Source organism: Pinus tabuliformis, chromosome 3_2, assembly GCF_031772625.1.
Source record: "Pinus tabuliformis cultivar Carrire ecotype Pingquan chromosome 3_2, CPIR1, whole genome shotgun sequence".
Classification (NCBI taxonomy): Eukaryota; Viridiplantae; Streptophyta; class Pinopsida; order Pinales; family Pinaceae; genus Pinus; species Pinus tabuliformis.
This window is the reverse complement of record NC_142302.1, coordinates 22,127,622-22,199,710: the sequence shown is the minus strand read 5'-3', so window position 1 is coordinate 22,199,710 and position 72,089 is coordinate 22,127,622. Positions and strand designations below refer to the sequence as shown.

General features: G+C 37.3%; 1 protein-coding gene across 3 annotated transcripts; it reads right to left on the bottom strand.

Moving 5' to 3' along the window:
- Positions 1 to 45,969: 45,969 nt before the first annotated feature.
- Positions 45,970 to 63,265, bottom strand: LOC149179609 (uncharacterized). Of its 3 annotated transcripts, none has more exons than XM_089415733.1 (6): positions 63,030 to 63,265; positions 62,373 to 62,460; positions 46,760 to 49,503; positions 46,571 to 46,657; positions 46,385 to 46,477; positions 45,970 to 46,211 (listed from the first exon to the last, which is right to left on the bottom strand). In XM_089415733.1, the coding sequence occupies exons 3-6, from the start codon at positions 46,880 to 46,882 to the stop codon at positions 46,014 to 46,016; spliced, it is 501 nt and encodes a 166-aa protein (XP_089271859.1). In that variant the 5' UTR covers positions 46,883 to 49,503; positions 62,373 to 62,460; positions 63,030 to 63,265; the 3' UTR covers positions 45,970 to 46,013. The 3 variants fall into 3 exon arrangements, with proteins under 3 accessions (XP_089271859.1, XP_089271860.1, XP_089271858.1); XM_089415734.1 differs by lacking the exon at positions 62,373 to 62,460 and adding an exon at positions 51,095 to 51,235; XM_089415732.1 differs by lacking the exon at positions 62,373 to 62,460 and having other exon boundaries at positions 63,030 to 63,262.
- Between the last annotated feature and the right edge of the window lie 8,824 nt (positions 63,266 to 72,089).

Sequence of the window (72,089 nt, the reverse complement as noted above, 5' to 3'; positions counted from 1 at the left end):
GAAATTGGCAAAGGCAATGAAAAAGGCTTTGGAAAGGAAAAGTGGCATTAATTGGCATTTTATTTATGAAAATAATGGAAATTAGGAGAAAAGGAAGGTGAAAAATCACAAGTTGCATTTGATGAGGAAAATGAAGGAAAATAATGGAAAATTAAGAAAATAGAGGCCTAATCATTAAAAAGGCTTATGAGGATTAGTTGGTTTTTTTTTCCTTTTTTTCAGGGTAACCTTTTGTCAGTTCGGTTTTGGAGATCTGTCATTATTCTCTCTCTCTCTCACTCACTCTTGGACACTTAGAGTTTTCTTGGATCACTTTGGCATTGGATCAAGAAAGGAAAAGAAGGCAAGAGGAAGGATAGATCAAGTAAGGAAGAGTAGGATCAAGCAACTACAGTAGGATTCTTTATAGGTATTGATTTGCATGTGTGGTGTCTAATCTGATAATGAGATCTAAGACAAAATAATAGGGTATTACAGACTCATGTGCATGGATTTTCCTATGTTATTTTATGCAATGGATCGATCAGATTGCGAAATACATAGACTATGAAGCAGTGAAAGACTATAATAGACAAACACATAAAAACACATCAAGTTTAATAAGGAGTTCACCCAATACTCCTGGGCTACATCTCCTAGTCCAGCCTTCAGGGGTGGCCTCTCTATTATGTCTTCAAGCATAGTTTTTTTACAACAGTATGAGCTCAATTTGAGACTCAATACACAACAAATATAACAGTAAGAGTTTGCTTGAACCTCTCAAGCTTTCTCTAAGTACACAAACTCTCGAAATCACTCTTTGTCTCTATCTTAGCTCTGTCTCAGCACTGCCTACAATACTGCTTCCCCTATTTGCTCTTTTCCTGTGGCTTTAAAGCCAATCTAGGCTGCCTGTTCATTTCTCCTTCTCGGCTTTCTGTCTCCCGGGCCTCTGTCTGCTTGAATCCCTCTTCCAGCATTACACAATCATTGCATAACGCCTAAAGGGGAGGTGGCCACCTATTCGGCAATGTAAGAGTGCCTCGAGCCCTTGAAATCCTTCAAAATCCCAAACGTGGTCGTTTTCTGCTAACATAGGAAAATGCATTCACGACTGTGAAATTCCGCTAAAACATAGTTCATTTCGGACTTCAAAAGTCCTTAAATACGGTCTATTCCTCTATTGGGTCCATCTTCAATCGCTATCGTTGCTCCAAGGTTCCCCTTTGTATTTTAAAAATACGTTAAAACTGCGAAAATGCATTAAAAATGGCTTATGGTGGATCTAAAATAATATATAATAGCCTTAAGGAACCCTTTTGGGTCCGGCTTATCGCATCGGCATTTCACCCCTTGTATTTCGTTTAATAAACGAAATACGCAAATAACATTAAGAATGCCTTTTCTACGGATCTCAAATCTTATGAAATAATATTTATAAAACAGTCGAGTCCAGTTTATCGGATCGCACATATGTATGTGTATAGGCCCACTCCATAAGATTTCTCCGATTGCGATATCACGATGCAATTAGTCGCAATCGCATATCGCTCATGCCCCAGGCCATTGCAAGTGCTCTTTGTAATCTCCAATAGCGATCCTGTGATGCAACATGGGCCGTCGATCTACGCGCTTGATCAACGGTCCTAGTTGACTTCTGTTAAGTTATAGTATGTTCTATGCTTATAACAGTTTACTTCTTTTTCTTATTATATTCCACAGATTAGCAATCACATGTACATAAAGTAAAGTGTAGATATAACATTAAACGATCGACAGAAAACAAGCCAAGACAAGAGACACAAGATGTGGCGGCTAGCCAGGGACAAACCCCACAATGTGTGGGGAAACCCTTTGATCAAATCTTCTTTTATCTTCAATAATTCAGCAGAGAGAAATAGTACAATAAATCTTATTCATATCAGCAGTAGCAAACCCTAGATCAGCACCATCAGCATTAGCGGCTTCATTATCAAACTAGGGCAGACAATATCTCACAAACCGACCGCCGTATTGACTTCATTCCACCACCAAAAGTTGCGGCTTCTAGAGGAGGTTCAGATGAACCTACAACGCAATTCAGATGAGGAGATCTTCTATGCCACATAGGTCAATCTTTACTTCTGCAGTTGCAGCTTCAGTTTCAGCAGTTTTCGGCTTCAAACTAGGGTAGTCGATATCTTGCAAACCATTCGTCGGATTGACTTCATTCCACCACCAAAAGTTGCGGCTTTTAGAGGAGGTTCAAATGAACCTACAACATAGTTCCAAAGAGGAGATCTTCTAGGCCACACAGGTCAATCTTTACTTCTGCAGTTGCAGCTTCAGTTTCAACAGCTTCTGGCTTCACATGTGTGAGAGAGAGACCCTTTTCTGCACAGTAGAGAAGAGACTCATTTCTGCGCAGTAGAGAGAGAGAGATGTGATGAGATGAGTGAGTGCAAATGAGGAAAATTCCTCTTATATTTATACACAACGTTGGTGTTTGAATAGATGCAACTGTTGGGCTTCTGAGCCTACATGAGTTGTAGGTCGGCTTGATAATAATTCCATAATCAAAATAAATTCATATCTCCATGAATACTTATCAGAATCAGATGATCTTTATATCAATCCTACACCTCTCAACGAGAGGAATCTAATAAAAATATTATCAGTCATGAATAAGATGACCCACATGAATTTTTGCCCTGGTTGCCAATTTTAACAACTTCGTCGGTCGCCACCGTTGATTGCGATTTGCTGATCAGATCTAGACCATTGATCAGCCAGATCTGACGGCTACTTTGCATTCATTTGTTCAGAACTCTGATACTCTATTTTTCTCTATTTTCACGTGTTTTTGGCCTCCCAGTAGTGGTTTTCTGCCATTCTAAGGGTTCTTCATATGTGATTATTTTGATCTTTGGCATGATTTTAAGAGGTTTCAAGACTTAGAGAGTGTTCTTGGATCCATTTGGATCATGCCTTCCCACTGAAAAAGGCTTTTGGACCACCAAAATTTGGTTTTCAAGCATCACTCAAGTGAGGATACAGCTGCCTCACTTGCCCAATCTCTATCCATTTTGCACTGCTGGGTTTTGAACCTGAGTCTAATCCTAAGGTACTCCATGTCCCCTCTGCACGTAGTCTCACCTTCCTATCTAGAACTGTATCTTCCTGCAACTCATTGAGATATTCAGGCAACAAATCATCAATAGAAGGCAATTGACTTTGCTCTTCGGGATCTTCAATTAATAAAGGTTCAAACAGTCTTAAATTTTGTGCATTTACCACTAAATGGATGTGCATGTATGCTAGCAGATCAAGGCGGAAAGCATTCTCACCAATTTTCTCAAGTACCTTAAAAGGCCCATACCTTATTGGCTTCAGTTTCTTTCCCTCACCTTGCATTCTGTCCTTGCTGATATATAGCCAGACTTGATCACCAACTTGGAAGTTGTGCTCCACCCGATGCTTATCATGCCTCGCCTTGTATTTGGCTTGGCACTTTTCCAGTTGTTCCTACACTGCCTAGTGAATTTCTTGGATCTATTCAATGAACCTGGTTGCTTTGCCCACATCACTGTGTCCAGCAACTGCTATGTCTTTTTCAAAGACAAAATCCAAGGGAAACCTTGGTATAAAACCAAAACAGGTCTCAAAAGGAAATCTTTGTGTCTAAGAATGTTTAGCACGGTTGTAAGAATGTTTCACATAACATAAATGTTAATCCCAAAGCTTGGGATGCTTGCTGCAATAACCCCTGAGCAACTGGATCACTGTCCTGTTGACTACCTCTATTTGGCCATCTGTTTGTGGATGAAAAGTTGTGCTTTTCTTCAGTCTGGTGTCCATCAATTCCCATAGACTTGACCAAAACTTCCCAACAAATCGGGAATCTCGATCAGATGCTATGGAAGTGGGCAACCCAAAATTCACCCAAACATGCTGAAAGAACAACTTCGTTGTTTGTTCAGCTGTAATCTACTTATTACAAGGTATTAAAATACATATTTCACTGAACTTGTCCACAATAACATATAAATAGTCATGTCCCTTTCTAGATTTTGGCAATCCCCCAACAAATTCCATGGAAACACTTTCCCAAGGACGAGAAGGAACTGGAAGTGGAGTGTACAAGCCTAGTTTTCTATTGCTGGGCTTACTTTTAGCACACATGGTACACCCTCTTATATATCTAGAAATTGTTTCATGTATTCTTGGCCAATAGCAGTATCTTTGCAGCTGTGCAACTATTTTACTTACACCGAAATGACCTGATATCAGAGAAGTATGTGCTTCCCTAATTATGTTGACTCTTTCAGTTTTTGGAATGTGTAGCTTTCCCAAATGATACAAGAGTTGGTCCTTAACATAGTAATCCAATTCTTCTACCTTTTTTCCATTACTTAACGCTGCATATACATCTTTAAAGTCTATATCTTGAGCATATTGGTCAATGTAGCTTTCATGCATTACTGAGTTATGCTTAAGTATAGTAGATGCATTTATAATTAGTCTGGACAACATATCTGCAGCTTTATTGTGTATGCCCTTTTTATATATGATGACTAAATGAAATTGTTGTAGGAAACCCATCCACCTATAGTGTCTTGATTGCTACAATTTAGTTTGTGAGTGCAAATACTGAAGTGGCTGATGATCAATATGTATTATTGTTTCTTTGCTCATTAAGTAATGTTTCCACTTTTTTACACTCTGTACTAATGCATACAATTCTTTATCATATGTGGGATAATTAACTACTGCAGAATTAAAAGTCTCAGAATGGTAGCATATGGGTTTACCATGTTGCATCAACACTACTCCCATGGCATAGTCATTGGCATCTGTTTCAATCTCAAATGGTTGTTGAAGATTTGGCAATGCTAGTACTGGTGTTGTACTAATTTTTTCTTTCAAGGTGTCGAAGGCTTTCTGTTGTTTGCCTCCCCACTGAAACACCTTGTTTAATCCTGTCAAAGCATGTAAGGGAGCTGCAATTAAGGAAAAGTTAGCAATAAACTTTCTCCAATATTGTGTTGCTCCTAAGAAGCTTCTAACTTCTGTAGCAGACTTGGGTTTAGGCTAGTTTACAATGACTGCAACCTTAGAGGGATCTATCTTCAATTCACCATCCCCTACAATATGACCCAAATAATTCAAAGATGTTTTGCCAAATTCACACCTTGATAATTTAACATAGAGATTCTATTTTTTCAAAACATCTAGAGTCTGCTTTACATGCTTCAAATGTTATTCCCATGTTTTACTGAAAACAAGAATGTCATCTAGATATACAATTACAAAACCATCAATAAAAGGCCTGAGTAGATCATTCATAACTCGCATGAAAGTGGCAGGGGCATTAGTTAAGCCAAAAGGCATAACTAGCCATTCATATATCCCTTGCTTTGTTTTGAAAGCAGTCTTCCATGCATCTTGATCTGCTACTATGACCTGATGGTAACCACTGCGCAAGTCCAACTTGGAAAATTAAACAGCTTCTTTCAGTTGATCCAATAGATCATCAATGCGAGGAAGGGGATAACTATTCTTGATAACTATATATTCAATGCACATCCTCCATGAACCATCTTTCTTCCTCACCAACACGATTGGAGATCTGCATGGTGATGTGCTTGGTCTTATGAACCCTTTCTCGAGCAGCTCCTGTACCTGCTTCTTGATCTCTGCATTCTCTAAAGCGGATAACCTGTACATTCCGATGTTAGGCAATGGAGCATCTTGCTGCAAATTAATATCATGTACAATTTCCCTTTTGGGTGGTAGACCTTTAGGTTCTTGAAATAGGATATCATATTCTAAAACAACTTTTTCTAAATCAGCTTGTTGTTTAGCATCACAGCCTTCAAATACATTGGTTTTATTAGGTTTCTTTTCCTTTACAACCATCAGTAAAAATTGCTTGCATGAATTTACAATTCTTTTCATCTACCCTGAGTTTATGAGAGTATAATTATTCTTGAGTTTATGAGCTCTTACAATATATTCGATTCCATCTTTAACGAGTTGATACTTATTTTCAGCTCTATAGAAAATGGCTTTTCTATCATACAAGTAAGGACTTCCTAAAACATTTCCACATATATCCAAGGGAACAATATCTAGCTCAACCTCATCTACAAATGCTGACCCAAAAGAAAACCTAAGTTTACATTGTCTAGTCACTTGTAGCTTTGCTTTATCACATACCCAACCTAATGGATATGGCTTCTTGTGAGGAGTGGTTAGTAATCCCAGCGTCTTTACAATTTCTTCAGAAATTAAGTTTACTTGTGAGCCACTATCAAAGAAAGTATCAATCTTTTGATGCTTGGAAATAACTCTAGTATGAAAAAGCTCATGTCTTTTCCTCTCATTTTCTTCACTATCAATAGTTTGGGTAGAATTACTAGTAGATGCTTCAGAATTTTTACCTTTTATACCTGTGGCTACGATTGTTGTTTCATCACCTGAGTCTGACCCCAAATATTTATGTATAGTAGCAACAGTATTCTTATTCTTGCCATCAAACTTCTTGGGTTTCAACTTCGGATGCAAATACTAGCAATGTTCATCATCATGTCCATCCTTCTTGCAATGAGTGCATGAAGGTTTGGCCTTTTGTACAGCATTTGCCTTCCTCTCTTTCCATTTATGCTTCCTCTTTTCCTTGTTCTTTCTTGCAGTGGGTTTTGATGATCCCCCAATCTTTTGGTTCACATTCTTGCCTCTAGCCTCTAGATGGGTAGCCTGAACAGATACCTCATCTATGCTAGTAGGGTTAAACATGAGAATGGTGTGCCTCAAATAGTTGTGTAGACCACCTATATACTTCAGCAAAGTTTCAGGTGAGTCTAAAGAAATGCCTAGAATCAAAGCTCTTTTTCTAAATTCTTGGGTGTAGCTTTATACACTTTGCCCTTTTAATTGGCGAAGAGTTTTCCAACTCATCATAGCTTGTTGCATATAAGCTAGTGGATAGAATTGTTTTTTAATTGCAGAAACAAATTCACTCCAGACAGAAAGAATTTTTCCATGCTTCTTCAAATCTGCTTGTGTCCTGCCTTCCCACCATACCAAGGCAGTTCCTCCAAGGCGTAGGCCGGCCAGCTGAATTTTACTCTTGTCTGAATCAATCCTCTGCACCCTACAATACACATCAATCTGTCTAATCCAGTTATCTAGCTTCTCTGCATTTAATTCTCCATCATATATTGGCAAATCAAATTTAACATCTAATTTAAACAAAGATGTCTTCTTCTTTTTATTTTCAGGGCTATCAAGAGGTGTGGATAGAGGAGCATGTTTTCCTTTCCCTCTTCCTTCAGAATGGCCATCTAGGAGAGATTCTTCTGTTCCTTTGTCTTGTTTGGAGGTTGAAGAATCTTCACTTCGACCTTTCTTAAATTATCAATACATTTCTTCTACCATGGCTCTCATGGTCATGAAACTGTCCATGAACTGAGAGTCTGATTCCAAGGGATTTTCTTCTGTTGTTTTCCTCCTAGGATAGACTCTACCAATTTCTGGGTTAGTTTCAACCAGTTCTCCTTCTCCTAATTTGAGCTTCGACGTAGTTATCATTCACCAATCTAGCACAAGCTGGTCTAACCTTAGCAACCTAAAGCTCTGATACCACTTGATTCAATAATGAGATCTAAGACAAAATAATAAGGTATTACAGACTCATGTGCATGGATTTGCCTATGTTATTTTATGCAATGGATCAATCAGATTGCGAAATACATAGACTATGAAGCAGTAAAAGACTATAATAGACAAACACATAAAAACACAGCAATTTTAATAAGGAGTTCACCAAGTACTCCTGGGCTACATCTCCTGGTCCAGTCTTCAGGGGTGGCCTCTCTATTATGTCTTCAAGAAGAGTTTTTTTACAACAGTATGAACTCAATTTGAGACTCAATACACAACAGATATAACAGTAAGAGTTTGCTTGAACCTCTCAAGATTTCTCTGAGTACACAGACTCTCTGAATCACTCTTTGTCTCTGTCTTAGCTCTGTCTCAGCACTGCCTTCAATACTGCTTCCCCTATTTTCTCTCTGCCTATGGCTTTAAAGCCAATTTGGGTTGCCTGTTCGTTTCTCCTTCTCGGCTTTCTGTCTCCCAGGCCTCTATCCACTCGAATCCCTCTTCCAATGTTGCACAATCATTACATAATGCCTAAAGGGGAGGTGGCCACCTATTTGGCAACGTAAGAGTGCCTCGGGCCCTTGAAATCCTTCAGAATCCCAAACACGGTCATTTTCTGCTAACACAGGAAAATGCATTCACGACTATGAAATTCCACTAAAACACAGTTCATTTCAGACTTCAACAGTCCTTAAATACGGTCTATTCCTCTATCAGGTCCATCCTTAATCGCTATTGCATGTCGCTTTGGCCTTGCTCCAAGGTTCCCCTTTGTATTTTAAAAATACGTTAAAACTATGAAATTGCATTAAAAATGGCTTATGGCAGATCTGAAATAATATATAATAGCCTTAGGGAACCCTTTCGGGTCCGACTTATCACATCAGCGTTTCACCCCTTGTATTTCGTTTAATAAACGAAATATGCAAAATACATTAAGAATGCCTTTTTTGCAGATCTCAAATCTTATTAAATAATATTTATAAAACCGTCAGGTCCGGTTTATCGGATCGCACATATGTATGTGTATAGGCCCTGTTCCATAAGGTTTCTTCGATTGCAATATCGCGATGCGATTAGTCACAATCGCATATCGCTCATGCCCAGGGCCGTTGCAAGGGCTCTTTGTAATCTCCGATAGTGATCCTGCGATGCAATGTGGGCCGTCGATCTATGCGGTTGATCGATGGTCCTAGTTGACTCCGTCGGTCGCCGTCACAAGTGTTATGTAGTCTACGCTGATATCTGCTGATTGCCACTGCCGATTGCGATTCGCTGATCAGATCTAGACCGTTGATCGACCAGATCTGATGGCTACTGTGCATTCATTTGTTTAGACCTCCGATACTCTGTTTTTCTCTATTTTCACGTGTTTTTGGTCTCCCAATAGTGGTTTTCCGCCATTCTAAGTGTTCTTCATATGTTATTATTTTGATCTTTGGCATGATTTTAAGAGGTTTCAAGACTTAGAGAGTGTTCTTGGATCTATTTGGATCAGTGTCCTTGCTATATTTGGCATGCATGGTGTTGCATATGTGTTCTTGGTTCTATTTTTGTCATTGCAAGGTGTGAACTTTTTTTCAGCCTAGCCTTGACATTTCCGGATAGCCATGGTGTGATGGGGTTCTCATGTTTTGGTTGAGATGGATTTCTCGATGGATTTGAAGTTGAGTGAGGTGGATTTATGAATAAAAGAACACATGACCTAGTAACCCTTAAAACAGACTGTGGATTATGGTAAGCTAGCTTTTGTTTTGCCTCGATGGGCCTAGGAATCCTCAACCGGTGAATAACGAGATATACGATAAAGCCTAGAGGTGGGTGCTCTCCATTAGGCCTAGTAATCTAGGGATGGGATATAGGATAAAACCTGGAGTGTGGAGTCTCGATTAGGGCCTAGTGATCCAGTGTGGATTGTGCTAAATCCTAGAGAATAGGAGACAAGAAAATTCCTCACACTATAGATGGAGAAATCCCGTGGTATCCATGCTTGTTTTGGCCTAATGATCTAGCAGAGACCATGGTAAATCTTGGTATTACATGTTTATTGTTTTGGCCTACTGATCCACTTTGGATTGTAGTAAATCCTGGTTTCTATTGATGAGGGTGAGGTAGTGTAGTCTCAGGATTCCCAGGTTGGTTCTTTTGGTTTGAGTCCCATAGTCACGCTTGGAATATGACATGGGGGTGATTGGCTGAAGAGAGATTTGGCTCAGCCAATCTATGGTCGGGTGGAATTTGGTAGTCCCATACCAAGTTAGATTTTTCATTCATTAGTAAGAGGTTCGTTCCTTGGTATCTTATGTGTAAATGTACTAGTTTATATGTGCATCCTATGTTTGGTGTATCCATGATATTTATGTTATTGTTATGTTGGTTATAAGTATGTATTATGACAGTGATGATGTATGTCTCTCCTCATATTTTGATTTTTAAATGAATGAACAATGTATATATGACCTAATAGATGATAATGCATCTAATGATATAAGGGAACAACGCTTCTTAGTGATTCTTAGATAAGTATGAGACCCCCATGCTCAAATATGTTGTTTAAACCTGTAGATTACATATTTGTGACATGATTAACGAAATGCATGTCATGGCTAGTAGGGATTCATTCAAGTATTTGTTCAAGTTATTCTATTGTTATCTTTCAATTCTGAAAGTGTGATGGAATTCTAGGTAGTGACTTGGGCTCTGGGCCTGAAAAAGTGGCACAAATCCTGGATTCGTAGGCACGGGACTAAGGAGAAAATTCCCCAAACACACCCATGCCTTGTTGTGGGAGCGACTGGAGCCTCCCAGGCACACCCTTGTCCATATCAAGGGGTCACCCAGGGGTTTAATGGTCTAAACACGTAGTGGGACCTAGGGACTGGTCATAGGGATGACTGGGATGGATTTTGGGAGTCCAGTATTAGGTATAGAAGGTATGTGTTGTGGGTTTCTGTCGATTCCACTTCCTTAAGGTCACCTAGGAGGTTGAATCCCATTATAGTGGCCCCTGGTTGCATATTTACCCCAGTTGGCCGGATACTTGGGTAGATGTAGGATGGGGAGTGTTACAATGAAGGAAAATGAACTTATATTTTTTCCAAATCGAAAGATATATAACATAAATAGCAATATACTAATGTAAATTAAATAACAAAGAAGTATCTATGCAAAAAAATATGCAATATGTACGATGAGTAAAGTGAGGATATATCCAGCGTAATCATTTGCTAAGGTGAGAGAAAATGATGTGCTATTTTTTAAATTTTCTTTGTATGAAAAGGAATCTATGAAACAATGGTGGAAGGGTTGCAGGAAAGTGGAAAGTAAGAAAAGGATGAGTTAGAGGGTTAGGATTTTCTTTTGGCATGGAAAATTGAATGGAATATTATTGTAAAGCATAGTAGCATTAAACAAGTGTGTTTCTATTTCATGTATGGAAGGTTCAAGTAATATATAAGTCATCGAATATCTAATGTGGGTGGAATACAAATATATGTTTGAGTATATGACCAGTTCATCTATTTCAAAACGAGGGCCCTTTTTTGTTTATTTCGCCTTGATTTTGAATATTGAATGGTGGGATGTTCAAATGACTATTATCAATATTATAAGCCATATCATTATGCAAGTTTTTTTTGGATCTAGAAAATCCTACCTCTATATTTTACCAGTATTAGAAGCATTAGCTATGTATGTTTTATGTATTAGAGAGTATCCATATCCATATGCATACTTAAAATATGCTAAATTGTTTCAAAGCACATTATGAATTAAAAAATGCTAGAGAAATGCAGGCAAGCTAATGCCTATGTATTTATGAGAAAACTATACAAAAGTAGTAAGTAATGTGGTAGCCCAAGTTCTACCAAAAGTAGTTGAGATAGAGGTGTAGAAAAAAATACTTGAAAAGGTAACCAGAGTTCTACAAGGCCATTAAGTACATACACTAGTGGAGAGGGAGAAATAATTTGACCATAGGGAAATGGATTGGTGGTAGAGGGAAATGGTTCGTAAAAATGGAAGCAAGGGTTTTGAAAAAGGAGAGGGAAAAAGTGGAGTTCAAAAGTGTTATAGAGAAAGGGTGTGGAAAACAAAAACATGTGATTCAACAAAGGAGACAGGAAATAATGGAGTCTAAAGTTGACGAGCAACTCTCTTGGAAGGGTCCAACATTTCCTTTTATTTCTTGCAGGACAAGGGTGGATTCAGAGTCATAAGGGAGTTGCTCAAAGTGCATATGGGTTAGGTAGAGACGTTCCACACAGTTGAAAGCGTCTATTTTAATAGAAAGGTTGAAAATAAAGTGATGACATTTGATCTTGGTGGATATTCGTTTGACAGATTGTGGCTCACTTGAGAGGAAGCAAAGGTCCTTTGTTGTTACACCCAAGAGTTTAGTTGTAACATAATCAAAAGAAACAACATTTTCGATTTGGGTAGTGTGGTCATGTAATTCAAGATGGAGTACAAAGTGGTAGTCACATTCAAGGGAGACACCATTGCATTTTGTGCAATTCCACATGTTTTTGAATTGTTAAACAACCTTTTTCATGCATTGCTTCCCATCAATGTTAAGGGAGCATGCAAGGAAGTAAAAATATTCCATGTTAATTGTTATGGAAGTAGTGTTTGGGTATGTTATATTGTTTCCACAACTAGCACCATGCATTGTTACATTGTGCTGGGCGAAGCACCCCAAGCAAAAAAATTATGCGGACCTAAGGATGGTGGGCGAACCTACCTATGGTTTTTTGCATGGTTTCAGGAATGATGGTTTTTCCCATGATATTTTGTAGATCTGATCAAGGGAAGTATGGTTATAGTATAATCCAGAATTAATGGATTGGGGTTTATGAATTCTTTGGATGTATATAATGTATTGTAACATTGAAAGGAATATAATGAAAAGTCAATCTAGTTTTCTCGGTTTTGGGTTCCAAGAGAAAATATATGTGTATATTTTTTATGTTCTCGCCATTGTATATTTGTTTTGTTCTTAAGAATTCCTTTGTAGGTAATTTATATACAGGGTTAAAACCTACAAGTAGCTCATATGGCAACCCATAGAGATTTCTCAGAGAAGGGAAATACAACAAGTTCAAAGATTGTTTTGTTTTGAGGGGCCTGCCAAAGACTCCTGAGTATTTTTTACTCAGCAAAGATGAGTATGCATTGAAACTTGTTTCCTAGAACCATTGTTGGAGCTGGAATGTTTCAACAATATCTAGGTTTATAAGAAGGCAAGTGGTGGGGATAATTCCAATAGTCCTTCCATTGAAATCAACGACATGACCTTATTTGATTGTAAGGACTGGAGTGGTTCCTGAGGTGTGAATGTCAGAAAGTTCATCCCCTTCAGCATGCCATTGTGCACCCCATAAGGTGACATCAATGTTACACCCTAACATGTCCCGCAAGGTGATATTTTTCTTGGGATTTTCCAAGCCACCACATCCTCGTATGATTGATGTAGGAGAAGTTGAGTTAAAAAAACAAATAACATTAACAATTTATTTATTAGTTGTAATGTTGAGTGAACTTATTGACATGAAATGAAAGTAATAGGAAGGAATTGATTGATCATCATGTATGCACTGAGACATGGTTGATGCAAAGAGAATGAGGATTTAAAACGAGCTACTCAGATGATTGTAGCTAGGATTGGGGACCTTCATAGTGACATTTTTTATTGTGTAGATTCGATCAATGTCTTGGGGGGTTAACTCAATGACCCTCTGACATATCACGTGCATTCGTGGCATCTTAAACAATACCCTTAATTTGACTACATATTGGAAAATACTTCTAAAAATCACATTATTTAACCCCCTACCAATATGAACCCAATGCACCTAACCAATTTAAAAAACCCCTAGCTTCACTAGATATTGAAGGTATCCATTTTTTCATTGACATTTTTTACACCCCTTTATATTTTTTCATTAATTTTGAGCTCCATTTTTTATACTTGCCAATATAAAATCCCTTTACCCCCTATATATCCCCCAATATATTATGTCTTTTTTTGGAAATATATATCCCCCAATATGAATGCGCATGGTATCGTATTACTCCCCTAGTGAAGCCCCTGTCATAAATGTGCACGAGAGAATTCAATGGGTATGCCAAGTCATTGAAGGTGGATATGTGGATCTCGTCGCCATCATAGTCTACAATTTCAAATCCATGTGATTCCCCATGGCCATGTGCTTTTTTGTATTCACAGAGGGGTGTTTTGTGAGGGCCTTGCCTTGTATGGACCCATATTTATGGGATGAGTTGAGTTCCTTGAAAGGGAGAGTTGTTGGAGGAGCAACGTTATCTAGAGTGAAATTTATTGGTTGGGCATCTGTTAGGGGAGTTTTTGGCAAGGCAGAGGAATTTTTTGGGGATGAGATAGCATGGAGAACTTGTTTGGTGGAAATAAAAGAGGGGTTGGATTGCTAACCAAAGGTGTTTCACATTGGAGAATATCAAGTTTGAGTACAAGAAAAAAGAATTGTGAGAGAAGAGGAAAAGAATATAAGATAAATAAATGTAGTATATGCGAAAGAAATAATTCAAAGGAGAGGAAGGTGAGGAAGGCGGGAGGGGAAGTTGTAACATACAAGTATTGATGGAAGGTCGTACAGGAAAAATTTCTAAGGAGTACAATGGAACCTAGTAGAATATACGGGATGTTACGAGGGCATTATGAGTAGAAGACAACAAGATCACATGCTTGCAAGTTCCATCAAAGAGAGAGATGGTATTGAGGGGATGCAGCTTTGGATGGAAAAAATTTCTAGATGGAAATGACTTAGAGAACTGGTTGCGGCTCAGTAGAACGAACTATCAACAATGAAATTGCAATACTATTTAAGGTTTTCTCCATTTTGATACGCCTGTGTTATTCTAAGAGAGGAACTGCAAGTGGACATGAAATCTAAATGCATAAGAACATAAACATATTGTTTAGACAATTGAAGGAAAAGGTTGCAAAATGAATGTTTGAAAACATGAAGAAGAAGAAAAAAATTGAAGAAAATCAGTATGGAATATATCAAAGCATCATAAAATAAAGTAGACAAGCACACAAACACATTAGCATCATTTAGGTCGAGGTGCAATAAACCCAATTTGATGATTTAATTTGTTGTCTTAGAACAACATAGTAAGAAAAGTCATGTGCGTTAAGGTGAGAAGGGAAAGTGAAGAAGTCGATTGAGAAGTAGGAACAAACAACATCCATCTATGACTGCATTATTGAAAAGGAAAGCATTCAAATAGAAAGGTTGGCACTTATTTCCAGTTTTTGCTACCTTTATCAAAGGAATAAAATGAATTACATGAACGATATTGTATTAAAGGGATGGAGGTTTTGGTTTTACATTTTTCCTCCACCAAGTATTCGGTACTTGTCGTGGTATGTCAAGTGACTCCTGCAAGTAAATAATTATAGATTATACAAATATTCCATTTGATATAGAGTCTTACAACCTTGAATTTCCATATTCTCTAACTACATAACATGATAAATATAATATATAGTTTCTTGTATGGTTGTTATCTTCACAAAAAGTAAAAAGCAAGGCAAAATCTTGGACTTACAATTAGACCCAAGAGATAGTTCGCCTTGTTTACATCTAGAAAAGGGATAAAATGTTATTTGGGTAGGTTCGTTAAAAATGGAAACAATCCAAAAGAAAAAAATATTAAATCCACTTTGTTCTTAGTGAATTTGAGGCATAATAATTATGATACTCTTCATATACCACCCTGAACATTTCTTTTCTTGATCAAATGGTACTCCTCTGTGTCTTATCTATGCATACACCCATATTTTGTAGCATGTATGAAGGCCACTCCTTAATCCACTCTAGAATAACTAATATTTGGAACTACACATTGGTGACCTTGTCTATACATGTAACATTAGATTATTTGGATATAAAAGATATAACAAATATAAAAAATGGGTTGGATCCCAGAAGCTGCTCAAGCATCATGTTTTGGAATTTTTTGTTCACTCGAAATGCAGCTGATGGACAAATAAGGTAATTAAGTAATTTGTAAGAAGTTATACTGTAAACAATAATATCAAGAATTTTTTTTAGTCCATGCACTCAATTTACAAATAAACAAGCAAAGTTTGTGACAACATTGAATTGGATCTCATGCATAGTTCTTCATATCCATGGATGTTAGAAAGTCCCCAGATGATTTTGGACGTGTGGGTTGGCTTAATACTACATATGGGAAAACAATTTGATGCTTTACTCTGACAATACTGATAAAAGCGGTTGTATTGTCGGATTTTATTTGGATTTTTTGTATATTTTTTTTAAATCCCCGACCAACATTGGATATCCAATGTTGTGCATAAATCCATCAGATATTCAATGCCCTTACCGAATATCCAACGCATTCTTATACATGTCGGATATACGATATGCATGCTACGTGCATTGGATTCCTGGTGTTTGACTAGGTCAAACATAGTGATATCAGAGTATTTAATATAAAGGATTTTTTTGTTCTATTAATTATAAACTCAGAGAAGTAAAACAACATAGATACTTGTAAATTCCATAATTAATTTTTGTTATGCCAACATATACTCACAACCCTTATTTAACCCAATGTCAATCAATTCTTCTGATGGCTCTTCTTTTTATGTTAGCACCTATTTCAAGACATTCAAGGATGGTTGTTGTAAATTAAACAGCTTAAAATATACAAAAATGAAACCTTGAGTTGTTATAAGGAAATATTAACAATTACTCGCAAACTTTGAAATCGACCCTTTTCTTCCTTGTCGTCTTGTTTTATGTGTTCAATGAGTTCCATCTTATTTTAGTTTCTACAAGAAAATACTTGAAAATTAATATTTAATGCTAATTTTTTTTTTTTTTATGTACAAAGTCCATCATGATTACATACATTTGAAGCACGTTATTATTGAGATGGCTCCTTCTATGATACAATTATGTACATTTATTTGACCATCTCCTTATACACTTTTTTGGACATTCTTATTGGCATGTTGTTGATCATTTGGCATTTTCATAATCTTCCTGAAAAAAAAGTAATAAACTATTTCTATAATGATATATGAAAATTAAATATAACAAAATCAATATTAATAAATGAATAGTTTGTATTAATATATACATATTATTTTAGAAAATCATTTTATATAATTAGGAATGTTACCTTTCGAATGATTCTTTTTTGTTGTTGTATGTTTTTGATATTGCAAGTCTGACATGTCTCATTGACCATTTCTCTAGAAATGATTCATGTAGTTTAGATATATTTTGGTTCTTAGTATCATTAGATTGATTTTTGTATTGTAAGTGGAAAGTAGGTCTATACGTTCTTTACACTAGATACCTCATAGTTTTGTAAAAAAAGTTCCCCCTTTCATTAACCTCTAGCACCACTCAAGATGAGCTAAGGACCAATTCATTGTCATTTACATGTTCTATACTTTTTCTTTTCTTAGAAGGACATTGATATTTTCTTTCGTTGTTGCTTCCTATAGCACATTAAACATATCTGCATTAATAGATTGTTTGAAACATCTTATCTAATATTATTAATGAAAATTCAAAAAAAAAAACATATTTAATAGTATTTTTTTATTCACCTAATTCATCATTTTGCAAATTTTCTAATAGGATATTACGCTCTTCTGCACTTAGATTAGAAATAATCTTATCTACCTTGTTCATTTTGCAGTTCTACATGACACACACCAACCAAAATATTAGTTAAACTTACATATAGCTCAAACATATTAAGTTTGCAAAGAATTTACAAAGAACTTTCCTTCTCTACTTTTTTCGATGTTCTATCACTATGTCGATCAATATTTTTGTTACCTAAGACCTTCTGAGATATTTTTTAATCAATATACAACCTGTAGAATTCAATATAGAAGTCATTAAATATATTTTACAAATAAGTCAAATAATTTTCAGCCAAAAAAGCTCTGATAACTAGTCTGATTATCTAAATAAATGCATTAGTGTGTTTAAAACATTAAACACACTGGGCGTTTAAGTGTTTAGGCACACCATCATGAAAAATTAATTTTTAAATATAAGTTTAAATTATTACGGTACATTTTGTAAGGATAAACGCATCGAAATTATTTAACAATATTATTTAGAAAAGGCATGTTGGAGCGTTAGATTACATTGGGAGCAACGATTAACAAACTAGATAGAATAGAGAATGTTCTAATATGTCGGTGCATATTGTTACACAGGGAGCACTGGTGCGTTATATTAGAGAGGGCACACTACGAAACATATAATTGTTTAAAAAAAATGGAGACGACTGATAGGGTTTGGTTCTAATTCAATAATTGCTTCCCGTACTTTACATGTTAAATGCCCTATTTATAGTAAGTACACAAACCCATTAAATATAAAATCTCTAAATTGAAAAACCCTAATTGTGAAGTGGTAGAGAAAGTTAAACCCTAAGGTGAAATTTTGCAGGAAGAAGCAAGGTTTTAAGGTAAATATTGATTTTTTTTTTTTGTTTTTTTTCTGAATTTTAATTAAAATTAAATAGGAAATCAAATCTTAAATTTTTTACCAGTAAAATGTATAGTAAATTTTTTATAATATAGGGTTTTTAATTTTTCTCTGAATTGTGAATAAATCTAACAAAAATTGTAAAAATTTTAACAGTAAAAATTAATATTTGGCTAACTAGGGTTTTGTGTGAATCACCATACCTTTCAACGTATGATCTTTCGGCAGATCCAAAATATTTCACAGCTCCACAGTGCTCTCAGTATGTCTCTCTTGTAAATGGTCTCTCTTTTAATTAAATCCTAACAGAAATTGTGGAATTTCTTATCAGTAAAATAAACAATAAAATTTAAATTTTTACTACGTAGGTTTTTTACTGAATCACCATACCTTTCAACTTCTAATCTTCTGAATAGTTCTTCTTCTCCAAATTATTTTGCTGCTACATAGTGCTCCTAGTATGTCTCTCTTGCAAATCACCCACTTGAAATTTTGGGTAAAATAATGAAATGGTGAATAACTTTTTACGATTTAAAAGACTTTATGAAATTAGATTTCAAAAATCAATTCTCGCTCGTTTTTTAATTTCAAAAAAAGAAAAAACACTTCTTTTTTTCAATTTCTCCGCACATCAGTGCATTTGATATTCAGGCACACCAGTGCATTTATACAAAAGGTGCACCGACATGGTACATTTTTTTTTTATTCAAAATCCTGAAACAGTGCAATTATTTTTTTTAACACAACGGTGTGCTTTCTATATAAAAGCATCAATGCTCTAATTGTTATAATAGCACTGAGTTGGTTGAATTTGTTTTTATTTTATAAAATCTAGAGATAGGTGCATAGCAATGTTGTTTTTTTTTTAAATGCATCGGTGCATTGTAGAGCACTGATATGATAATATATATTTTTCAAAATGTCGAAAACCGTTACGCGTATTATTTGAACGCCTTGATGTTGTTAATGTTACAAATGCATCAGTGCACTTTGTTCTGATAAGCGCACCAATTTGGTTGAAAAGCTACAAGAAATTTTAATTTCACATAAAATGGCGTATTAATCTCAAATTGTCCTTTAGAACGCATGCACATGAATTATAGTAGTTCATAGTTACATTTTATGCTTATTCTTGAAAAATTGTTTGAAAACAATATTGAAATCCAGGTTGTGGTTATATGGTTTTTGAGATTAATTTTCGATATGCACACAAATTTTTATTTATATTTTTTCTCAAATGCAGGGAAAAAATCTCAATAATATCTACAAATGACCAATTCTTCAAATTCTAGCTCATTCCATATTGTTGATCAAAGTCCCTCACAAAGTTCTCCCTGTCCATCTCAAGTAAGTTCTAATTTTATTTATATTTCGATTATCTAATTGATTTTTTGTTTTTTAATCCATCCCAATTTGAATAAAAATGTGTCCAAATTTGCAGAAACATAATTTAGAATCGAGTTCATATGCAGAAAATGTTACTCCATATTTTCAAAAACGTCAAAAACTCTTATTAGGAGTGGCATATCGCTGGCAGTTGGTAGATGAAAATTAACAGCCTCTTCACCCTGCAAATTGGAACATGGCATCTTCCAGCCACAATCCTAGATCGACTATGGTAATAATTGTTTGGTAGAATGTAATTTCAACAAACCAATTTCCTTCACATGCTTACTAATATCATTGATATTGTACTATTGATGTTCAATATTTTTTGAAATTAGAATTCTAGTAATGATGAGCAACCCACCTACCACCTTCCAGAGCACCCCACTACAATTTCAAATCAAGAGAATGATGCATTAAGAACGAGAATCAAAGAAGAAGCATACAAAGAATGGTTGAATCAACCAACTATTCAATTCCCACTACGTCTAGATTCACCAATTAAGAATGGCTACAACAATAGTAGTTCTTCATCACAAGTTAGCAATGGCGGTAATCAAATGGAGGTTGGTATGGATGATTACTTACGAGATACGATTTCCATGGGGGAAATGTTGTTAGATGCATTCTAGAATGATGAGTTAGGGGATGATGCTCATATCACTGATACATTATTTGACAGCCTTAAATCTTCTTCCACCGTACTCCTCTTTGGGTCGAGTGGCAAGTCAAAGTATGCTCAGCTTGGGACAATGATGTTATTGTACAACGTGAAAGCAAAGGTTGGCATGTCGAATGCATGTTTCTTTGTAATATTGAGGTAATTGAGTTACATGATCGATCAATTTCCTTATATTTCATCACACAATCAAATATAAAATGGTCGATTTTATGAATGTTAAAATTGACATTGTATAATTATATTCCCCACCAGCCGCAGGATATTCAAAGATAAGGTTCTTTCGAGTGATAATGTCTTATCGGGTAGTTGCGAAGAGGAAAAGTAGTTGTTGAAAATGTTGGGTGTTGAGTACATGTCATATCATGCATGTATGAATGATTGCATTCTATATAGAGGAGAATATGTAGACAAAGAGATATGTCCAAAATGTGGGCATGAAAAATACCGTAATTCAAAAAAAAATGGGTAAATAAGGTGGTCCTCCTCATAAGATATTGAGGCACATGCCTATAATCCAAACAATTCAAAGACTCTTTCGTTGCAAAGAATTAGATATGTTGAATGGATAGCATGCCTCACACAAAAGTGAGTCAAGGTTATGTGAATCGCAACATATTCAATAGCCATAAAGCATATAGAGGATACATGGCCTGAAAAATTAAAGGATGAAGTACAAAGTCTATGACTTGGCGTAGCCATGGATGGTGTCAACTCATATTCCCTCCAAAACACCAACTATTTTGTTTGGCCTATAGTAGTGATCAATAATTATTTAACCCCATGGTTGTCCATGAAGAATGAATATCTTGTTGGCTCTCATAGTCACTGGTAGAAGACAAGTGAAGAATATGGATGTCTACTTACAACCATTGGTAGATGAGTTGAAGGAATTTAGGAAGGGATACATGTGTACGATTTATCAAGACCCATCGCAATAGAGAGGATTTTTATGTTATATGGCATATGTGCTTACACCATACATGGTTATCTAGGATTAGGAGTTTGCTCTGGTAAATTACACTATTATTGATATTTTTAGTAACAATACTATTTCGCATATTAATTTAATTCACTGCAATTGTTTAGATCTCCATGGTTTCTAACGTGTCAGTCTGTATACACTAATTTCACAGGTCTCGTAACAAAAGGGTATCATGGATGCAAATGTTGTGGACCTTCTTTGAAGGCTCGGTGGTCTAAACACCTATGAAAGCTAGTGTATGACTGATCTAGGGTATTCCTCCCAGAAGAACACCCTTACAGAAGAGAAACATCCACATTCAGTGATAAACTAGAGATAACCCAAAGGTCTATGATAATGACACCAATTGAATGGCTTATAACATGTGAGAGAGAGAAGGAGAAGGAGTTTGCATAAATGTTTGATTCAAATGGGGATCCTATGTTTGATGATCCAAAATTCTTCGACACCTATGTTGAGAAATTTCCCATTGGGATGAAAATGAAATATGTCTTTTATGGGCTCCCATATTGGGAGCATCTTAAGATTTCCCACTTACTAGATCCCATGCATATATTTAAAAAAAAATCATCTTTTTTATGGAGGCAGATATCATCGACAGAAAGTGACACATTGCCTATTAGGAGAGAACTTATTTCTTCAAAAATAAAAAATAAAACATAGGCCAAGACAAGAAACTAGAGGAGAGGTTGGTCCCTCTTGGTATTTCAAAGAAGGTGATGTCCCATGGATTCTAAATAAAGATGAACTTTCTTTGGCAAAATAAGTTATAGTGAGTGTGAGGGCTCCTTCTTTATATGGGTCTTCACTATGGTGTTGCTTCACTATGGAAGATCATTTTTTGAGATTGAAATCATATGACCATTTGAACCTTCTAAGAGTACGTATGTCAAAAACATGATTTTATTATTATTTTTATTAATTTATGTAATGGGATATTTTATAATTAATTTTTGTATAATGTACTATTTATTGTGTAGTGTCATTATCCTCTGCTCGTGCATGGGTGTGTGAACCATGACTTCCCCCAAGACCTACGACGTGCCATATCTAAATTATCTGCATTTGTACGTTGGATCACATCAAAGGAGATTCATATGGCTAGCATTCCACGGTGGCATCAAGAGATAGATGAGATTGTTTATATGTTTGAGAAAGAGTTATCGACGAGTTTCATGGACTTGCAGGTTCATCTTCTATTTCACCTAGTAGATGAGGTTGAATTAGTTGGGGTCATTTCTTGTCGTTAAATGTTCCTAGAGAGGTACAATTGTGTACATTATCTATGATAATAAGGATTCAAGGTCACAACCCTTCTCAAATAGGAACATATCAAGCGCACCGAATTTGTGATGGTGATTAAGAGGCATTTATTTGACATTCAAATAGAATCGGTGATGCATTTTTGTCTCCTATTTAGATTATGTGAAATAAATATCTATTTTTGTATCTATTTATAACTAAATTATTTAAAGTAGACATGTCTTTATCATTGTGAACATGATGCAATATTAACTAGGAGAAATGTGAAAAACATGAATTTTAGTGACTATCTTGTGATAACTATGTGGAAAAAATAATATTTTCTAAGTTCTTCATTAAGAAATAATCAAATATATTATTTGTCAAAAGTTTAAATCTAATTTATTATCATTTTTGTATTATTTAACTCATATTTATTTTTAAAAAGAGTTAAATTTAAACCAGTGGTATAGTAGCAAATAAAGAACCAAAATAGCATCAAATTGTAATATCTTTATTACTAAAAAAAATTGTGCTTGCCTATTTAAGGTAGAACTTTTTATAGAGGAAATCTCCAACTACAACTTCACATGAAGCCTTATCATGTTACATTTCTTTATCCTCATCTTTAGAGAGAGAAATTTATAATTTAAATTTGTAAGAGTTGCAATAAATAGTAAATTTAAATTGCTTGAAAATCTCATAGCTTTAGCAATAAATTAAATTTTATAAAAATATAATTTTTTAAGTTATATTAAATGTAAATTAATTGCGTCGAGAGGCGCTCTAGAACTCAACATGGGTAACAGATGTAGCCATGCCACATTACATTTAAAAATAGTAAAATAATCATTTAAATTAACAATAGTAATAACAAAAGAAATTAATGTTGGCCATAATTACAATACTTAAATTTACACCTTAATCTTATATAACTTTATATAGAGATATAAAGTAACTGAAAGTTTTAAAAAAAATTAGCTTTTATTATGAGAAAGAAATGTAATGAGTAAAAAAATATAATTTACTTTTTACTACAATGAAGAAATGTAATTTTTTCATATGACAAGAAATAGAATTATTGATATTACATTATAAGTAATTCATTCTATGTTCCATTTACATGTGACGTTTAAAACAAAAATATATTTCTAACAAAAAATATTTCACTGACAACCATAAGTAAAATATTTCAATGTCCCTATTAAATAACATAATTTTATAGATACTTTATATAGAGAAAAGTAGAGTAATTTAAATTGAAAATTTTCTTACTTTTTCACTCTAGTGAGAAAGATTGAGAGAATTCTTATTCCATTAATAGTTGCTTTCTAATTCATTGTATGATGGATATTTGTAATTTTTCAATGTTTAATATGGATTTGATATGTAATATTTTACAAAATATTAATAATAAAAATAATTAAATGTATACATACATGAAATTATAATGAGGGGGCATATTTTAACATTTTAATGTGGAGAACGTGAATTATAAATAAAATATTTCAATGATATATACTCTACCAGCCTAAATCCATATCAGTCTAATTTTACAATCATAGTTTCAACCATACTAAACTTTGTAATTTATAAAAATATATTTGAATTTTTTTTAAAGTAAGTCGTTTTGCATGCAATTTCATATATAAAAGTTTGATATAAGTTAACCAATACATAATCTATAATAAATAATATATCATAAAAATAAATATCATGATGATAACCATCTAACAATCATAAACATCATTTGAGATACACATTCGAATTCACTACCATCATCTAATTATATACACCTCTAACACATAAAAACGTCATTAGTTAGTACACAAATCTAATAATCTAATAGGGCATCATCATCGTGATCAGATATAACAAAACACAAACATCCTAATCTAATATCATCACCACACACATCCTCAAATTAATATAAATCTCATTTCAAATAATTGTTATCACATAAACATCTATCTACAAGCACATTAAATGAACATATCTTATATGACCTAACAATATACACATCAACACCAACATATAAATTAAGTACATAAACATGAAAAAAATGCATCATATATATATATATATACAAACAAGTCAAATAACTACATCAAGGCAAATAAGTGCAATCAAATATCTGATAAAATAGACGTAGTGCTAGGTTGGTTTGCAGTAGAAGATGATGGATGGTAAACTACTACATGATCAATGTCTATCAAACTCAACTAAGGTGGAGGAGGAGGTGGCTAACTTGCATGAGTAGAAGACGATGGATGGTCAACTACATCTGCACCCTCAACGTGGTCTGGCGAACTCTAAGGTGGAGGAGGAGGTGGCTAGTCTGCTTTGTCAGGAGAAACATGAGGCACATCCTCTAGCTCTATCATCTCATCATTAGGCGACTGACGAGGAGGTGTACTACTAGAAGGATCACCAACACCCTGACAACCATGCTCTAATGGGTGGCACTACCAAGAGCATCATGATCACCACCCTCATCATCATGATCATGATAATCACCCTCATCATCATCATCACCACCCTCATTTGATGTATCTATCATTGCATGATGTTAGCCTGTATCCCTCTGTAGGAATTATCATTGTAGATTAACCTGATTATGCAATATAACTAAAGCAAAATACTTAATCTACTTCTACATTCAAACTTGCGGAAGCTTAATCGATTTGAGAAAGATCAAACAGAACACATATAACAGAGAATAAGAATCAATACACATGAAACACAGAAGAATACTCTGGGGAAAGCCTCAGCTAAAAACCCCACTATCTGTATTATCATACAAGTGGAAATATCTCAGGATTACACACAGCTTTAGCTCTCATAGCTATCCAGCTCTCAGTACAATCCCTCACTGTTGCTCATAGACAGAATAGACAACTCATACGCCTTCTCCTCTCTCCTCCAAGCCTCCTATTTCCTTGCGCAGTTTTCCCTGGGTGCTCCAGTTGCAACCTTGTGTGACACTGATCTCACACACTGCTCCAACACACTGTAAAATTGCACAAATCTCAAGGAATGAATTCCTTCTACATGCAAGAGATTTTCTTATAGGAAAATTCTTGCAATTGATAGTACATTGTCCCTGCCTTTAATCTCAAATGGATCTTTGTCTAAACTGACATGCATGAGTTATTTATGAGAGAATATTCGGTTATCTGGAGTACACTAGTTTCATGCATGCATGCATTAACTGACTGAACTCACAATTAGTTCCTCAAACTGTTTGGATCTAATTTAGCTAGACTTGACTCGGTTAACTAAGCTAACTAATTAAAACTCAAATAAAACTCATCCTTATCTCCTTAATTAAGGGATAACTTCCTTAATTTAAGGGATAACTGTTGCATGACTTCACAAAGACTTCTAGCTTGAATTTCTCCAAAGAATTAAATCAAGATGAATTAATTAATTATTTTTCAAGTAGATGGTGAGACTAAATTTGAATTTTAATTCTCAATTTTAATTCAAGGACAAATTAAAATTGGAATATTCTTGTTGCCACATTTCAACTCTCCCTCTCAACAAGAAATGGATTATCTTCCACCCCGATCCTGTCTCTATGGAACTCGAATTTACACTTTGACAATGCCTTAGTCAAAATGTCAGCATCTTGCTCCTCGATCGAAATATACTGCAACAACATGATCCTCCTCACCACACAGTCTCTGAGATGATGATACCGAATGTCGATGTGATTGGACTTGTCATGAAACACTGGATTCTCGGAGAGTGTTAAAATTGGCAACTAGGGCCAAACTCCATGTGGGTCATCTTATTTATGGCAGCTGATATTTTTCTTGGATCCCTCTCATCGAGAGGTGTAAGATTGATCAAAAGATCATCGATTTCGATAAGTATTCATGGAGTTATGAATTTATTTGCGTTATAAGACAATTCGTCAAGGTCGGCCAGCAACCAAATAAACCCCACATGTGCTCAACATTTTAGTATAAATAGAGGTGGCCTTCAAGTCATTTGAACACACTTGGGATCTCTTCCTCTCTCTACTTGTTTTAGTAGGAGGAGAGATCCTAAGGAATAACGTTGCCCTGATCCAGAGGGCAGAAAGCTGGAAATGCCGGAAAAGCCAGAACTATCAGAAAAGCCTGAAAATCCGGAACTGTCAGAAAAGCCAGAAAAGCTGGAACTGCCAAAAAATCCAGAAAAGTTGGAACTGCCGGAAAAGACAGAACTGCCGGAAAATCCGGAACTGTTAGAAAATCTGGAAAAGTCGGAAATGCCAGAAAAGCCGAAACTGCCAGAAAATATGAAACTACCAAAAAAGCCAAAAAAGCCAGAAAAGCCGGAATTGCTGGAACTGCCGGAACTGTCAGGAACAACCGGAACTGCCAGAACTACTGGGAACTGCCTAAACAGCCGAAGCATCTGTCTCCGAAGGAGAGTAGCATGCAACGGACAGCTAACTAACATTGGGACAGTTGTATGGTACTTAGCAACAAATACACCAAGCATGCAATGTTACAGCTAGCATGCAAGGGACAACTAGCATGCAACAACAAGCATGCTAAGGACAACAAGCATGCTAGGGACAACAAGCAAGCAAGGTGCAGCCAACACATAGGTCAGGATGGCAACATGGTGCAGCAATGGCACATAATGCAGTACAGTGATGGGTACAGTCATGATTAATGAAGCGTGATGAGATGCAGCATAGTGATGATGGGTGCAGCATGGTGCAGCGCGGTGAGGTGCAGCATGATGACGAAATGCAGCACAACAATAGGTGAAGAAGTCACCTTGGAGAATTAGTTGAAATAGCATGTCTTCAACTGATCTCATGTATCATCTTCTTAGAGATGATTTATGCTCTTATCTAGATAAGTAAAAGTGTTGACTTCTGTTGTAAACGTATTATCTCTCTCTCTCTCTGTTGAACTATTGAAGAACATATAAGAAGAATTGATCAAGGGTTTCCCCACATTGGGGTTTTTCCTTGGCTAGAGCCACATCTTTTTTCCTCTTATCTTGGCTTGTCTTCTGCGATTTATGTTTATGTTCTATATGCAGTTTACTTTAATGTTGATGTGATTGCTAATCTGGAAAAGATATGGAGCTAACTGTGAAAATTGAAATAAATTGCTCTAAGCATAGAACATACCTAAAATTAACATGGTATCAGAGCTGAGGTGAAGACAATGCCCAAGCAAGAGTGAAAGAGCAATCACCAAAGACAGTTGGGAAAGGACAAAAGGATCAATGGATTCATCATCCCTCTTCAAATTCACCAAGGGTGAAGTCGAAGCAAAGAATATTATTAGAATGGCACAATGGAATATGGCCTACCTAAAGATCACTTCATTGGAAGACTGGATCTCAGGGTGGAAGGAAAGGCAAATAACTAGTTCGGCCATTATCCGAAGGAGTGTCCGAATGGCAGGGACACATCACTTGATGATGATAACAATCATTCCAGGGTCTTCAATGATCAAAGGAATGACAGGTAATGCAGGTCATCAAGGAAATGGTCAACTCTTGATAGAAAGAAAGGAACCCCAGGTATGAAGAATCAAATGTTATTTCTGATAAGATAAAGAAGTGTTATCTTGTATTGGCCCTCTCCTTTATATTCTTTGGGAATCTGGCTGATAGATTGTAGTGCTTCAAGGCACTTCATCGGATAGATGGGTGCACTCTCTAATTTGGTAGAGATGGAAACAATCGTGGGATTATACTTGGAGCCGATGCCACCTATCCCGGAAAGGGTGTAGGAAATGTTAACTCTCAATTGAATAAGGGTAACTCGATTCATTTACAGAATCTCTTTTGTACCTGATCGCAAGAAGAACCCGGTGTCCATGTCAGAAATGGAAGTCAAAGGTTTTAGGGTGGCATTCATCGATGGAAAGGTACGTGTTAAAAAATATAATTTTCAAAGATGCTTTTTCTCATGGGTTCAAGGTTGGCAATTTGTATCAAGTTGTAGGATGGTCCATTGGGGATCATGTCAATTGACATATCACATCTATAACACCGGAGGTCTACCTATGGGGCCCTACTTGATGTGAGTCAAATGGTGATAGGGATGTCTGAATTCAAGTAGAGCATGAAGGTACATGTCTGAGATGTACCGAAGGAAAATCTTATAAGGGGACCATTCCCCTCATGCAGCAGGTCCACAGGTTTGGAACAACCCGAGGAGTTTGAGATTCATGATCGGGAATCTCATGTATACAGGTGGAAGAAAGCCCTCTATGGCTTGAAGCAAAACACCCCGGGCGTAGTATGAGAGGATTGATAGCTGTCTGATGAAGCTGAGATTCACTAGGAGTGAAACCGATCCAAACCATTACCCGAAGGTTGTGGATGATAGACCTCTCATACCGACACCTTATGAGGACGACCTATTTCTGACAGGTGCAGACCCTCTCATTTGCAGAAGTAAGAGGGAGTTGGATTCCGGATGTGGAATGATAAACTACAAGCCTGTGACTACCTCGAGGATCTTAACTTTCAGAAGTTATATGGTAGTGATGTCAGACCAGATTTGGGAAATGCCTCTGAGTTTCATAAACTCATTCGCGTTGATGTTCTTGGTGAACTTCCGTCCGGACATATGTTTTGCGGTTAACATGGTGAGCTCATATTTGGTTGAGCCTCACTGGATTGGTGCCAAGAATCTTCTGAGATATCTTTGGGGCACAATCTCTCATGGATTGAGATACACTGTCGAAAATATGAAACTGCATGATTATTCGAATGCTGACTAGGCAGGCAGTGTGGAGGATCACTAGAGCACTTCTCAGTGCTAGTTCTCTTTGGATTTTTCTTTGATATCATGGATGAGCAGGAAGCAAAAGTCGGTTGCTATAAGCACTGCCGAGACCAAATACATAGCTACGAGTATGATCTTGTGTGAAGCTGCATGGTTGCAGAAGCTCTTAAGTGAGTTGTTTGTACACATGATGAATACCACTGTGATTCTATGTGACAACCAGAGGGGGGAATTCGATTATTGAGGAATCCCATATTCGATGATTTCTCCAACAGATAGACATTAGATACTGCCTTATCTGTGATATGGTAAGTCGATGAATGAGGAGGCCCCATCGCATTGAGACTGATGTACAGGTCACAGACATTTTGTCAAAGCCCCGGGGAAAGGTCAAATCTGTGACTTTCCCGAACGACTTGGAGTCTTTGAGAAACCTTCTTATAAGGGTCTTGCATGTTGCATGCATTGAGCTCTGGGAGCTCTGGGGGGCTTGGGGTACTTACTGGAGCAACATACGACCACAGGGTGACTCACCCTCCCCTGGTGGTGCGCTATGAACAGGATGATTAGTTCTTTTGTGGGCCGGGATGATTAGTTCTCCCATGGCAACTGTGGAACAGGATGATTAGTTCTCCTGTGGGCTGGGATGATTAGTTCTCTCGTGGCAACTGTGGAACAGGATGATTAGTTCTCCTGTGGGCCAGGATGATTTGTTCTCCGTGGCGACTATGGAACAGGATGATTAGTTCTCTTGTGGGCCAGGATGATTTGTTCTCCGTGGCGACTGTGGAACAGGATGATTAGTTCTCCTGTGGGCCAGGATGATTAGTTCTCCGTGGCATCCACTGACAGGATGATTCGTTCTCCTGTGGACAGGATGATTAGTTCTCCTGTCGAGGCATCCTACCCATGTAGTCTGGGACTCATGGGAAGTACCTCTCATCTTATCAATGAGAAGGGAAATGAGGATAGGGACCATAGTAGTACTATCAATGGACGCATCGCTATATCTACCATACTCCCTATGCTAGGATGACCTCCATTGATCTGGGATCAATGAAACTGATCTGGGATCAGTATGAGTGGTTTGAGACACTCTCTTGTGACATTGATCTGGGATCAATGAAACTGATATGGGATCAGTATGAGTGGTTTCAGACATTCTCTTGTGATATTGATTTGGGATCAATAAAACTGACTTCGGGTCAGTAAGAGTGATGTGACACACTCTCTTCAGATGAAACTGACTTTGAGTCAGTAGAGAATGGCATGAGACATTCTCGATCAATTCTTCTTCTTCATGGTTCAGCATAGCAAAGCTCAGCAGATCAAAGTAGAACAGAGATCAGTAGATCAAAGAAGAGAAGAGCTCAGCAAATCAGAGCAGAGCAGAAAAGTGCAGGGCACTGATGGTAGAGATAGTACATTCGGACATATGGATCAACGAATGGAGTTCTCCCTAGTTGAGAGGGAGTGTTAAAATTGGCAACTAGGGCCAAACTCCATGTGGGTCATCTTATTTATGGCAACTGATATTTTTCTTGGATCCCTCTCATCGAGAGGTGTAGGATTGATCTAAAGATCATCGATTCCGATAAGTATTCATGGATTTATGCATTTATTTGCGTTATAAGACAATTCGTCAAGGTCGGCCAGTAACCAAATAAACCCCACATGTGCTCAACGTTTTAGTATAAATAGAGGTGGCCTTCAAGTCATTTGAACACACTTGGGATCTCTTCCTCTCTCTACTTGTTTTAGTAGGAGGAGAGATCCTAAGGAATATTGTTGCCCTAATCCAGAGGGCAGAAAGCCTGAAATGTCGAAAAAGCCTTAACTACTGGAAAATCCGGAACTGTCGGAAAAGCCGGAAATTCCAGAAAAGCCGGAACTGCCAAAAAATCCAGAAAAGCCGGAACTACCGGAAAAGCTGGAATTGTCGAAAAAGACGGAACTGCCGGAAAAGCCGAAAAATCCAAAACTACCAAAAGCCAGAAAAGTCGGAAATGCCGGAAAAGCCGAAACTACCAGAAAAGCCGAAAAAGCCAGAAAAGCCGAAATTGCCGGAACTTCCGAAATTGTCGATAACCGAAACTTCCAGAACTATCGGGAACTGCCAAAACAGTCGAAGCATCTGTCTCCGAAGGAGAGAAGCATGCAAGGGACAGCTAACTAACATTGGGACAGTTGTATGGTACTTAGCAGCAAATACACCAAGCATGCAATGTTACAGCTAGCATGCAAGGGACAACTAGCATGCAACAACAAGCATGCTAAGGACAACAAGCATGCTAGGGACAACAAGCAAGCAAGGGACAAAAAACAAGCAAGGTGCAGCCAACACATAGGTCAGGATGGCAACATGGTGCAGCAATGGCACATAATGCAGTACAGTGATGGGTACAGTCATGATTAATGAAACGTGATGAGATGCAGCATAGTGATGATGGGTGCAGCATGGTGAGGTGCAGCATGATGACGAAATGCAGCACAACAATAGGTGAAGAAGTCACCTTGGAGAATTAGTTGAAGCAGCATGTCTTCAACTGATCTCATGTATCATCTTCTTAGAGATGATTTATGCTCTTATCTAGATAATTCAAAGTGTTGACTTCTGTTGTAAACGTACTATCTCTCTCTCTCTATTGAACTATTGAAGAACATATAAGAAGAATTGATCAAGGGTTTCCCCACATTAGGGTTTGTCCTTGGCTAGTGCCACATCTTGTGTCCTCTTGTCTTGGCTTGTCTTCTGCGATTTATGTTTATGTTATATATGCAGTTTACTTTAATGTTGATGTGATTGCTAATCTGGAAAGGATATGGAGCTAACTGTGAAATTTGAAATAAATTGCTCTAAGCATAGAACATACATAAAATTAACAGAGATTTTGATACAACTCTGATTATCACAATAGATCACAGTTGGATCCATCCTCTGATCAAACAAACCAACTAGAATTTTCTGCATCCAAATGGCCTCACATGCTGCCTAACTTGCAGCCATGTATTCAACCTCTGTTTAGTTGAGTACAACCGACCTCTGTTTCTTGATGTACCAAGAAACCACAGCTGACCCAAGGTTGAAAATTCCTCCTGATGTGCTCTTCCAATCTGATGGACTCCCTACCCAATCTGCATCTGTGAAGCCCTATAGCTTCACTCCCTCTATCTGCCTGTACCATAATCCATACTGAGATGTGCCTCTGAGGTATCTCAAAACATTCTTAGCTACCTTCCAAAACATCTTGGTAGGCTGAACCATAGCTTGACTCAGCTGGTTCACTGCATAGCACAAATTTGGTTGTGTGTTCACTAATTAAATCAGTGAACCCACAAGTTGCTGATACACAGTAGCTTCTACTACTTCTCCTGAAGTAGCATCCTCCTTCCTCTGGTTACCTGCTAGAGGAATCTGCATGGGCTTGCACTTCTCCATGTGGAATCTCCTGAGTATCTCATTGGCATACTTGCCTTGAGACACAAACAACTCCCCGTCCTTCTGCCACACTTCCATGCCAAGGAAGTAGTGCATGAGACCCATGTCTTTCATCTCGAATTCTCTTGCAAGGTCCTCCTTGCAAGACATGATCGACTAATCATTACCTGTCAATATGAGATCATCAACATAAAGAACTATGATCAACTGCTTACCTTCTACCATGATGTGGTACAGGTTCGCATCCACTTCACTCTTTGTGAAGCCCAACCCGATGAAGTAGTTGTTGATCCTGGTGTACCAAGCACGAGGTACTTGCTTCAGCCCGTAAAAAGCTCTCTTGAGTCAGCACACATGCAACTCACGATCGAAGGTCTCAAAACCTTCTGGTTTCTCTATGTACACCTCTTCCTCAATCTTTCCATTGAGGAATGCAGTCTTCACATCCATCTGATGGATCTTCTAACCCATTTGTGTTGATAGTTCCAACATCGATCTGATAGATGAGTACCTTGCTACAGGAGCAAAAGTCTCATCACAGTCGATCCCCTTGACCTATGAGAGACCACGGGAAACAAATCTTGCCTTATGTTTCTCCACACTACCATCAGCAGCTTGCTTTACCTTGTAAAGCAACCGGGAACTCACAATTGACTTGTTCTCTAGTCTTGGAACCACATCCCAAACACTGTTCCGAACTATGGAGTCATACTCCTCCACCATATCATCAACCCAAATCGGCTGCTGCACTGCTTCCTCAAAGGAATATGGCTCGGTCTCAACACATTCCCCAACAAGGGTCATGTATCTAGTGTACCTATCAGGTGACCTCCTCTGTCTACATTGAGAAGATGGTTCTCCCACATTCTCTCTCGCATTCGACAACAATCTGTCAGCTTCTCTTGTGCGCTTCCATCCCTCTCTGGAAGACTCTACTTGAGTGGATGTCTCCACTCCTAGAACCTCTGCATGTTGTTGCTCCTCATCAATCTGAGACTCCTCCTCCTTAGAAACCAAAAGTTCCTCCGTAGCCTGTAGTTGGAGCTCCCTCTCAAGGGAAACTCGCATGGCCTTATGCTCATCAAACATGAGATCTCCGCAAACCATTGTCCTCCGACTGGTATGCAATTACACCTGATAGTTGGGAGGTGTATCATTGTACCCCACAAGTATTCTCAACTCAGTTGTTGTCTCAAGTTTCTTCTTGACATCCTTGGTCACATGGCAATATACCGATGAGCCAAAGATCCTAAAGTGACCCACATCTAGTCTCTTCCCAGAGAAAGCTTCCTCTGGTGTCTTCATCCTAAGAATGTGACGCGAGCTTCTATTCTACAAATAGACCGTTGTGTTGCATTCAGCCCACAAATGAAGTGGTAGGCCTTGGTCATGCAGCATCGCCCGAGCTGCCCCCAAAATCATTATGTTCTTCCTCTCGGCCACCCCATTCTGCTATGGGTTATGAGGTGTCGTCAACTCCCGTTTAATTCCTTCTGCTGCACAGAAGTCCTTAAACTCTTAAGAGACATAATGTCCACCATTGTCGCTTCTCAAGGCCTTGATCTTCTTCCCTGATTCTTTCTCAACCAAAGATTTAAACTCACAAAATTTTGAGAAGGTTTGGTCCTTCTTCTGCATGAAAGAAATCCAACATTTATGAGAAAAATCATCAATGAAAATCACATAATACCTTTGTTTCGCAGTGGATGTTGTTAAGAATGGTCCAAACACATCAGTATGAACTCGCTCCAAGATTGCTTCAACTCAACTGTCTCGATCATGAAAGGAAGATTTGGTGTACTTTCCCAAGGTACAACCTTTGCATGTGTCCACTTGCTCAAGTTTACCTTTGGGAAGTCCGGTAGAGATCTGTTACATTATCTTCAAGGCCCCATGATGCAAGTGGCCCAACCACCTATGCCATAACTCACCAATGTCTTGGCTTAACACCAATTCTGCTTTTGAACTCAATGCAGCACAGTCATCTACCTGTAGCTTATAAAGATTCTTCACTCGAATCCCAATCCTCTTGGTCTAACGTGTGGCTATGTGTCTCAGGAACGCCTTTCCTTTATTGAAGACAACATCATAGCCTTTTTCCTCCAACATCACGACCGATACCAAGTTCTTATTCAGTCCAGGCACATACTTTACATCAGTCAGGGTGAGAGGAGCTCCATGCTCCCTCTGAAAATCAACCGTGCCTTCTCCTAAGACACAGTACTTTCCATCATCACCCATCTCTATGCACATCTTGAGGTCTTTATCCTCCAAGGTACTAAATAAACTTTTATCGCCAGTCATGTGGAATGAGGCTCCACTGTCAAGATACCAAACACAACCCACCATCGATGAAACCATGCATGCGACGAGGGTAAAATCCAATTCTAACTAACAAGCTAATGCCTCACCTTCTGGTCCTTTCGAGGATCCCTTCTTGGATTTCTTCAATGAAATTAGTTGCATAATGGCCCACCTCATGGCAATTAAAGCATCTCACTTTAGATTTGTCAATCTTCTTCCCTCCATGAGAAGAACTCGATTTGGAATGGGAAGCCTTCCCTTTCCCTTTCCTTGCCTTACTTGCTAAGGCTAGATTTTCTTTGTCATCATGCTTAGATGAAGAACCATCTCTAGTGCTCCTCCTGATCTCCTCCTGCATTAGATCCGACCACAGTTGTTCCCAATCGGGCAGTGTCTCTCTTCCATTCACAGAGTCTTGGTAGCTATTCCAACTCTTTGGAAGATCGAGGAGAGCAAGACTCACCATATCATCATCGTTTGTCATTATTCCCACACTACCAAGCTCATCTCTGCAGGTGGTGAGCTCGTTAAGATATGTAGAAATAGAATCGCCCTTCTCCATTTTGATTTTCCGAAGCTTATCCTTGAGCGCCAGTTTCCTCTAGTCGCCACTATTCTGATATAGGTCCTTCAATGTCTTCCACATTGAAAACAGAGTCTCCTTCCCATGGAGACTCAAGACAATATGGTCTGGAACTCCCTCCAGAAGAATCCTTCTTGCCTTTGTCACACACTTCTTCCATTCTGCCAATTCTTGTGCATTAGCTGCAGTTGGCTTGGGGATTTCTTGATCAATGAAATCCTTCAAACCATTGTCTTCTAATACCACTTCCATGTGATCCTTCCATGCTATGTAATTCGAGCTGCCATCCAGAGCATACTCGAGTCTCAAGCCATTGAATTCCATCGGTGAACTTTGAGGTGTGATAAGAATTTGATTTTGTACCTACAACCAAGAACTTCAAACTTCGAATTTCCCTTCTCAGTATACTATTCACAGTTCTGACCACCTTTGCTCTGATACCATGTAGAAATTCTCATTGTAGATTAACCTGATTATGCAATATAACTAAATCAAAATACTTAATCTACTTCTACAATCAAACTTGCGGAAGCTTAATCGATTTGAGCAAGATCAAACAGAACACATATAACAGAGAAGAATAATCAATACACATGAAACATAGAAGAATACTCTGGGGGAAGCCTCAGCTAAAAACCTCGCTATCTATATTATCATACAAGTGGAAATATCTCATGATTACACACAGCTTTAGCTCTCACAACTATCCAGCTCTCAGTACAATCCCTCACTGTTGCTCATAGACGGAATAGGCAACTCATATGCCTTCTCCTCTCTCCTCCAAGCCTCATATTTCCTTGCGCAGATTTCCCTGGGTGATCCAACTATAACCTTGTGTGACATTGATCTCACACACTGCTCCAACACACTGTAAAATTGTGCAAATCTCAAGGAATGAATTCCTTCTGCATGCAAGAGATTTTCTTATAGGAAAATTCTTGCAACTGATAGTACAATGTCCCTGCTTTTAATCTCAACTGGATCTTTGTTTGAACTGACATGCATGAGTTATTTATGAGAGAATATTCAGTTCTCTAGAGTACACTAGTTTCATGCATGCATGCATTAACTGACTGAACTCACAATTAGTTCCTCAAATTGTTTGGAACTAATTTAACTGGACTTAACTTAGTTAACTGAGCTAACTAATTACAACTCAAATACAAATCATCCTTATCTCCTTAATTAAGGGATAACTTCCTTAATTTAAGGGATAACTGTTGCATGACTTCACAAAGACTTCTAGCTTGAATTTCTCCAACTAATTAACTCAAGATGAATTAATTAATTATTTTTCAAACAGCTAGTGAGACTAAATTCGAATTTTAATTCAAGGACAAATTAAAATTGGAATATTCTTGTTGCCACATTTCAACGCCCTCATTGTTGTCAGTAACCTACTAGCTCTGATTATATGTCGCATAAGAGACATCATGTCACGCGGACAGTCCCTGTATAGACCCACGAAACTAAGATCCGTAGTGATATCCCGAGCCCTCACAGGACGAACTCCCGCATCAAACAAACCTCTAGCCAATCTGTCACAGTAGTTCATCCAAACTCGCAGACCATCCTTATGACCCCAAACGCCCACGCCCCCTTAGGATGTGCCTCACCCCCTTGGGCCTCACCCATTTCCTCATCTCCTCTGGCATCTGGTGGGAGAAGAGGCATGTCTATATCGAATGTGCTGATGTCTACAAAATATATAGTACAGAAAAATAATTAGATAATTTCATTAAACAATTTAATAAAATAATTTAAAGAATATGCTAGAATAAATTTTATTCTAATTCATTAAAACAAGAAAATGAAACTATATTAATATAAAGAAAACATTAATATTACCTCTATCATCTGGAGGCTCAGTTGTTGTGAAGGAGATGTTGCGACACCGTCTCCAATCAATTACCGCATATGGAAATTCCAACGTGAAAAACACATGGTCATCCTTACTAGCTAGTAGCATCAGTGACTCGGGAGAAATCTTGGCTAGATACTTTGGTAGGCCCCTCTTGGGCATCATCTGCCCCCACATGCACATCTGGACCTAAGCAATCGACCTAGGAGGGAGATGGTAAAATGTAGGCCTCATCTTTGGAAGCCTCTAAAAAATAAATAAAAAACCTCAAAAGCGAAATGGAAGGTATCCCTCCCATGTCTCAATGCACAACATATATCTAAAGCCATGCAAAACTACCTCAAAATAATGGGAGACCATCTGATGCAACATGGAAAAATAGGGAAACTAATGTGTTTCCCATCACTACTAGAGTGCGCAATCTTGGTGGCTACTAATGAGAGGCACCTCGCCTCCTCTATTGAAAAAGAAGAAATCTTTAGTTGTCCACCACAGACCTAAAAATATGATGGATGGATTGCATGAGGCCCAACATATATCTAGGTGTATGCAAGCTAACTCCCAGCCGCAACCCCATGGGGGACATTAGGGAATTGGGGAAAATCCTCCTCTCTCCTGGATAGCCAAGTGATAAAGTAATTGTCCTCCTCAGTGGGCCTTTACCACATTGTAGGACTGACACAGAAAGCCTGCTCTTGGAAATTCCATCAGTGGATTAGATACACCAAAAAGACAAAGTGCGCCTTCGAGGATGTAAGCTCCTCATAGTAATTGAGGAGGCCTACATTCCTTAAGTGCGCTTGGGTCACTGCAGTAATAGGGCGAGGATATAAATCCCTCTCCCTCTCTTTTACCTGCATGTTCAGACCATATTGTATGGGTCCTCCTACTCCTCCTGCCCTGCTGGTGCTCCCTTTTCTAATGTGTTTGCTACATGATTAACATATAAAATACATCAACCTCATACATAAAATACATTTTTTTATTAAATGAAACATGTTTTTATAAATATGGAAACAAAACTATTAATTAAAAAAAAAAAAAAACATCGATGCACTCAAAACACATTCTTGCATTGGCGTCGATGAACTTTCAACAATAATCGCCCCACTACTAATGTGTGCATAAGCATAACACACCACTATTGGTCCATGATAACAGTGATTGATCAAGAGAGGTACTCAAAAATTGAAATACCTATAGGCGGAAAATGCACTCATGGCAAACATGAATTAGCTTCAGCAAAATGACTCATAAAGAAAGATCAAGGAAAAAACCACAAGAGTGATGGGGACAATTGCACAATTCCTGAGCTAGGGGCAGGCACTAGCTCCAAGAACTATGCATTGCGTAGTCTTAGCAGCTAGGGAACCATCTTGAGGCTCGAGACTACACAAGGCGCAGTCTCAGCCTGGGAAGACTGAGAGAGAGACTGTGCATTGTGTAGTATAATTAGCCAAGGGTGAGGCTTGAACCCTGGAACTACACAAAGCATAGTTGGGAAATCCATATACTATGAATTACACAGTCTGAGAGGCAAAGAACAAGTCTTGAGCCTTGGACTTGTGCAATGCCCAGTTGAGCAAGGCAATTACTAGCCAAGTGAAGGGACGACATGCTCGGAAAGAGAATGGGAAAGTGGCAGATCTTAGTGATAGTGCGAGTTGGAGCATAGATATGACTAAGGAAAGATATATTAGTTAAGATCAAGTGTAGAAGATCAACATGCAAAAGGGAAAAACAAACATGCATAGGGAGTCATGAAACAATGATCACTAATAGGAAAAAACAAGAAATTTGATGTGACACTTGTAAAAGGCGAACAACAGACTAAACCAACACTTGTACAAGTTAATATAAGCTAAAATTCCAACAAGCATGAAAATAAATAAGAAAAACAACACTCATAGAAGTGAAACGACAAAAAGTGACAAAAAAAGTGACAAAAGATGACAAAAGAAAAATTCACCCAGAAAAGCGCCGCAAACTCCACCGAAGGCTCCTTGATCTCCTTGGGAAGGCTAGATATCCAAGATAAAATGTGAAAATGAGATCTATGGGCATCTATTATATATATCTAGGTTGGTTAGGGTTTATGACATGCATGCCTAAAATCAAGGGAAAAGTGGCACTTGGCGAAAATCCGAAAATAACAACTTGTGTCATCCTTTAGGAAACTAATTATCCACTCCCTACTTTCGAGGGGTTTCTTTTTGCTTTCTTGCTTTTTTTTCTTTTTACTTTTTTCAGGAAATCATCCATTCACACTACTAAGAAGGATTGCGTAGTTCCCAACCACAAGGGACTAGGCAACTCCTTGACCCAGTGAATTGCACAGTTTGTGAGTTGAAGGGAAGCTTTGCACAATTTTTGAACTCAAGTTCGGGTTGTCTCTCAAAATTGCATAGTTTCTAAGCTCAAGGCTGGCTTGCTTGTTTGGATTTCACAATTTCTAGAGGAAAGACCAACAATGCTGCAAAGTTAAGTCAAGAGATACCTTGTGTCTGAAAGGTATAAAACCGGGATCAAAACAACACATCACAAGTAAAGAATGAAAATATAAGTCTTGATCATAGCATGAATACTTGACATCAATACATGATAAGCTCTTGTGGAAAGAATGGAGGCTCCAAAATGAAAGCAAGGAAATATTTTGGATGGTGCTTGTAGCAACTACAACATAGCGACACACTGGTAGAACTCCAGTTCTCTGTATGGGTCTTAACTCGTGTAAAATAGGTCTAACTCTTTAGGAAGTATTGATAAGCTCACTAATCAACATTTACTTAGCTTAAGTTAAAGATATAGTGCCTACCGTTCTCTTCATCGACGACACACTAACAAAGACAAGTCAAACTCAGTTTTTTCAATTGGGGATGGAGAGTATATAGATACAAAGGTCAAGTAGGATTTTCAAACTCTTGGTTTTCATCTTTGGTGTTGCTCCACTACTAGCAGGCCTAGACAACTCCCCGAAGGAGTTACTTCAAGGACACAAACATTGCTCCACTGCCAGCGAGCCTAGAAAATACCCCGGTGGAGTTGCTTGCTTCACCTCTCTGCGCAAGAAGCCATTCTCTTCTTTCACCCTTTCTTATTTTTTTGTTTTTGTTCAAATAATTTTGCATAGGGACTTATTGATTTAATGAGGTGGAAGAGGTATCCCTACTTATTGAGAGAAATAGAGGTTGTCCCTTCAAAGAAGGATGTTTATACACCTTTGAAATATGGTTCACTTGTTAAAATTTCATCCCCTCCTTACTCTAATCGACTTAGTTGACAATATGAAACCAAACAATTATAAAACTAATGAGAGTATGTGGTACTAGTTATAGATTAAGCATCATGATTCCACTATGGTTTTCTCCAAAAAATAACGCATTTTCCATCAGGGTATCATCGACTAAAATGTGAAATATCCATGCAAAGAGAGGGAATAAAAAGATAACCAAGCATTGACAGTAGCATAAAATTCCTCCCAAACTTCACCATGCTTGATTCAAAAACCAAACACAGTCTCATGCAGAATCTATCCTACAACGAAAAAGAAAGAAAAGAGCAGGGCGAAGAGTTAACCAAAATGAAACAAGATAAGGAAAACAAAGAATCTAGTCCTAATCTTACACTAACTGAAAATAGGCCAGGCTTACATAAAATGAAACTTCCACTGAAACCACCGATGCACAGGCTAACCTATATAGGTGATGGAATCCATATTAAGAAAGCTATTCGAGAATACCAATTGACAAGAAAGATAAATCAATACATGCCTTAACATTCTAAGAGTGAAAATGCATGCAAAAAAGTATGACATAAAAGAATATGAAAAACACTATGTAGATGAATGATGGTGTTTGTACACATCGCAACAAGTTAACATGCAAGAGCATCCTTTCGAACTTACAAACTCGGAAAATATAAAGAAAGTAAAAAACTTACGTTTCACAAATGAGCTTGTCAGGTATGATTCCTCCAATGATTGAGTGGTAGCATCGTGCAAAAGAGGTGGAGGGTGCTAATATTGTTGAAAGGGTTGATTTTCAATTTGTGCGATCAAATGATGAGGATCCTTGAAATATAAAGCACTATCTTGTTCATGATTGGGATTAGCCTCAAGACTGTGAGAACCTGACATAACCATCAGCGAGGGCTGAAGTGCCTTAATAACTTACAGTAGTTCCAAGACATCGGCTGGTAGATCATAAAAATTTGATGGCATAGAAAGATCAACAGTAGAAAATACAGATTCACGACCAAATGAATCAATGAATATATCATGACAACCATGATTAGAGAGTTAAACATCAAAAACAAAGGAATCCTCTTGATCTGATGAATCGTAGAGAGGGGAACATTGACAGTAAGACATTTCACCCTTTGTTTCTTCATAATGATCAGATGATGGATGAGAAAGATCTGGAAAAGAAGATTCTTCCTCTCCATCTTCATATGTAAAACTGACATTCCACGAGTTCTGAGTTTGATCATAATTAACATGGTCATAAACTGATTCTTCGAAATATACATGTATGATAGAATCATGGAAGATGTGAGGATAATGAGGGAGAGAAGAAAAAGGAGAAAGATCAGCTTGTAACATAGATTCTTGATCAAAAATATAATCCCACACACAATCATCGTAAATCATATCGAAAGTTGGCTAGTCAACACTAACTCCATCGTGACCTTTATCCTCATGAACATCAAAAGAAATGATTGAAACCGGTTAACACAACAACTCACAATTAGGAGGACCAAAGGAACTAGTAGATGGAGCGTGAGGAGAAAGAACATCACCAGCAAAATTAGATTTCCAGTCCAAACTTGCTTTGAAATTTAAAATATGTGAGGTAGGATAAGACGGTGCTAGGTCAATGGATGGGTCCTCAAGTCCTCCAACCTCAACCTGCCTAAATGGAGTTGTTTGATGAGAGGAAGACGAAGGGTCGCTTGGAATAGAAACTTCCTTTCTCGCAAATTTAGAACCTCCATAACCAGTATATGTTGGGAGACTTTTGAAATATTCATATCCTTTTTGGATTCATCGAAATATGGACAAGAAATTTGAACTTATATTTCATTAAACTCCAATCAATATTATCTTCAGAAAATTCAAAACAGAAATTAATGAAGAGATCGTGAAAATCATTAAGAGATTCATCAGGAGATTTTCTTAAAGGCATAATTTTCTTGAAAACAAATTTTCAATCATCCCTGTTAAATGCACGGTAGATCTCCTTGAGATGTTTGAAAGAGTGTATAGAAGCATTTATAAATGTGTAACACCATTCCTGAACATGCGCTTCAAATGTGAGAATGGATAACTTGCAAGCAGTATCCTCACAGTGAATATTGTGTTAAGTGAAAAATTCAAGAAAGTGAGCAGTGTGCTCAAGAATGGTTGCTCCACCCTCAGCATCAAACTTTAGATTTTCCAAGACCTTAATTACCCTTGTGGGAACTTTCAGATTTGCAGTTCTGGAAAAACATGTCGGGGTTAAGATATGGGAAGAAGCCATTAAAAGATAAGGAAATTTCAGCTTTTCATCTGGCCCTCCTTCCAGTGATAGAAATGTTGACAGCACTGGACCCACCAACATTCACGGGGTATCCCTAATATGAAGTCCCAATTAGACCTCACACCTTTTGGAGTAGTAGACTTATCTGGAATATTGTTGAAGTAGTGGGTTTTAATGATGTGCCTTGGCTGCATTAACACATAGAGCAGTGTATTCATGACTTTTGTGAACAAGTGTGTGACTCTGCAGAGGGTAAAGTGTGATGCATGAAAGGTTCTAACACATCAAAGGGAAGGTGAGTGGGTCCCTTAGAATCCTGTAATTGTACGCAGCTTGAAAGGAACACATGAGCATAAAAGGCATCACAAGTTAGCTTGCAAAATAGTTCACAAGTTAACTATGATGAAAATATAGAACAACACACATTCAACAAGATTCATACTAATGCAAAAGCAATAGTTCATAAGTGTTATCATAAGTGAAACAACATACATTTCAAACATAACAAGAGCAGTCCTACTATATTCACAACATATGCATGAAAATGTGTCTGCTGTAAGACTTTATTAAGGTGAAAGTTCCAAGCATACATATACCATTAACGAACAACTAGTCCCAATAGGGGAACATGAAGTCTACACCTACTCCTCCAAAGAAAGATACTCCCTCTATGCTACGAAGAAGCCAAGGCTCTCAAAAAAAATCCCAAACTTTTGATCCTAAGTTCAAATCGTAGCCAAAAGCTTGGATCCCAAAATCCCTTTACATGAGTTATGAGGACATATTTATAACAAAAGGGGTGACTTGTCACTTCCCTTTTGTGACTCTTGAACATCCCTCGTGACTCTTCAACTTCTTTACAAAATGACTCTTCACATTCCACAATTGACACTTGGAATTCCTCTTAAAAATTAATTACAAAAGAATATTAACATATGCTTATACCCATATAGGACAAAATTGAGTAGAGCCAATTGTTGATTTGGGGTAGCATTAGATGTGCTCTAAGCCTCAAATTTTGCAGGAAGGCTTGGGCACATGCATTCCAAATAACCCAAAAACCATTTTTGGAAATTCCACCCAGAGACAATTATATTAAAATAATTAATATTTTTAATGGAGTTCCTGTGTCATAACTTAGGAAAATTAAAATATTAATGGGTATTAACACTACAACAAAACCAGCGATTTGCGCCAGATTTTAGTGCATTTTTTTTGTAATTGTGATGAGCAACCTGGCACTAAATCTGGCTCTATTGTACAATTTTTAAAGCGTCCTTTTTTGCACCTGATTTTGCATCCTTTTTCACGCTAGATTTTGCATCATTTTTTACACCAAACTATGCATCATTTTTTGCGTCAAATTTTGAACCAAGATTTGCATCTTATTTTATGACAGGTTTTGCTTCTAGTTTTGTGTCATTTTTTGCATCTATTTTTCATTCTCTTTTGCTTCCTATTTTGTGTCATTCTTTGCTTCCATTTTTGCACCATCATTTGCATCAAGTTTACACTGTATTTTGAATCCAATTTAACCTCTTTTTATGCATCCATTTTGTGTCAGTTTTTGCATCTAGTCTTACGCCAGGTTTTGTATCTAGTCTTACACTAGTTTTTGCTTCTATTTTTGCACCAGCTTTGGTCCCTATCTTTGCACCATGTGTTGAATTTGATTTAGCACCAAATTTTGCATCCATTTTTGTGCCCATTTTTGCATCTTTTTTTGGACCATTTTTTACATCCACATTTACGTTTGATTTGTCTCCATTTTTCCCATCTCATTTTGCACCATATTTTGCGTCATTTGTTTCATCCAATTTTGCATCATTTTTAACACCATCTCTTGCATCTAATGTTACATCATTTTGAGCATCCAAATTTGCATTTATATTTGCATCTTATGTTGAGTCATGTGTTGTGTCCACCTTTGCATCTTATTTTGTGTTTAATGGTACATTCAATTTAGAGCCATTTTTTACGTCTACTTTTGTATTTGTTTTTGCACCAAGTTTTGCATCCAATTTTAAGCTATTTTATGCCCCTTTTTGCACCATTTTTTTGTGTCTACTTGTGTCTACTTGTGTCTAGTTTTACATCGTTTTCACCATCCAAATTTGCATCTTTTTTTGCCTCATTTTGTGTCCACATTTGCATATAATTTTGTGTCTGAGTTCGAGCCTAAATTTGCATGTGATTAGGAATCATTTTTTACATCCAATATGGCATCCTTGGTTTCACCTTTTTTCAGTCCCATTTTGCATCTTGTTTTATGTCTTTTCTTACATCTTTTTTTTTTCCTTTTTTGCACCCAAGTTTGCATCCCAAATTTACACCATTATTTGCATCATCATTTGGCATATTAATTTGTAACGTTTTTTGCTTCTTTTTAACGCTCAACTTTGCATCTTATTTTACATCTAGTTGTTGTCTTTTTTTGCATCTAATTTGGTGCCCATTTATGTGTCCTTGTTTTTTCCCAATTTGATATCCTTTTGTATGCCATGTTTTGTTCCCTTCTTTGTGTCAACTATTGCACAATTTTTCACTTCTAATTTAAAACACTTTGTATGTCAATTGTTTGCATTTTGTATTAATTCCTAGTTTAACATCCAATTTTACTTTCAATTTTGCATCCATGGTTACATCCGCATTTGACTTCTTATATAGAGTATATTTTTCTTTACATATATGACCCCCTTTATAGATTCATAGTGAAATATATGATAGTTTCTGAATATCATTAAAGCAGATATCACAATTCAAAATCATTTGTAAAGAAATTTAAAAGAAATTGACAACATCCATCCAAAAAAATAACAATGTGTCATTAACAATTTTCAAAACATGTATAAAATAGCAACATAATACTAATAAAATCAGTATTATTTTTAATCAAAACAAGTAAAATTCAAATATGATTAACAAATCCAAATATTTCATGAATATCGTTATTCTACGATAAATTAACAACATACATAAATCAAACTCATCGTATGATTACAAAATCAAAATGTCTCATTGATATAGGGTAAATTCACAACACCCATCTAAACATAACAATGTCATTCTACACAATAATTTCTTCATAAAAAACAATGCATGTGCATGCCTAGCTACCACCACCAAGATCATCCTCATAATCATCTTGACCATCCTCATTACTCTGATCCACATCATCACCAACACCGCAACTATCATCGTCATCTCCTCCTTCACCACCATCATCCTCATCCTCATCCTCATCATCTCCTGATATATGTTGAACATAATTTGGATCATCGTCTTGGCAATCATTACCTATAGCATTCTGACAAAAAAAATCAATATTACATGTTAGTATTAATTACATAACACAACGCATGTTTTTGTTATACAATGTTAACCATAAAATGAGGTAAGATATAATATCTAATAGTACTAAAAAAATAAAATGAAAATATGGTTTAAAAGTATATTGGAAATCCAACTAAGATTACATACCATAGAGTCCATCCAAGCAACAAATTCAACCCATCTCTTTTGCTGCAGCACCTCCTTTTCCAAATGATTTGGAGGTCTTCCATATTTTAGTTCCTATCAATCAGTAAATAGGGAGAAATTAGATAACAATGACTTTCTTCTAGTACAAAATTTATTAAAAAAATATCACATGTTTAATATACTTACAAAGGTTGTTATCAGTGCTTTTAAACCTTTCTGGCCACTACGATGAGTGACTTTTGTCTTGGTTAACCTCGCCTTGGATGCCTTGTCCTTAAACATAAACCAATTCAATTTATTTTCACACAAATACATGTCTAAGATACTTATAAGTATTAATACATTCTAAATAATGTTTAATGAAAAATTCAATACCTGAATGCTCTCATTGCCGGCTTTTCTTTGTGCATCCAACTTCTCATATGATTTTACAAGTTCTTTCCATACTTTAAAAGGTATGTCAATAGGTCTTTGTTTCAGTCTTTGATCTTGAGGCATTTTTTTAATTTTTCTTGTTTGGTTAAAAATTTTGGTTAAAAAAAACCGAACAAGTAATTCACATCAATGGCATGGGGACTCTATGGATATGTGTAAAAAAATGGCTATAAAGAAAACATCCAAAAAACATATAAGCTCTCCCTTTGATGGTCACTTGGGGCATATGGCTGGAAAGGAACAACTCCATTTTCGAAAATCAAGGACAATCCTTTCTCAAAGTCCTTCCTAATATTTATCAAAATAAACTGATCTCAAAATAAGTAGTTTTAATAATTTAAACATAAAAAAATAAGAACCAAGTATAAAAAGAAAAAGTTGCAATTTAATTTTGTATGAAGGAACTAGAGAAGAATAATGGGCAAAATAGAACTTCTCTACATTGAAATAACCGGGTAAAAATAGATTACCATGTAACACACAAACATGTGATATACTATACTTCTCTTGCTTTGTATAAAATCACGAGTCCATCCTTAGAATACTTTGTTCACATAATATAAATATGCATTTTTTTGTTTTTATGGAACATACAAAAAAAGCAACCCTGCTTTTCTGGACAAGTACGATTCCTCCATAGGAGTATTTTGTTTACGAAACATGACTATACGTTTCTTTGTTCATATGGAACATAGAGAAACATATTACCATGTTTTTCCAGGTTTATATAGAAACAAGGTATATTACCATGTATATACAGAACATACGGGTATATTTTTCAATGCATTTATGGAAACATGGAAATGTGAGTAGGAAAAATGTTTCCTTGTAACTTAAAAAAATTCACGTTTCATTTATCAAAACGTACAACGTATGTGTTTTTCTCTGTTTATTTTTCTATATGCTTTTCTCTTCTTCATTTCAATGTTAGAAATAATTAAATGCCAGATATGAGTATTTAATGGCATATTAAAAAGCTTGAGATATCGATGCTTACCAGAACCCATTTGAAGATGTCCTGATTTTGATTATGGCAGTGCTGTCCTCAGCTCCTCTGCAAACTACACAACCCATACCGCCTGTCCATGTACTGTTCTCCTTACATGGGGAAGTTGGAGATATGTCACCCCACTCCAGATCTTTGGGTCAACTCAGATGCCCCGTGAACAAATTAGAACGGGGAAGACATGGAGTGGAGTGACAACAGCTCCAACCTGCCCCACTCCAGTCACACTGGAATGAAACAGACGAGGTTTGCTTCACTATCTGTCAAGCTCGATTGTGTAAATTTTGCATTTCAACTTGAGCAGTAGAGAGAGCAATGTAACAATGCCATCCTTGATCACAATAAAATGAGTGGTTGGAGGATATTAGAAACCAAGTGACCAATGCATGTTTAATCATAAGATTGGGCAAGTGTTCTTTGGATTGGTGATCATTGGTAAAATTGCAAGAAGGAAAATATATAGCAGTAAAAGCTCACTGTTTGGGGAACAATGAGTGCACTTTGACTGCTATATCTTGGGCAAGTGTTCTTTGGATTGGTGATCATTGGTAAAATTGCAAGAAGGAAAATATATAGCAGTAAAAGCTCACTGTTTAGGGAACAATGAGTGCACTTTGACTGCTATATCTTTTCCTTCTGGCACTTTTACTGTTATATCTGTTACTTATGACATGCTCCTGCTCTCTGGAAAGACCCAAAGAGCAGTTTCCCTTGATTATCTGTCAGGCTCAATTGTGTAGATTTGATATCAATTTGGGCCAGAGAAAGCAATGTAAGAATGCCATTCTTTATCACAATAAAAGAAGTGGTTGGAGGACATCAAAAACCAAGTGACCAATACATGTTTAGTCAAAAGATTCGGCAAGTGCTCTTTGGATTGGTCATCATTGGGAAAATTGCAAGAAGGAAAAGATATAGCATGAAAAGTTCACAATTTGGAGAACAATGAGCACACCTTTGACAGCTATATCTTTTCCTTCCGTCATGCTCCCACTCTGATATACCATGATCTCATTTCATCTTCATTAGCAATCACAGTACAATTATAGTCCTGGGCACACGTCTCTCTCTCCATGAAGTCCAGATAATCTTATTCCTTCCGTGATGACAAGTTCTGAGTTTCATTCCAAAAAGGTGCATCTGTTTGACAAATTTGATATGCAAATCAAGTTCATACCTAGATGATGCTTCAGCCCTATCACTTATGATTACAGCTATCAAACCATGTAATGGAACCCAAAGATACTAGGAAGGTTTGCAAACAAAGATATCCATTAGACAATGGTGGCATTATCATTCAGAGAACCTTCTTTGCTAAGAAAGTGCAAGATTTCTTGCTAGTTAGAGGCCTAAGTTATGGATATAGCAAAAAGTTAGACTTTCCAGATTTCTATTAGAAAGGAACAGATATGACACCCAGTTTTTACAGTGCTGTTTAATGACTCTGTATCCTATTGTCTTTACAGCGCTGTTTAACTTGGTCAATAAGACTACCAATTGGAATGATACTTCCTTTTGACATAACAGTTCATCCAGTTAAGGGCAGCAGGTTTTATGTAGCAAAAGAGGATGGCCTCAGCCCTATAGCTTTTAATTCGAGGTTTGTATGGCACCCAAAGAACTAGAAGGTACAGGTATTGAAGGTAAATTCCTTTGCAGAATCTTCTGTACTGACCACCTGCAAAAAGTGCTCAATAGTTAGAGGCCTCGAGCATGGATATAGCAAAAAAATTAAACTTCAGGTTTCTAGTAGAAAGAAACAGATGCCAACTTGTTTTTATAGCTTGATGAAAACAAATAAGAAAGTTTTATGAGATAAACATTTGATGGGCAAGAATAAACCAAATAAGAACCTACAGAAGTTGAAGAACAAGACACTTAAAGCCAGAAACTTAATATACTTGTTCTTTTGAAACATGTCTAGTCATTACAAAGACAACTCTTAGTCTCCATGCTTGTCTTTAAGGTGCCAACAAAGCCACTTATTATGGTATTTCAGCAATGCGTGTCTTTAAAGTGCCGACAAAGCCACTTATTATGGTATTTCAGCAATTTGGGTTGAAAATAACCAGAATTCTAAATGTGAGACAGACATTCAGACCACCGGAGGATTTCTATAGGATTAAATGCGTAATCAGAAATGCTACTCTAGCACGCAAGCAATATCAACAATTTATAATGTCCAAGACAGTAGATCTAAAGATGAGTTAAAACGAAATAAATACAGATGACTGTACCACTTAGTGGATTCCAGATATTTATAACTGTCAAAAACATAAGGCATTATGTGATGCCAAAAAAGATAAAATATAATAAACCATCCAAAATGCCACTCTTGCTGGAGAATACTAAGTTCAATCTTAATGGAACGTAACAAGGAGCTAATTGATAGTAAATGTTAAAAGCCTTCAGCATGCAAATTTGGAAGTTGAGCAGGATTCAAATTAGTACGAATGGAAAGAATACAGAAAGCTGCCACAGCCTCTGATGAAAGAATGTCCCAACAGTTTAGGTGAACTTCTTTGTTCTACAACTGTGAACCCAGTAATAACTTCAAAGTGGGCAATCTTAACTTAAGTTTTTATCCCAGCCATAATTTTACTGCTACCAAATAAGCCAACATCATCATCAACTAGGAACCCTTCCCTTGCATCTGCCCCCCACCCATAAACATTAAAAATTGGACGCCAACATGGCAGAAACTGATGAAGGTTGCTCCTGCCACTATTCCCTGCATGATCCATCCTTCTCATAGAAGTTTGAGGTAGTGGTCTATCCTTTCACTTATTCTCTGAGAAGAAACCCAATGACTTGTTATTCAAAAGGCTTGACTGACGCTTGCCTGGTAAATTATCTTCATTCAAAAAACACCTTAATTGGTTTTCACCCGTGTTCCTCTGGAAACAAACATACAAGAATACATGCTAAAGAGTTATGTCTCATTCAAAATCAGTGGGCCTCCTACTAACATTATCAAATCTGCTTTCCCTCACTTCCCATATTTTAGGCTAAATTTTTGGCCTAATACCTTGCCTCCCAAACCGAAATCAGGTTGTTCAAGACTTAGATCTGCCCCAGATAACACCTCCTAGGTTATTAATGGCCAATATATTCACTGGTATTAATGCATTATGCAAGAGCTTTTTCTAGAATTTTGCATGACAGATTCAACAGGGCAAAAGGCCTCCAATCCTCTGTCAAATGTCAATCTCCAAACTCAGAGATCAAATTGAAAAACCCCTTATTGACCTTTAGTACAGATTACCTACATTGGTTGATAATGGTTCAACAAATTATCAGGTTCCATTTGAATTCCATCTATACCAGGAGACCTCTGACATTATGGTCCCCTTCATGATTAATGGCCTTTATGATTCCGACTGTCCACACACACAAGAAGACCCGTAGATCTGTACCAAATATATAGATGAGAATCATAGTCAACATCGAATCCAAGAACATGAATAATTTCAAGCTTAAGGTTATGTAATTTTCCACTGTTTCTGTTGCCAACATAGAACTTCAGTGAGAGATTTTGCAAAAAAAAAGAATAGCACAAAAAAAAGCATTGTTCAACAATCAATTCAGTCCAGGAATAACAATTACATGGTAAAAATTACCAGAAGTGCCTATACCCTAAAGTCAATGTGTTCAAGGTAACCCATTGTGCTGGAAACTCAAATATGTAAGCCACTGTGTCGAAATTGGTGGGCAACCACAGAAATCTAATGATATAAGCTTGCAGAGTCAGTCCTCATTTATTACCATGCAACAATCTGCATGAACTACAAAAACTGTCAGTAGGAAAGACAGCAGTTTTTAGATCTCATCTTGAAGTTGATTTCATTGATATGAACGTGCTTAGATCATGTCAAGGGAGGAGAATTAAATTTAAGATCTAATTTTGAAGATAATATTGGTTCAGAATTATTCCCACCTTTGTCAACAAGTTGGAGATCTCTCTCCTCACTTTGAGTACGACTATGGTAATTGGTCTCTCCCCACTTGGATAAAATCCTAAGTTGCAGGAAACGTGGTATAGAGGTCCGTTTCCGTACGAAAACGCGTTTGGTACGGCCGTGAAACGCGTTTCCGGCCGTACTGCCACGTTTCCGTTTCGGGAAACGTGGCCAGTACGGCCGGAAACGCGTTTCAGGACCGTACGACCCACGTTTCCTCATTAACTTGTTCTTGTTTTTTTTATTTTTTTTATTTACTTTTAGGGTATGTTAGTGACTTCTTGTTACTTCTAGATGCGTGCCTAAAGTTATAAAAATGAATTTTTGCCCTAGTGTTGATATGCAGTTCATCAGGAAGTTTGAGGGATATGCAGTTCATGGTAATGTTAAATTCTTAAAGTAAAAGTGATATTCTCCTTTATTGTTCATTTTCATCAATGAAAAATAAAGGAGAATATCACTTTTACTTAAATTTTTAACATTACCGTGAAATGACTCAAGATGTTTGAGAGTGGTTTCGCCCTCATTGGATTTCATATGGAGAAAGTAGAATTTTAGATCTCACTCAAAATCCAGCAGACTTATTTGTTTTTCAGGATTTCAGGATTGGAGGGATTGCAATGTTTCCATTGGATTTTATCATGTACTAGGGTATGGAACTTGTATTTAATCAAGAGAACCAAGCCCTCTATGCAGTAGAAACTCCCAATAATCAAGATCATGTAGGGCACTAGGGTATGAAACGTGTATTTAATCAAGAGCACTAAGGTCGTTCGACTATGTAGGAGGAGACTCCCAATACAACAGTGGTCCTTCTAAAGAATGGGATGTGGATGCAGAAAATCCTGATTTGGATCTCTCTCTTGCAGCCTTATAGTCTTTATTGTACTTGCAGCCTCATATATTAATATAAATAAACGCTGATTTTGAGATTTGGATATATAATAAAGGTTGCTTTTGGATATTCCGATATTTTTATTTTCATTATGTGATCATTCATGAGTAAATGTGATGTAAATTAAATGTTAATGTTTAAGTGTAATAGATTATAATGTATCATTTATGCTTTATGATTGCACATATATATATATATATATATATATATATATATATATTCGTGTTTCCCCGTTTCCAAAATTTGGGGAGGTCACGTTTCGTATCGCTTCCCGTTTCGGAAACTCGTACCCGTTTCCCTGTTTCGTGCAACTTAGATAAAATCTGTGAGAGTTTTCATTAGAAAGTGAATTTTCAGATAAGAAAAAAAAACTAAGAATGTCAGTGATCTAAATGAGAAACTGCACTCTCTGTGGAATACTGTCATTGTTAAATGGAATCTATGTATTGCACCTCTTATGGGCCCTTAGTATCTCTCACCTCATAACAGATCGCATGTTAAGATGGATCTAACTTATATGTGAGGGATAAACTCTCTGAAGTTTTTATTAGGAATATGGCTTTTCAAAAACAGCCCTATGAATGTCAATGATCTAAACGATAGAGCATTGAATATCATCAACGTTAAGCCCCCATATTATGGGATAGAAGCATTGAACCTGTTATGAGCCGGTGCTACCTCTCACGAGTCACTTCATAACAGATTCCAGGTTAAAATGGATCTATGGATCTCTCTCTCCTCAATTTAAGTACTGAGTATGGTGATTGGTCTCTCATCAGTAGTGCTGATATGAATGGATAAAGTCTCTGGATTTTTATTAGGAATATGGCTTTTCAGAAAGAACCCAAGAAATGTGAATGATCGAAATGATGGACTGCACTCTCTATAGTATCAAATTATTAATGACAGGTAAAGGGAATAAAAAATCAACAGATCAACCAAATACATGAATTAACAAGAGTTATTCACAATACAAATACCACAATCAAACACTATGTTAAAATGGATCTATGGATCTCTCTCTCCTCACTTCGAGTACTGAATATGGTGATTGGTCTCTCCTCAGTAATGCTGATATGAATGGATAAAGTCTCTGAACTTTTATTAGGAATGTGACTTTTTAAAAAGAACCCAAGAAATGTGAATGATCTAAATGAGGCCTGTACTCTCTATAGAATACTATCAAATTATCAATGACAGGTAAAAGGAATAAAAAATCAACGGATCAGTCAAAGCTCTTTCAAAATACACGAATTAACAAGAGTTATACACGATCCAAATATCACAATCAAACAATATTTGACATCCCTGCTCTGCACGACTGTATGTTCCACACTCCCAAGATAGAACCTGATATGCATAGCCACAAAATCTTCTAAAACCACTTACAAAAAAGGATAAGCTCTATTAGTTTTCCCACGCAAGGGACCTGCTATTAACGGAAATTTTCAAACTTAAGAGACCAATAAAGCAATTGCATTGCTCAATATGTTCAATGCCTATCTCTCAAACATTTAAAGAAAGATCTCTTATCAGATATTGTCCTATAGAGAAAGAGAAAGAAGGATCTATATTATTGTATATTTCAGTAGAAGCAAGCACTAACAAAAAAAAGGTGCATTGGTAAACTAGTTGGCACTGCAAGAGTAGTGGGAAAAAAAAAACCATTGCAATACAAAGTTCTTGATTTGAATACTGTCTTTCTGACAACTATATAAACAGAGATAACTGACTTATAAGTAATCCTTATTCACAACTTCAATTTAAAAAGGAAATACTTTTAACACAAACATGTGAAATCTGCTTTAGACTATACTAATCAATAGAGAAGCTAACAAACACTGGTGAGGTAAACGCTTGAAATCCATTTGGCATGAAGTATAGGATCCAAGAAACAAAGGGACAAAGAAAAATGATTACACTAGGAATGTTGAGAAGGCACGAGAAGCTAGCTGCATGTCACAGTGGCCTCTGGCAGCACGCACACTCAACATACCTGGCATTCAAGTCAAAGGAAGTTCATCCTATGCAGTGCAGCCCCTTGAGATCTGTCAGAAAGCAATTTCTAGCCCAAAAAGAAAATTATGTTAATGTTAATGTGTTGTGGGGAAAAGTATCCGACTCGGAATGACCCTATCCCTACTCTAAGGGTGATAGTTCCTTAGCAACAACTGAAAGTAAAGCTTTGATATTTTCCTTTATGAAAGTACAGAGAAGGAAGAAAAGATTGACCAACCGATATCCTTCGCTTTTGTCGATCTTGACTTCTCTCTTCGTCTCTTGCTCCCAGCTCCTTGTTCCCTTGCTGGCCCAGCTACACAAAGATCCTGCACAAACAAGAGAGGGAAACTACAAGAAACATGTACTCATAACTGATGCATGGATTAGAGTGAATCAGATATACAAGTAAATACAATACATCAATGCAATACAAGTATATAGGAGAACATTCAAAGCTTTATTGATAGAAGTAAAAGGTTCTGAGAAGGTTACAACCATCAATGGCTCCAATCCAGCAGCACCTCCCCAGCAGCAAGAAATCTCCTCTTCACCTCTATAAAAGCAATCACCCAATAGCTCTAACTGTAAACCAACAGCACTTCCTTGCTTTGCACAAAATTCCAGCCTCCCTAGACCTCATAGAAGAGCTCTATATATAGGGTAGAAGGAGAAAGGATGAGTCAGCTTGAGACTGACATAAAGCTGCCTTGTGTCCTCTCCCTCTTCAGTTAAACTTCAGTTCTTGAGTCCACTTGGAGATCCTTGCTTCCACATGGAGATCAAGTACCTCTTACTCATCACAGGGCGAATTCTCTGAACCAAGTGTCAGTTTGGAAGCTTCCTGGGCAATTGACACCTTGCAGAATGACTGTGCCACTTGGCCAATCTCGCCCAGCGCAGGTAGCCTTCATTGTTTTCGACTTTCAGCGCAGGTACAAGGAGGAGCAGTTGACATTCAGCGCAGATGCTCAGTGGAGCAGCTGACATGATCCAAAAATAGCCTGTTTTTGAGTGTTTTCAGGTGGAGAACTGATAGGAAGTGCTGTGGTTTGCTGACCTTGTTCCTCTAGGGGTAAGAACAACATGTTTAGGGACTTTGGATCCCTGTAATTATCGACATTTCATGCTCCATGCTGCGAGGCACAAAAATGTCTATAACATAATGCCTATTTATGGAGTTCACTTCAGTGAGGACATAAGCAACATGGTACCAACAAGAGAATTTAATTGGGTACACATACCCAGGGGTAGGATTCTTCATAGCTGTGCCCATACCCATATTCTGGAAACCTATCTATATAAATACTTTGTTATGCCTCATGCCCCACAGTACCGCGGGGTAACTCTGCGTACCCCAGCATACCCAAAAAAATCTGTAGATGTATCCTGATTACGACGTAATACATAGCATAGGATCCTGATTACAGATGTATTGACACACACAGGAAAAGGGGCACTCATATCATATCATCTCATTTTTTTGGGTCAAAATTGATCCTAAATCCGGTAGGAACCATGTTTTGGCCAACTTCAAGATAACCAAGAGGACGTAAAGTTTAAAATGAAAAAGGATTTTTTATTCATTAAAGAGCTTAATAAGGTTTCCTTTAAGGTGGCCACAGTGGGAAATCTTATAACAGCCCAAAAAAACCCTGAATTAATACTCACTTTGTTCTATATGAACTTAGAAGAGACCAAAAGAGTAGAAAAGATGAAATCAGACATCAATTGTCATTTTTATTGCAGGAAATTGGTATCCATGCCAACGCTTCAACATTAGTCCTCAGATTTCAGTTTCATCAAGTTTGATTCAAGACTATGTCTGCAAAGGGAAAGGAATACTTATTGTAGTAAAAATTTTGGATGTCCTTGTGGAAATTCCTCAACCGGAATCCTTACTGCAGCAACTGATGATATTACTCCTATTTGTTAAATTCCTTTAAACAAATTACTTGCAATTTCCTACGGCAAATATTGTAATACATACACTGCAACCTTCACTTAATAAATATTATGCGGAAACAAGAGACTGAGAAAGAAAGAAAATACAACACAATTGACACCGTTATTTTTGGACAAATGTCCCCAGAAAAACCCAATGCGGTAAAGCCGGTGCAGCAAATCTGGGGGTTTTATTATTATGCAGGAGAAATCTGAGTATAATTCTTGGTTGTTCAACTAGCAATCCGATACAGAGAGAAACTGGACAAAATGAATGATGAAATGATCTCACCCTGTCACTGGGAGAATCTAAGTTTGATCACGCTAAATTGGAGCCTCTGCGTAGCTTCTGTGCAGAACTGTGTCACTCCCACGCAGTTCCTGCATCACCCCTGCTGGGTATCATGTTGCTCCTTCTCTTGGAAAATCTGAATCTCTGCCTCCTGGTCTCACACCCTTGCTCCCGACTACTGAAACTCGATTTCCTCAGCAAGAATTCTATCTCCCTCTATGGCCTGCATTGCCACTGCGTCAGCTCTGTGTGGGCAAGCGTATGCCTTTCTCTGGGCGTCATTATGCCCTCTCTCTACCTCGTACTCTCCAACCCAAGAAAGCTTCCTTCCTCTGGATACTCACTGCCCCTCACTACAAAAGCTCACTTCAAATCTCTCTCCGGCAACTGCTCTGCTTCAAAAATTCAATCTTCTAAACTCACTCAGTGTGTTCTCCAAGTGCACCCATCAAGCTTCCTCTTATAATCCTCTCGTTGATCAATCAACGGCCCAGATTAGATCCTAATCAATGGCTAGGATCATATTGACTTGATCTCCGCCTTCTTCTAGAAGTTGCACCCACAGTTTATATTAATACCCTTTAATTATTTTAATTTCCCTGTTTCCGGGTGGAATTTCCCAAAACGATTTTTGGGTATTGGTGAATGCATGTGTCTAAGCCTCCCTGTAAATTTTGAGACTTAGAACACATCCGATGCTACCAAAAATCAACACTCCTCTTAGCGATGAATGTGCTCTAGCAATGCCTCCCACTGAAGCATCACGTTGACTTCATAACATCGTCCTCTGCACTGCTTATGTATGACATGTTGTCCACCAACTACTGCGTTGTTGTTGTAATTGTATTGCTGCTAACACTGCCACTGTCAACACTACATCCGTACTACAACTCCCTCTCAAGTGTTGCATATGTACTACTGCTAGCACTGCCACTGCCAATTGCCATTGCACTACAAATTGTTGTTGCTACTCCATCAGCAACAGAAAAACATCCCAAACTATTGAACTAACTGTGTTCAGTATGATACCACGTGAATGTTGAAGCCTGACTGCTGCTAGTCTCTGTGCTGACCCTCTGAATCTACTTGCTGCTTACCTCTTCTCTGTACCATCTGCACTGCTGCCAACTCTGCTCTACATTGTTCAGTCTCTGGTGCTCCTAGCCACTGCAACTGTCTCTCCAACACTCCCCGGCACCATCCGACACTAGTCCATCCTGCTACTTTTGATTTGGGCTCCCGTAGCAAGGCATTGATCCAAGAGGTGGGCTCCTCAAGGATCCTGCCCATCTGTAGCTCCTTCGAACTACAACTCCAAATCAACCCACCTCCCTCCTAGAGGTATCTCGCCTGTCATGGCGAACTCCTCTTCCTCTATCTTCGCGGGGGCAGCCTTCGGGTCATGTTTCTCATTCTTATCCTTCTTCCTGAGAGGACATTGTGTAGCATAGTAACCCATCTCACCACACCCAAAACACTTGATCTTTGAAACGTCCTTCTTACATCTCTGTTGCTCCTACTGTCCCTTCGATGCAAGGGTTGCACTCTCCTCCTCGTCCTTGAGCTTCGACCCACTACTGTTGCTTTTGTCAAGTTTAACCTTGACTAAGTCTCTCCTCAGCTCCTCTTGTTTTAGAGTAATGCACATCTCATCCCAATTCAGCAAAGCCGCTCTGCCTAGGATACTCTGGACAAAGACTTGCCACTCATATGAGACAGAATTGAGGGTCAATCTAACCAACTCTAAATCTTGAGGTGTATGCCTCACAACAAACAATTCATCATGGGTCTCCTGAAGCTTTGTGAAGAATGGATCCACCCGCTCCCCCTTCTGCATTTGAGCAGATCTCAGCTTCTGTTCAAAGTACATCTTCCATTGCTCGGAAGATCCCTGATACAACGTAGACAAAGCGTCCCACATCTCCTTAGCAGTCCCTCTGCTAGCAATGTGATAGACCACATGATCCTTCACTCCGTCGAGGATCATTCTTTTTGCCTTCGCCATCTCAGCCTTGTATTTCTTCAACAAATCTGCATCCGTAGGGATAACCACCATGTTGTCGACGTATGTCTTGAGGGCATGCACATCTAGAAGGAACAACATTCTTACCTTCCAGATGACGTAGTTGGATGCCCCATCCAACCTGTTCTGATCCCTCAAGCCACTGATTGCCATTTCTGCCAAAAATAGAAAGTCGAATGACCTCCTCTCTCCTCTGTGCTGCTATTGGGCTAGCCTACGCACTCCCTGCTGGAGCTAGTAAAACTGCTGCCCCTTGCCGCTGCTTAGCTCTAGAGAATTCGAATTCCTTGGCTAGGAATTCTCTGAGGAAGAAATTCCCTTAGTCGTGCTTCTCCTCTTTCTTCTAACGATTTTATGCCCAACAAACTAATTGCAAAAAAATATGCGTCCCACCAGCTCTCCTTATGCTGAGGCTTCAACGGTGCTCCCTCTGCCCCGACAAAAATTTGATCTGGAAGCTCTTCTCTCCGTCGACTCTCTCGGAGAGAGACTGCCTCGAAATTTCAGCCCTCCGACTAAGAACTACGCAAACCCTCTAGGGTTTCGAACTGCTACCTCATGCAACTTTTTGATTTCCCCCTTTTGCTCAGCACTGGATCTACCGGCTCTGCCCTTCTTGCTTCACCTGCAGCTCTAATACCATGTGAAAATTCCTCAACCGAAATCCCTACTGCAGCAACTGATGATATTACTCTTATTTGTTAAATTCCTTTAAACAAATTACTTGCAGTTTCCTACAGCAAATATTATAATACATACACTGCAGCCTTCACTTAATCAAATATTATGCAGAAACAAGAGACTAAGCAAGAAAGAAAATAAAACACAATTGACACCGTTATTTTTGGACAAATGTCCCCGAAAAAACCCAATGCAGGAAAACCGATGCAACAGATATGAGGGTTTTATTATTATACAGGAGAAAATCTGAGTACAATTCTTAGATGCTCAACTAGCAATCTGATATAGAGAGAAACTGAACAAAATGAATGGTGAAATGATCTCACCCTGAAATGATCTGAGTCTGATCACGCTGAACTGGAGCCTCTGCGTACCCTTTGCGTAGAACTGCATCACTCCCACGTAGTTCTTGCGTCACCCCTACTGGGTATCATGTTGCTCCTTCTCTGGACCCTCTGCTGGCTGGAATCCGAATCTCTGCCTCCCGGTCTCACACCCCGGCTCCTAGCTACTAAAACTCGATTTCTTTAGCAAGAATTTGATCTCCCTCTAAGTCCTGCGCTACAACTGCGTGGGCTAGCGTATGCCTCTCTCTAGACATCATTTTGCCCTCTCTACCTCGTATTCTTCGGCCCAAGAAAACTTCCTTCTTCCGAATACTCACTACCCCTCACTACAAAAGCTCACTTCGAATCTCTCTCCGGTAGCTACTATACTTCAAAAACTTGATCTTCTAAACTCACTCGGTGTGTTCTCCAAGTGCCCATCAAGCTTCCTCTTATAATCCTCTCGTTGATCAATTAACGGCCCAGATTAGATCCTAATTAACAGCTAGGATCATATTGACTTGATCTTCGCCTTCTTCTAAAAGTTTCACCCACAGTTTATATTAATACCCTTTAATTATTTTAATTTCCCAAATTTAGACTTAGGGCCCCATTAAAAAATAATCAATTATTTTAATAAAACTATCTCCGGATGGAATTTCTCAAACGATTTATGGGTATTGGAGAATGCATGTGTCCAAGCCTCCCTGCAAATTTTGAGACATAGAGCACATCCGATGCTACTAGAAATCAACAGTCCCACCATCATCAATGGAGAGATCCAATTGAAGTAATCATAAAATATTGAGGGTGACTTGATCAATCAAGCCACAAATTGAAATTCATAATGAAAAAATGGTCAAAACAAAATATATATATCAGGGATCTGATCCAAAAAATGGTGATAAAAATGAATAATGAATCTTGATTGAAAACACACGTCACCTAGTTAGATAAATTGTTGAATAAAATTTAAAATAAAAAATATTGGTCATAAAATAAATGCCCTGTTAAATAAAATTTAAAAGATAGAAATATAAGAGAAGTTGTCAAAATAAAATAAAATATATCACAACATAATGATAAATCATGAGGTATGGTCAAGATAATACGAATATATTATTGGGATAAAAACTAATATTATTAGATTAGTAGTAGGATAAATAAATCTCTTTGGAGATGGTAGTTAAAACCAGTAAAGATAAAAGATAATAATTAAAAAAAAAATGTGAGGGCTAGGTAATAGGTGTTGTTTACCGTGATGGAAAATTCACCCAGCCATTTTTTTTCCGAAAAAAATCTGACAGTTGGAGTGGTTGAATTCTGTTTTTGATGGTGGAAATGGATTCAACACCATCAAAATCCTTTGAGGCACCTAAAATCTTGAAGTTTGACAGTTGTAACCCAGCCATTTTTTTTCCGAAAAAATCTGACAGTTGGAGTGGTTGAATTCTGTTTTTGATGGTGGAAATGGATTCAGCACCATCAAAAACCTCTGAGGCACCTAAAATCTTGAAGTTTGACAGTTGTAACCTAGATTTCCACAAATTTCTGCCGAATTATAACAAAATTCCTCCAGAATTTGTTAGACGACACGCTAGGGGTATTGTCTACTAAGGCAGCCAATTTGCCCAAAAGGCCAAAACTTCCCTGAATCCAGCCATTTTTTCCCAAAAATATGACAGTTGGAATGTTTGAATTATGTTTTTGATGGTGGAAATGAATTCAGCGCCATCAAAAACCCCTGGGACACCCAAAATCTTGAAGTTTGACAGCGGTAACCCAAATTTCCAAAATTTTTGCTGAACGAAATTTCCATTTTTTCCTAGCTAATTTGGAGCCTCGTTAAACTAAGCACTAGGTGTGTTGGTCCACCGAGGCAGCGAATTTGCCCAGCCAAAACTTGCCAGCATCCAGTCATTTTTTTCCCAAAAAAATTTGTCAATTAGGGTGTTTGAATTTTGTTTTTGATGGTGGAAATGAATTCAGCACCATCAAAAACCCTTCGGACACCCAAAATCTTGAAGTTTGCCAGCTGTAACCCAGATTTCCAAAATATTTTGCATGCTAAAATTTCCATTATTTTTCAGACAAATTTGAAGCCTTGTTAAACTCCGCACTAGGCAACGGAGACATTTTGAGAGAAAAACTGTTGTTCAATCATGATGGACAATTGATGAATGGCAGACAAGGAAATGATTTGAACATAAATACGAGACCGATTCATTACCATTTACACTAATATAAATTCTCATAATTATTGTCAATATTTAATATGATATATGTCTGCTTAACCTAACCCCGTCCACCTGTTTCGAAAAGCGGTGTCCTGTGTACCGTACCGCCTCCTTGTACTCATATCCTGGCAGGCCAATTAACATAATACAAGCATGGAAGATGAAAAGTTATTTTGGCTTGTAATGATATACCTTTTCGCAAATAGTAGAATATGGTTTTCCATTAAAGCAACAATGATTGTAGGAATAAAATCTACATTGTGAACCTGGTAGGAATAACCTAGAAAACAAATCACCAGAAGATCATCAGCTTCACAAAAATAATTTGTAAGAAAACTCGGGAAATCCTTCTCATATATAACACCATGCGAATCACTAAACTAAGGAAACACTGCAGAAAAAACAGATGGATAAATGCCCTCAGAAACAATATCCATACAGAGTACATAAGTCTCTTCCAAGATTCCTCATACAAAAAAAAAACCAAAGCCATACGTTTTTTACTCCATTACAAAACAAAACCCATTGACGACTAAAATACAAGAACATGTACACATTTAAATTTATAAGATAAAACCAAAAACAGAAACACCATAATGAGTGTTTAACAAGCTTCGCAGACATAAAACAATCCTATAAAAAATGGACTCATAAACTAGCTTCAGGATCCGAGTACTGAGAAACGTAGCCGGATTATGATCCATGCGTCAAAACACTAATTTCGCACAGAAAATAAACCATATATATCAAATATTTTAACAGAAACCGAGAAAACACAGCATACGTCCTAGATGGAAAAGCTTTAAACGAATTTAATCACAACTTTTTAAGGGATTTGGGAGATTTTACCTCATATACTTTGGAAATCCTCGACATAAACCCCCAACGAGCAGAACAACGTGCAAACCCTTTCTAGTGTGCTGAAAAGCTCTGGAAATCCACGGTCGAAACCCTTTTTCCTGGCATATCCGTCTGGAAATCCGCAGCCAACAGTTTGGAAATCCAGGACAAAACCTGCCAACTTCGAATTCAGATGAATTTAGGGAGTACGGAAGCACACGTGTAGGGATTTCATGGAAGTGAGACAACTGGTGGTGGTCCTACTCGTGATTGTCTTTTTTTAATTTCCGTAAATACATTATAATGCGAACTTATTTCTTGATGTTAGTGCAATATTTATTTTGTTTTAATTTTTTTTTTTAATGTAGTTTAATTATTTAATATTTTTTATATGGTATAATTTGAACGCATTATTTGTGGATAGGAAATTATGATTTATGCAGAAACTTTATTAATGGTAGCGGATCTAGTTCAAAGTACAATTGGTAGCATATATGTAATAAGATAAGATGCTTTGGAATGTTAAGGTGGTAAGTCTTATAACAAAATAGTTGTAAGGTGATAAGGTTACAAAAGTAACAGATGGTTGTGATAGTTGTCAGTGTCGTAAGGATGGAGGAATCTGGCTTTTTGGTTGGAAACTATGGTGGTATGTTATTAGAAGTTGTTCATTCAAAGGATTGTTATCTAATATTTATCAAGCTTCTCTAAGTATTCATTGTTTATTAAGGTTTGTTCCTCATATCTGGTTCGAGACCTCAAGTTTTCCTTGGAGCTTCAAGTGAGTCTTCCCTCAGATGCAATGCATGTTTTTTGACAGTAAGTAGTTGGACTATGCTTCCCCTCTCTTTGTCCACAACTTTGGTAAAGATCTTGTTGTTTTAATGGTTCTTCATTTACAAGGGGGGATTAGGGGTAATCCCTCCTCGTCTCTGGCCTTTTCTTATAAAGATGTCATCCATGTTTAGCCTCTTCCTAAGGCAAATCAGCCCTTAGCAACTCCTGGATCGTTTTTGGTGGAGAAATCGATGGAAGTTCCATCCCTAGAAATCTCTCACCCTGATTTGGAGGATCTCCAATAGCTATATTCAAAGGCAAACCTAGTTTGTTGTTTTAATGGCTTATGGCCCAGCACTATCGATCTGTATGAATGGATCCATTCTATATGGACTAAGAATTGCAAGGTTATTTTATGCTCAAAATGATTTTTCATTGTGTTATTTGGGGAATCAAAAGATTATCAAAAAGCTTTATCTAAAGGGCCCTAGTTTTCGGGCAATGCTAAATTGTTTCTATTCCCTTGCTTTCCATATTTCGATCTTTCCACAATTGTGATTACCAAACTACCAATATGGGCTCGACTTCCTAATCTTCCAGCTAATATGTGGCACTACTCAATCTTTTAGGGCATTGGAGACTCTCTGAGCCATTTCCTTACTACTGATGCCTCTCGTGGGCAGCGTGGCATATATACCTATGGTAAAAATTTTATTGAAATCGATACCAGTAAAGGGCTACCAGACCAAATCAATTTAAAAATCAGTGTTTTTCACTAAATCCAAGCTCTAGACTATGAGAATACTGCTTTTCGTTACCGCTTATGTCATCAAACTGGCCATTTACAAAATTCATGTCCAACGTTTAATTCTCAAAAGAAGCGGAACATCCAAAATTCCAGATCTAAAAGTTGGAAGCCATGCAACCCTCCTCTTATGGAGGGCAAGACCTCCTCTAATTTGGATAAGAACGATGAAGGCTCTAGATTAAATCCATCCAGGGCATAAGGTCCAAGACTTAGGGCCTCAATCATCTCCTGAGGCTCTTGTTGTGAACCATGCTCCTTTGCCAAGCACAGAGACACTGAATAGTAATGCTTCTTCGGGTGTATTGAAATGAGCTCATGTGTCGGCTTATTTAGACTCTGGTAAGGAATCTTTCAACTCGCACTGATAATCTATAGATTGCTTTCATCAACCAGACTTTGAAAGGTTGGGTCAAGGTTTCAAAAAAGAAAGGAAATAAATGTTGTCTTGAAGATCAACCCCAATTTGGGTGATTCTCCTCTCTAATTGTCTCTTTTGTCCCTCTACGTATCCTTTGCTATTCTTAATATCATTCATTTCAACTTTGATATTGTTAGTATATGGAATATTGTGCGATAAAAAAGAGCTATGATGGCCAATGATGTATTTTTTTTCTTACTTAATCAATAGAATTTTTAGACTTACAAAAAAATATTTTTTAATTATTTGATCGATATTGTCCAAAGTTCAATAATTTTTTTTGAATTAAGTTTAAAGTACATAATCTGCATCATTCTCTTACAAATTTTAAATGCAATTTAAATATCAAAAAATCACTAAGAGTTTAATATTAAATCCATGTACATTCAAAATACATTTTAAATAACAAAAATTGTAATTTCATGGAAAATTTAATAATAAAATTTCACTTAAAAACTAAAACATCAAATAATTAAATTACATTATTTCTTAATTTATAATAATATATTTATTATAAAATTAATATAATATTTTATTACGACGTTGTTTTGTTATAAAATTAGGGAACAAGCTATTGTAGGGAAGGAATGGAGTTGAGGTGACAGCTCCCCCGGCACCGACAACCCGATCCCGGCGTCCCCGCCCTACACTCCTAGGGACTTTAAAAGATAACATCCAACATGAGGTTCGTCTTTGGGAACTAGATTCATTAGAGAAGGCATTTAGGTTGGCAAGAAAAATGGAAAGAAAAATTATGGCAACAAGGAAGCCTACCACTCACAATCATAAAGATGGAAGTGTTGCTGCCCCTAGCCATCCACAACCTACAAGGTTGATACCACCTGAAGATGTGGACCCTAAATAATAAGAATAATACCCTGTAACATATGAATAGTCCATCCTGTGCATGTAGGATATGCACATGAGGTCCAATAAAATCACTAACCAGAATACCAGGTGTTATTAAAGCATCTACAGGTTGATATATATGAATGTTACAGTGTGCAGGAGTATGATTCAATTCCATACGAAAATAGAAAACATCTGATAGGATTTCCTTATACCTCATAGGCAAACAACCATTGTCCCTTCTATAGATGAGCAGAATAAGTGCTTGGTTCTCTACACTAAATAAAGACATTCAGCTGGTCACAGAATTGTAGAGTGCATAATCATAAGTGATGTTGCGAGCCTCATTGCTCAAAGTCTAAGGGTCTTGCAAGCCATAATCACAGCCATGTATGGCATATCTTGTGATTATGGCATTTTATGAGGTCAATTCTTGTGAAGACATTTCAGTTTATAATAAATTTTGAACCTCAACAGAGTTTTGGCAAGACCTGGCTGAGCTAGGACATCAACAACACAGCTGATATGAATGACATAATCTAGCCTCAAGAGGGAGCCTCTTTTGTTTCATCACTCTAACAATCTATGAAGTGGTGGAAAGCATAACAACTTCCCCTTGAATATGACACCTAAACTGAGTACAAATCCTAAATGATGCAGCCCTTGGTGCATGTCTCTCAAAGTATCGATATTTCAAATGTTGAAAGCTCTTGTGCCCATTTGATATGCATTCGATTGCAGTTCCCCTGAAGAAAGAATCTTATAAAGGTGAGGCCATGGCCAATATGTTAGCCATATCCATTGGAGTTGCCATTGCTTGACAACTTTAGTGTGATCAGTCCCACCATGATTCACATGGGCTTCTACTCAACACTGGCTGTTGCTATTGTAAGAGTCTTCAAGCTCGTTGAACCCATAGTATTGATAAGTGTATTCTTTGGGTCTCTGGTTTTCAAATGCTGCCTATGTTTTCCTCTCAGTATCATTATTTCAAATGCTGAAAGCTCTAATTCCCATTGTTGTGTATTTGATTATGGTTTCCCTGAAGAAAGAAGCTTATAAAGGTGAGCCCGAGGCCAATATGTTGGCCATATCCATTGGAGTTACTATTTCAGCTTATGGGGAGGCCAAGATGAATGCATGGGAGGTGATTCTCCAGTTAAGTGCAGTTGCATGTGAGACTACCCAATTGGTTCTCATACAAATTCCACGAACATCAAAAGGGATTAAGTTGAATCCCATCACATCTTTGTTGCTCCTTGTTGCCTTGTTTTTCTCAGCACCCCCTGGGCCTTAGTAGAATACCCATTTCTGATAATCAGGGTCTCTTCCTTTGATTTGGATTACATGACATTTCTGCTTGTGCCTTGGCTCTTAATCTTGCAGTGTTTCTTCTGATAGGAAAGACTTCAGCGTTGACTATGAATGTTGCTGGTCTTGTCAAGGACTGACTGCTCATAACATAATCTTTGTCTGTAATAAATGAAAAGGTTACAGTCATAAACTTGAGTGGGTGTGGACTGGCTTTTCTGGCTGTCTGTTACTATAATCATTTGAAACTTCAAGCTCTCAAGTCCAATGACAACCAACCAAAGTACCTCAGCAGTGCAGCTGATGCCAATGATGAAGGAGAACGTTTGATAATGACGAGTGGGAGATTCTCAATCAGAGATTCAGAACCAGTAGAGAAAAATCAAACTCAAGCTTCAGGATTAGGTATTTAGATCATTAATATTGTCTTGTGCTAGAGATTACTGTTCTTGGATTGGCTCCTCTAAGCCCAGATCTATTTGCAGGGAACAGGCCAGTCATTCACAGTGAAGAAGATAATGACAAGATTAGTGTATAATGATGGACAGGATGGTGCCATGGTGCCAACCTAAATCTCAAGTAAGGAGACATCTGTTCATCAATTTGTCAAGAAGCATGGCCTACAATTCAATTGCTCTAAACCTATCACTTCTTCCACCTGTCAAATAAATTGTTTCCTGTTTGTTTAGTTGACTATGGTTCTAATAAATATACTATTGTTTGATGTAAAAAGACAAAACAAAACAAAAAATATGGAAAGTTGTGACCCCATTTTCTAACTACAAATTGAAATCGGATTACCATAGTGACCACCTCTGCTTATTGGAATCAAAAAGGGGGTGGGTTATGCACAATCCTCCGTATCATTTGCTATTACCAGAGATAATTAAAGCCACCCTAAACTCAAGCCTTAACTATGCTGATAGGGTGTTTGGGGAGGGGGATCCCTTACCAACCCACTATAATCTGCACAAAAGCATCCTAAGAACATATGCAAAATCAACCCTTCAATGAAATGATCCAAGAATATAGGTACTCAAACATTGATTTTATCAAAGAAAAATACAAGACAGAAAGAAAAGATCATAACAAGGATTAGAAGAGTCTAAGAACAGTGCTCACTGTCTACAGAGCCAAGACGAATGCAGAAGAGTTCTTCCTTCAGTTCCCCATCTGAGAAATCAGTTGCATGCCAGACCCAAGTTTTATCACTACCTGCGTGCTCCTGAAGTGACATTGGGGAATGAACTGCAAGGCAAAAAAAAAAAAAAAATATAATCCAGATAATAAGGATCAACACAAATTCTTGGCAGAGAAAGCCTCTTAAAACTTGGACGTAAGATAAGCTATTACAATCTCAGGGGGGAAATTACACAGAAAAAAAACAAACAAACAAATTTACATACTTAAATGGGTTGCACATATTTTCAATGTCTTGGATTGCCTCATGACCAGCCGAACCTTTGTAGTATCCTTGTGCTTAAGAAACTTTACTGTTCCTACACCACGCTCCTTCCATTGATTCCCATCCTTGTCAAACCTGTACAGCTTCGCCTTCCTGCAGGGTCAAACATATAAAAAAGAATGGGAATATTAATAAACAATGAAACTGCATTAGGATCATTTTAAGAGCCCATGGCATCCATTAGAAGTAACGTCCGCAATATCCCACCATATCAAATGCATTCAAAGATAAATTACCAACGACCTATTAAAAACACAGGAGATATTCCTTAACATTACCGAAAAGGATCCCACAAAAAAGCTCAATAATAACATCAAACATGTAAGAATAAAAAGCATCAACTATTTAATAACAAAAGAATGCTCATCCCATACATCCCCATAAAGTACAGAAATGATCAACAGCCTGTTCAAAACATCATAGAAAGTCAACGAAAACAGTTGACAGAAGACCAAAACAGACATATGCCTGAATCATACCACCTCACAACATAAAAAGACAAATCACCCTAATGCCAATAACCAAAAGACAGATTATCAAATAGGCCCAATTCAGTATTCAATGGCTAATCCAAAAACCAAAAAATACGAAACCCCGTATGCTTAACAATAACAAATGACCATCACACCCCCCACTAAACCAGAATAACAGAGAAACCATCATAGATTCTTCAAAGACATTGAAAAAAGGATGGCCTATAGTTCAACAAAATATAAAAAGACTCGTCAAAATACAAAACCCCCAATGATAACAAATAAACCATCAAATGCATCCCTGAAAAAATCTTCATCGACAGCCTATCAACATAGGAAAACAATTATTACAGACCATAATGAGATCAAAAAATGCTGATCAAAATATCAATGGGACATCAAAACAACAAGAAACTCACAAAATACACAGAAAAGCAAAACCCTAATTACCCGATAAAACAAACCATAGCCCGCCAAAATAGAGTCAAAATTTTCCATTGAAAGCTTAGAATAACTGAACCAGAAATAACCCTTGTGAAATTTGTTGCTTAAAACATTGTTTTGAGCACGGCCTCTTTCTTCAGATTTATTTTAGATAATACGGTAGCTTATTTAATGAAATATTTCCAGAAAGTTGAAATATGGCAAATTTTTCCAATCAAGAACTCTAAATAATTTCATTAGGACAAGGCGTAGAGGATTCATGACGGTGACAAGAAAATAATGGCGCTTTGCAATTTTAGCACTCTCTTGCAGAAAAATACCTTTTCTGAAATCGTTTTGACCACGAAGAAATGCAGATGAACTGTTGGAAGTCGTGCAGAGAGAGATCTGGTGGCTCGTGGATCGATTCTGGGGCAATGTTTATGCGATTGCAAACCATGATTGTTCATATGCGAGCTACTGAGCTCGTTGAGAGGGATACGCTCAATGGCGCCAAACTACCAAGAGGATTTGAATTTAAAGGCGGGATAGAATATCTACCGTCCGATCATGTCATCGACGGCCATATATTTGTGTTTCAATAAAACGGATTTTCAAAGAATTTGAAATATTATACATTTTATAGAATTTGAAATATTATACATTCTATTATTTAAGCTGAATAATAGTTTTACTTTGGAAAAATAATTGGGCACATCAAATAAAATATTGATGCGACGGACATAGAACTCCGAAACAATAATGCACCCTTCTCTTACTCCAAAACAATAATGCACCCTTCTCTAGCTGATGTGTCAATGCTTTCTTTGAAGTGGAACTTAAAGAATTAAGTAATTATTCATTATTAAATTGGGATTTTATATAAATTAATTGATTATTTATTAATGTTAATTTCATTTTATAATTTTATAGTAATTTTTAATAGATTTTTGTTAAAGATAATTATTTGAGCTATTATTGTATCAAGATTTTTGTTGTGTCTTTTATTATTATATTTTAATCCACTTTAAACATGCTCAAAATATGTTTTTATCTTCATTTGTGGAGATTATCTACTTGCATATTCAAAAAGTTTTGATGTAGTTTTTGCCTTGAAAAATTATTATTGTGATTGTAATGGTGAGAAATTATTCTATAAACAGTGTTAAGTGTTATTTAGAATAAATGAGAAATTCTTTTTGAATATATAAGACTAATCTTTGAGAGAATAGATATATATTCCAGAATTATCACATAAACAAGGGGTTAATCTTGCATTTAGTGCTTTATCTCTGTAGAGTTTCGCTAAACAAAGGGAATACCTCCTCCTGCGTGACTTCAATTGTCCCTCCCTCTTACAGGATTGCAAAGCATTAAGAATTGAATCTTCTTTATTTTAAAGATGTAGTCTTGTCGAATATACCAAAAACGTAGTAGGATTCTTTCATTATTGACAAAATCAAGCACATGTGCAAGGGAAGTATTCATCTGTGGATGGTTAACAAGTTCATTAATAACTACAAGCAAACGCTTCAAACTATGTATTTAATGATCTCTAGTCATCATCTAAAGAGTTCAAGAATCAAATCAATTCCAACCTAAGTTCTAAGTATATGGTAAACCTCTACTCTAGAGGTTCTATTATTGTAAAATTTCACAACTATGGAAGTTGTGGCAAGGTCTCAAAGGAGGGACTTTCTTTTTGGGGCAAAACTAACCTTTTTTCAAAAGATAGTTTCTATAATTGAATCCATCTTCAATATCCATTTCTTCAACCCCACTCTGCTGGATTTGAATATTGAATCCCCCCTACTTATTTTGGGATGAGATGATCTTTCAAAAGCCAACTAGGAATCTTACCCATACTAGAGTAGTCATCGGCAACATAGTGAGAGGATTGAAGTTGGGAAACCATGGCTTCACTAGAAGACCAACTCATCCCCAAAACCATGGACCTTGGTCAAGGATTTTTTTCTTATCCTCAAGACATTTGAAGATCACCACAAAAAAACATGGGTCTACATCCACCCAAACCGGCGTTCATCCAATCCTATCATAATCGAACAGAAAAACGCTACTTTTTCAATAGAAAATGGGGAATAAAAGTATCACCCAAGGATAATGACCATCGCATCAAGCGCTCAATCATAAGGGAGGAGCAATAATTTGACAATCACACGTCCTTGATTTCTGTTGATTTAACTTTGAACACTCACGTAATATTCTCTTGCTTGGCGAATTAAACACCACTGCATGGAATGGACGAGGATTGAGCCGAACCCTGGATGAAGCCCACTTCATTCTCATCTAAACACAAAACTATATATACATCAAAGCTATTACAATAGATTCTGACTGTCAACACCTCGAGGTTCTGTTTATATGTGGCTACCTTTTATGGTTACTATTGAATGTGTGATTGGCAATAGTAATGGAAACTTAGGGCTGCCAAATTTCCTTCGATTCCCTCACTACATCCTAACGCAAATAGTTGTTCAATGCCTTGGTTGTCTTTCAAAACTGGTAGGCAGCGTCTTCTTTGATA

Bases quoted from the DNA above. Each gene is read 5' to 3' on its own strand.
- LOC149179609 (XM_089415733.1), bottom strand. From the start codon at position 46,882: ATGCCTCAAGATCAAAGACTGAAACAAAGACCTATTGACATACCTTTT. The intron at 46,478-46,570 runs GTAAGTATATTA...ACTGATTGATAG, and splicing joins AAGCACTGATAACAACCTTT to GAACTAAAATATGGAAGACC. The intron at 46,212-46,384 runs GTATGTAATCTT...TTTTTTTGTCAG, and splicing joins TTGCTTGGATGGACTCTATG to AATGCTATAGGTAATGATTG.